Source organism: Anolis sagrei, chromosome 1 (genome assembly GCF_037176765.1).
Source record: "Anolis sagrei isolate rAnoSag1 chromosome 1, rAnoSag1.mat, whole genome shotgun sequence".
Taxonomy (NCBI): domain Eukaryota; kingdom Metazoa; phylum Chordata; class Lepidosauria; order Squamata; family Dactyloidae; genus Anolis; species Anolis sagrei.
In genome coordinates this window covers 255,645,930-255,718,018 of record NC_090021.1, presented here as the reverse complement: position 1 = coordinate 255,718,018, position 72,089 = coordinate 255,645,930, and positions in this window count along the sequence as shown.

Below are 72,089 nucleotides of genomic sequence, written 5' to 3'. Positions count from 1 at the left end.
CATAGAATTCATTGTCCCACTGAAAGTAGATGCTGGTGAAGCAATGGTGAAACAGAGCTGTGATGACTTCTGGGAACTTCTGATTGATTACTGCAATGATATCTGCTACCGGGACCATGGTAAATAGAGACACCACATCAAAGCTGATCAGTTTGTCGTTGGTATTTAGCTTGAGGTTGCTGATTTTTTTTTCTATGAAGTGGGCTGAGTCCTTGATGTAGTGTGTAGTGAGCCCAATATGGGATTGTAACTGTGTAGCCAAAATTTTTGCTAAGTCGTACGTGGGGGATCCAATGGCACTCATGAGTTGGAAGAGACCTCGTGGGCCATCCCAGTCCAACCCCCTGCTTAGAAGCAGGAAAATCACATTCAAAGCACCCCTGGCAGATGGCCATCCAAGCTCTGTTTAAAACCTTCCAAAGAAGGAGCCTCCACTATACTCCTGGGCAGAGAGTTCCACTGGTGAACAGCTCTCACAGTCAGGAAGTTCTTCCTAATGTTCAGATGGAATCTTCTTTTTTGTAGTTTGAAGCCATTGTTCTGTGTCATAGTCTCCAGGGCAGCAGAAAACAAGCTTGCTCATTCCTCCCTATGACTTCCTCTCATACTATCATGTCTCCTCTCAGCCCCAATAGGTACTGCTTCTGTGGGGAAATAATAGTGCTCCATGCAGACATGCTGGCCACATGACCTTGGAGGTGTCTACGGACATTGCCAGTTCTTCAGCTTAGAAATGGTGATGAGCACCACCCTGCAGAGTCAGGCATAACTAGACTCAATGTTGGGAAAAACCTTTATCTTTACTAATAATAATGTTATCCTTGTATCCCACATCCATTTCCTCAAAGGGACTAGGGGCAGCTTATACACGGCACAAGGTGCCTAAAACCAGAACATAAAATAAAACACAAAAAAATACAATTGAAAAAAACAAATAGATGTAAAAACAAGACCTTATGCTACTGTAAACATGGTCAGGCTGTAAACAATAGGACAAAGGAATAGGATAGATGTAGAGCTGTGACCATGGAAAGAGGACATGGAATAAAGTGCAAGGCTGCATAAGTTATGGACTGGTATACTGAATCCCTATATGATATGTGAACATTAGGAATAGTGGACCAGTACACCACATCCTGGAATTTTTTAAGTTGAATATTCTTCCTTGAAGTATGGTGGAATCTCTTTCTCTGGAGGTTTTTAAGCAGAGATTAGATGGCCATCTGTCAAGAGTGCTTTCATTCTTGTTCCTGCATGGCAGAGGGTTGGACAGGATGGACCTTGTTGTCTCTTACAACTCTATGACTGGCAGTACCATGACTAGTTGCCTTTTTACACTATCCAATTATGGCACTATAATTTCCACTTTAACTGTCATGTCAATATCCTATGAAATCATAGAGTTTGTAGCTTGTTAGGGGACCAACGGAACTCTCTGGCTGAGTATCCTAAACAACCCATAACTAAAAATCCCAGGATTCCATAGGGTGCAATAAATGTGAATTCATTAGAAGAAAAGATGCTGAGTAGGTCAGAAGAATTACAAATATAATAGATGAACTATAATTAATTATACACATTCCAACCAAATCTTATTGCTAGATGTTCTTTGACTCAGAGTATTCCCTAATCTGGACAAATTAATGTGCTAGATGCTCTTGAGGGATTGGTTTCTTCTAGACAAACCAGAAGTTTACTTCTTTTAGAGTTCTCCACTCATAAGAAAAAGGAAGAGCACCTACAACAACCCAGAAGAAGATCATTACCTGTATTCTGTATTCTTAAAGCAGGATGAGCTTCTGGGCCGCAAGGGCAGAATTAAAATTCGCATATAACTCCAGGGTGCCACAGGATACCTCTGTGGAGTCTGAAAAATTCATTGCAGAGCCAGACCAGGAAAAGTCTACATCTCCAGGAAACATCAACTCCTCAGCGCCTCAACAAACAACCAAGAGCAGGCACAGGTAATGCAGACTCTCTGGATGGTGAGCCCTATCACAGCTATAGCAAGTGGACACTGAAGAAGGACCACTTTCTTTTGCCCAGCACTAACAAGCCACACAGCAGTAAAAGTGGATCCAGTTGCATCATGCACAGGCTTAAATACCAGACACAAGCAATTATCCAATATCTACCTAAAGATCAAGCAACTATTAATCTCCCAAAAGCAGAAAAAGGCCTCATTACAGAAAACTGCTTAGCAGTCTCATGAACCCCCTCTCTCATTAAGTTCCTGATATCTTGGACCAGCAAAAAGGTATCTGATATGTGATGCTTTTCCCTCAACTTTGTTATTATAATTGACTTTGAAATAAGCCCCTCCTCATTCTCAATATCATGCAATGGTTCTGTGCTAGCTGAGCCTGATTTCCTAACTATCACTGCTACTGAGAACAAGACGTTGATCAGGTTGATGGTCTCATGGAAATTGCACGACTGAAGGTGTGGACAGGTAGTCCTCAAGTTACAAACATTCAACTTAAAAACAACTCATAGTTTAGAATGGGGATGACACAACAGGAAGTGAGAGAAATCTCTAGGAAAGAAAATTCACTCCTGCAAGAGTTATTCCCATGGGGGAAAGGAGTCTCCACTGATGCTTTATCACCAATCTTTGTTTCCACAACAAGCCACATTTTCAAAACTCAATTATCACAGGGACAGAAATGAGGTGAAGTCTTCTAAACAGGGGCACAGACAGCAAAAGTAACACTGCAGAGGGGGTTAAACCTTCCCTATGCTAGCCAGAGTAGATGACACACTGAATGTCCATGAAGAAAACACAATTATTGAAGAGTTGGAGGCTTTAGGTCAGGGGTCCTCAAACTTTTTAAACAGAGGGCCAGGTTACATTCCCTCAAACTGTTGGAGGGCCGGATTATAATTTGAAAAAAGCATGAATGAATTCTTATGCACACTGCACATGTCTTATTTGTAGTGCAAAAAACACTTTAAAACAATACAATAATTAAAATGAAGAACAATTTTAACAAATATTACTAGTATTTCAATGGGAAGTGTGCTTTTCTGATGAGATAGGATTGTTGTGTTGTGTGCTTTCAAGTCGTTTCAAACTTAGGTTGATCCTGAGCGAGGGCCGGGTAAATGACCTTGGAGGGCTGTATCTGGCCCTCGGGCCTTAGTTTGAGGACCCCTGCTTTAGGTGAATAATTAGGGCAAAGTGATGATCATTATGACATGGATATCTCTCTCATATATATAATAGAGTAACACTTAAAATGTATCTTTTCCGACTTACATACAAATTCAGCTTCGAAACAAACCTACAGAACCTATCTTGTTTGTACCTTGGAGACTGTCTGTATATATGTGACGATTTTTGTGCCACTATTCATTGTGTTTTGCTATTTAGGTATTGTTTTATTCCTTTCTCTGCCATTCCTGCTAGAATATCTCACATATGTAGCACAAAGGGGATCCTACTTTTGGGAATTAATCCAGCCTTGGATTAGCCCAAATCCTATTTTATGTTGTGTGACGCTACCTGAATGAGAAAACAGTCCTCAGTCATCCACAGTGTTACGTGGCCTGACCATCACATTAGTGATAAAGGCAGTACACTCAGATTATTTTCTTCCCTTCTTTCTACCCACAGTTTAGAAAATTTACTTTTTGGACTCAGACTACCAGAGCTCTTCTGCCAATACCATTATGGCTGGGAAATTCTGGGAACGGGAACTTTTCCAAGCTCTGCTTCTAGCTAGTATCAGGACTTGTAAAGTGTACTTATATGGATTTATTGTGCCCAGCCTCTGAAATAAACTGTTAGGTTGTATCCCTCTCAAAACCTCTGAGCAGCAAAGAAACTTTAAAAGAAACATAGGTCAGCTAATTTTGTGAGATACTTATATTTCTAAGGCTTGAAAGGACCGTGAAAACTAACTTTCCACAGGCATAAGCAAAATATCCTCCATTCAGATATTTACTCCTCATAAGTAGGACATGCACCTATTATTTCTGTTGTTCAATTTTCTTCTCAGCTGCACTTCCTTGTATCCATGGCAGCGGCAACTTGCACAGTGGGTTTTGCCAAAATACACCCTCAGAGTGTTGTCTCAAAGCAAGGAAATACAGCAGGTTGGGGAGAGGGGGTGAGGAAGCCAGACCACAGTTTTTCAAATGTAGGACTACTGATTCTGAAAGTCTAATTAAAAATGAATGTTCATTATGTCCCACAATAAAGCAAGAGGTCAGGAAATAAACACATGGGTGATGGATAATTAATAGCCAAGCAAGGACAGATGCTAAAAAGCAAGAAACAAAATTAATGTGAAGGATACATTTGATTTTAAAAGAGTGGGAGCAACAGGCAATTATCTGTGAGTTAATTTGCCACGTGTATGGCCATGAGGACATGAGGGGCAAACAAAGTACCTTGCACAGCAACTCAGGGCAAACATTCATCTCATTTAAACATTTGCAATTCGGAAGAATGACATATAGAGGATAAATATGACAGAAGAGACTTATCTGATTTAATGTGCAAGTGAGACATGTATTCTGTCTCTGTCTATGGAAGGTATTTAAAAGCACAATAAGCCCATAGCAGCTTTTCTCAGTCTCTTCAAATTATCTTGGTTAGTGGTTGTGGTTCCATATGAAGAATCCCTAATGTACACAGGTCAAATGTAAGCCCTGTGGGCCAAATCCATCCTACCACATGATTTTATTTATTTAATTATTTATTTGGGGTTCTTTTACCCCGCCCTTCTCACCCCGAAGGGGACTCAGGGCGGCTTACAAAGGCAAAGGCACAATTCGATGCCTGCATCATAAAAATTTAATACACAAAATTACATCAATTCACAGTTAATAACAATTCATGCATTATAACCATAAAATCAATAAAGTCAATAAAAACCAATACAAACCCAATTTCTCCTCTTACATGGTCAGCGTTCGCTAACTCATAGATCTAGTTTTACGTTCCACTTCATCGGTCCTGTTGGTCCTTACTTGCCTGATTATCTGATTTAATTGCCAGCGTGCCCAAAGGCCTGGTCCCATAACCACGTCTTCACCCCCCTCCTGAAGGAGAGGAGGGATGGTGATGCCCTGATTTCCCCCGGGAGTGAGTTCCACAGGTGAGGGGCCACCACTGAGAAAGCCCTGCTCCTCGTCCCCACCAGCCTCACTTGTGAGAGTGGTGGGGTCGAGAGCAGGGCCTCCCCAGATGATCTCAGACTCCGGGGTGGGACGTAGAGGTAGATACATTCGGACAGATACACTGGACCGGAACCGTACAGGGTTTTGTAGGTCAAAACCAGCACCTTGAATTGTGCTCAGAACTGAATCAGCAGCCAGTGGAGCTGGCACAGCAGGGGGGTGGTATGCTCCCTGTATGTCGCTCCGGTGAGCAATCTGGCTGCCGCTTGCTGGACTAGTTGAAGTTAACGAACAGTCTTCAAGGGCAACCCCACGTAGAGCGCGTTGCAGTAGTCTATTCAGGATGTAACAAGAGCGTGGACCACCGTGGCCAGATCAGACTTCCTGAGGTATAGGCGCAACTGGTGCACAAGTTTTAATTGCGCAAAAGCTCTCCCGGCCACCGCTGAGACCTGGGGTTCCAGGCTCAGCGATGAATCCAGGATCACTCCCAAGCTGCGAACCTGCGTCTTCAGCGGGAGTGTAACCCCATCCAGCACAGGCTGTAACCCTATACCCTGTTCGGCCTTACGACTGACCAGTAGGACCTCTGTCTTGTCTGGATTCAATTTCAATTTGTTAGCTCTCATCCAGTCCGACACAGCAGCTAGACACTGATTCAAGGTCTGGACAGCCTCCTTGGTGACAGGTGAGAAGGTGTGACAGATCTAGACATCATCTGCGTAGAGATAGCATCTCAGTCCGAAACTCCGAATGATCTCCCCCAGCGGCTTCATGTAGATGTTAAATAACATTGGGGACAGAATCGAACCCTGTGGGACTCCACACGACAATGGTTGTGGGGCCGAACAAGTGTCACCCAGTAACACCTTCTGGGACCGTCCCTCAAGAAATGACTGGAGCCACTGCAGAGCAGTACCCCCGAGACGTCCCAGAAGGATACCGTGATCAACGGTATCGAAGGCCGCTGAGAGGTCCAGCAGAACTAACAGGGACACACTCGCCCTGTCCAGTTCCCTGCGAAGATCATCTACCAAGGCAACCAAGGCTGTTTCCGTTCCATGTCCTGGTCTAAAGCCAGACTGTGCCGGATCAAGATAATCAGTGTCTACCAGAAATCCCTGGAGTTGTGCTGCCACCACACGTTCCAGGACTTTGCCCAAATAGGGGAGATTGGAAACTGGCCGATAGTTGTCTAATTGAGTGGGGTCCAGTGATGTTTTTTTCAACAGCGGTTTGATAATAGCTTATTTTATGCTCGCTGGAATCTTGCCCTCCTGCAAGGAGGCATTAACCACCACCTTCACCCACTCTGCCAAACCCCCTCTGGCTTCTTTTATCAGGCAGGATGGACAGGGGTCTAGGATGCATGTGGTGGGCCGCACCTCTCCAAGGATCCTGTCCACATCCTCAAGCTGAACCAATTGAAATGAATCCAATAAAACCTGACAAGCAGATGCTCTTGTTACATTCTCAGAGACTGCAGGTAAAGTGGTGTCAAAAACCGACCGAATCCGCACAATTTTATCTGCGAAGAATCGAGCAAACGCTTCACAGCGAGCTCCAGAGCTGTCAGGGATCTCGCTTTCGGCGGGTTTAACAGACCCCTGACAACTCAGAAGAGCTCAGCTGGACGATTCTTCGCAGATGCAATATTGGCAGCAAAAGATGTTTTTTGTGCTGCCGCTATTGCCACATCGTAGGACCTTAGAAAGGCATTCAGATGTGTTTGGGCTGATTTAGTCGGATTCCTGCGCCACACGCGCTCTAGCCACCTTTTCTTTCGCTTCATTGCTGCCAGCTCCTCAGTAAACCAAGAGGCCAGGTTAGCTCGGTTACTCGAGAGGGGGCGTTCCGGAGCGATTAGGTCGATTGCCCTAGTCATCTCGGTGTTCCAATGAGAGACCAAGGCATCGACAGGGTCGCCAGTCAAGGAGGTGGGAAATTCCCCAAGAGCCGTCAGGAAACCATTTGGATCCATAAGCCTCCTGGGGCGGACCATTCTAATGGGTCCACCACCCCTGCGGAGGTTAGGAGGTACAGTAAGTCTAAACCTAATCAGGTAGTGATTGGTCCATGACAATGGAGCAATGGTCAGCTCCTCCACCCCGACACTATCGCCCCATCCCTGAGTGAAGACCAAATCCAGTGTGTGTCCGGCAGTATGGGTGGGACCAGATACTAATTGGGACAGGCCCATGGTTGTCATGGCGGCCATAAAGTCCTGAGCCACTCCTGAAAGAGAGGTCTCGGCATGAACATTGAAATCTCCCAGGACCAAAAGCCGCTGGGAGCTCAACGCCATGTCCGAGACCACTCCTGCTAGCTCAGGTAGGGAGACTGTCGTGCAGCGGGGTGGTCGGTACGCTAACAGGATCCCTATCCTGTCCCGGTCACCTAACCTGAAGCCGGCACACTCAAATGACGATGCTTGTGGGATGGGGCACCTGATCAGGGGATATAAACCTTATATACCACTGCCACTCCTCCTCCCCGCCCTCCGGGTCTTGGCTGGTGCTGCACAGAATAACCTGGTGGGCACAGTTGGGAGAGATTCACCCCTCCCCCCTCGTCCAACCAAATCTCTGTTATTCATGCCAGGTCGGCTCGTTCCTCCTGAATTAGATCTCGAATGATGGAAGTTTTTCCATTTACCGACCTGGCATTAAATAGCACCACCCTTAGCCCAGAGGGGCCACCATCCTGACATGTGGCTTGTGAGGTTTTGAATGGCAGGGCAACATAATTATATGTATAGTCTCTTACAATTACAAATGGTCCTTTGAAGACATGTGGCCCTGTGTTTTTCTACAGGGCCAAAGGGTGGATTTCTCTTTTCCTTCTCTCACTTTGGGATATTGTAATGTGCCTTCAAATATTTTCCAACCTATGATGATTTTAGGAAAAAGATATCACATGTTTTACTTTATAATAAATATGGTAACTTTTTTGAACCTGATAGCTGCATCACAAGTATGAAAAACAAAGGATAAAAGCATTCCTACCTGCATGTTAGTCTAGTTTAAAGCCAAAATACTTAAATATGTAAACTGAACCAAATAAACAAACATATCTTAGTTGTGAAGTGCAAAGCTGGGAACAGGCAATATGCCACTCAAATATATCTCAATTATTCCATTCAATCAATACAATGCAATGTTTTTCTTCCTTTTTAATCTCCAAGGCCACCAAGGAATATTGTCTGAAGTATATCATCTTGGTAACAACTGAATAAAAGTTACAATATATTCAAAGGTGTGTGAAATGGCTGAAATCTGATTAGTAATTCATTTTGGAGATTCAGATGGCCCCTGCTTCATTTCTTAAAGGTTTGGAGGGGTCCCGTTCCTATTAGTAATCTGAATCTCTGAAGCTTCATAATTGGTTCCATTAGTAGCAATTAGGAAAAATTATGGGCTCCTTTTGCTGTCATTTTTATGGGTATCAAGCTGAAACTTGGCACACTTGTAGGCAACATTTATGGCCTTACACCCACCAGATTTCAGACCATGTTGGTCATCCACTGATTTTTAGGAATTTTTTTTAGTTTTTACATTTAAAAAAAAAAACTGCAAGAGGCATCCCTTGCATTTCTGCACAATTAGACAACATAAGTAGTGCAACAATCCTGCAAAGTTTCAGAAGGATTTGCTCATCTACTGATTTTTAGGAATTAAAAAAATCTTCAATTAAAAATATTGTTCAAAAAACTACAAGAGATGTCCCCTTAAACTGTAGCATTGTGAGACAACAGGAGCAGGGCACTAAACCTGCCAAGTTTCGGAACAATCAGTCTATTCACTGATTTTTAAGTTTTTGTTTAAGGGATGGAAAGTTTGGGGAAGGAGTGGGAATTGGAAAATATAAGCTGGGGAAAAGCACGCAGATGCTGTGGGGAGGGGTGACAGTGCGGAGGAATGGGCTATTAGGACATAAATACTGAATTCCATAACTGCATTCCATGTATATTCATACATATACATGCCATAACTCCAAGACCACAAAGTCCCCTGAAATTCAGCATGAATAGTAAACAGACTCTGCACATATGCATCATAGGATTGGTTGATTGATTGAATATAGTTTATCAGTCTGAAGGCTGCAAAAAAGTTTTCAGCCCCTAGGCTGAAACTTTCCCTAACTAACTACCAAAGAGGAAGCTGCCCTATAACTTTCCCTAACTAACTACTAGGCTTGGGTAACCACGGAAAAAATTGGTTCTAAACTCGTTTTGTTTTTAAGGGGCCCTTGCATTTCGTTTTTTTTAATAATTCCGAAATTTTCCTTTTAAAAATTTCGAAATATACGAAATTTTGTATAATTACGAATTGATTCATTAATGGCAGACGCGATTGCGCAATATGCTAAAAAAAACTTCCAAATGGGACAGGGGGAACTTCTGAAGCTTCCCTCTCCCTCTGTTGTTGACTGTTAGTGTGATAAAACAAACAACAACTATAAAACTTGCACCAGACATGTGGAAATAATTACGAAATCAATTGAAAAAATTGTTTCGAATCTAATTTACTCCTCACATTATTCCTGCATGGCTCAATATTGGATCATAAGCTAATTTAAATGCAAATTAATAACGAATTACGAAATTAACGAATGAAACCGCCCAAGCCTACTAACTACCAAAGAGGAAGCTGCAATCAGACTTGGCAACTGCATCTACACTGTAGAATTAATGTGTAACTGCCATGGCTTAATGCTATGGGATAATGGGAATTGTAGTTTTACAAGGCCTTGGTGTCTCAGCAAACTACAATTATATTGATTCATGGCAGTTAAATTTGGTATAAAACTGTTTTAATGCTCAGTATAGATCCAGGGCATTCATTTCATAGAATCATAGAATCAAAGAGTTGGAAGAGACCTCATGGGCCATCCAGTCCAACCCCCTGTCAAGAAGCAGGAATATTGCATTCAAATCACCCCTGACAGATGGCCATCCAGCCTCTGTTTAAAAGCTTCCAAAGAAGGAGCCTCCACCACACTCCGGGGCAGAGAGTTCCACTGCTGAACGGCTCTCACAGTCAGAAAGTTCTTCCTCATGTTTAGATGGAATCTCCTCTCTTGTAGTTTGAAGCCATTGTTCCGCGTCCTAGTCTCCGGGGAAGCAGAAAACAAGCTTGCTCCCTCCTCCCTGTGGCTTCCTCTCACATATTTATACATGGCTATCATATCCCCTCTCAGCCTTATCCAGAGAGTCTCTGAGGTGCTTCAGATGTGGATTCCCTCTGCTGGGCCTTCCTCTCATCTAAAAAGAAATACCAAAAAAAATCAAAAGAGATAAAGAGAAGGAAGGGAACCATTAGAGGTGGAGCGAGTGTGGGCTTATAGAAAGGCTGAATAAGCATAAGAGTCAAGACATAACAACAGAAGGAAAAAAGGAAGAAAGGAAGGAAGGAAGGAAGGAAGGAAGGAAGGAAGGAAGGAAGGAAGGAAGGCATAGAGGAAGAGATACAAAAATTATTTGGATGAGTGGGCGATGAAAAAAGAGAGAAGTTGGGTAGAAAAAAAAGGAGAACCTGGCTTGGTAAGAAGAGAAGAGAGGCAGAGGGGCAGGTGCATGGATCAGAGGACAAAAAGAGCATGGAGGTGAGGAAGAACCTAAGGCAAGGCAGGAGTAAAGGGCAATCAACTTAGTACTTTTGCTAGCATCTTCTGTTGCAAAGTTGTTGTCTTTGATAGATGGCATTCACAGTTCCAGAGAAAACACTTGAACTTACAAATGAATTGCAGTAATTAAATGTAATTTGAAAGAGCTGCTGCTCTAGTATTCTCTCTTAGATGGGCTATTAGATAAACAAAATTGAGATAACAAAATGTGAGTTATCTAAAAGTCAGAAGATAGTGTTTATATATCAATAGCTAGAATTTCAGACAAAATCATGAAGCACATATAATCTGAATATAAAGTTCCCAAATTTGAGCTGCTCATTTACATAGCAAAGAACCTTTTGCAATCCAATTCAGTATCCCAAATATATATATGGATGTGTCCTCTCTCCCAGATTTAAGTTTTAGCATTTGTTTCAAAAGAAGTTTCTGTTTGCGTTTAAAATATTTTTAAAATACTATTTCTCTTAAGATACAATTTGCTACTTCACTACAGTCACATTATTGTTGATAGTGGTTACATACCACATTGAACACCTTTGATATAGAGTCCTCTCTTCATTAGTACATTTGCACTGATTCACCAATCCATCATCCTTCAATTGTACTTCCATACAACCTCATAAACCCTTTTTCCCATGCTTACTGCTGTTCCTGAATTTTTAAATTTTAATCATTATTTTAGTGCAATTGCACAATTTTAGCATTTAAAAACAAGAAGGAAAAATATAAATATAAAATTAAATAAAAACAGCCAGCTTGGGAATAGCAAGAGGGAGGAGGGAAAGAGGAAGAAAAGAATCTCGCTTCCTCCTCCCCTCCCCCCTGTCAACCTATGTCATTTTACTGCCAGAATGCCAGAACATAAAATGAAGAGACCTAAGGTAATTGACAGGAATATTGTGAGATTGTGAACTATAGATCTGTTTGACCTGTTAATAGTCAGCTGCAATGCCAATTTGCCTGCCTCGTCATCCAGGTCAGTGCAACATTATTTCAAGGAAATCCCGGTGCAATAAAATGATAACCTTTGTAAAAATACCATAAAACCATATCCTTTTGAATTAGTCCAACTCTCAAATCACTCCATTAAATTGGCTTCATTTATGTCCCATGTTAAACAACCAGATTTCCTTTTGGGCAGCAGGACTTTACATGCAGCCCCTCCAGTCTTGAAACCTCTTGCAGTGAGATGTCCATCCTTCCATAACAGATCTGGGAGAGATAAGAGGAAGAGTTTCCGCAGAGAATACATGCTTTTGGATACAGAATGCAAAAACAACTTCTTGTTTTTACTACACTTTTACTATGGGTAAAGAAGAAGAGAGCTTTGGAAATTGTTATACATTAACTGGGTATCTTTAGTTTTAGTGGTAGGGTTTGTATGTAACTTTGATCCATTGCAATTCACATCCTAGCACTGGTTTCCAGTTCTCCATCTCATAGCATCATCTTATTTAGAAACTGAAAAATAGAAAAATATATAGGATGCATCCTGCAATCCTCATAAATGCAAGATTCAGTATGCACTGCAAACTTCCCCTGTTCTTTTAATATTTTAGCACCCATTACATTTGGTTCAGCACTTAGCACAATGTAAGAACACAGCCACAGTATAACAGCATGCACAATATAGTTGTTATCCTAATGATAACAGTGCTTTTCGAAGTAGAGAAAGATGGAGAAATATAATTGAGAGCATTGCCATGGTCCAAGTTAAAGCTAATATTCCTCTCAGACAGAGAGCTAAATCCATGATAAATTGCTATTCTGTGATGTATGTTTCTGAGAATTAGAGAAGAAGGAAGAAAACCCAGCATCAAGTGTGAAAGCATGATAGATGAGCTGGAAGGAGAAAAAGAACATTAAAAAATGCTACAGATCCTTTGAAGCAGTGGGAATTAATGGCTTACTGTCACTCAGCCTGAAATTTCTAGGTGCAGTATACATAGAATATATATGGGTTCAATCAGATAAGGGTACTCCAAAATTATGATAAGATGAAATGTCATGTAGGAGAATGATGAGAATTTTCACAAACATGTACAAAAATGTCCCTGTTTTATTGATTTTTCCAGGGAAGGATTGTCAACAAAAACAAAAGTGTTTCCAATATGGCGCTTTTTTAAATCATTACATTCACAGTAAAAGCAGTGTCCTATTCAGGTTTGATTTCATGAAACTTGCACGCAACCAAATTTGGTTGGTAACATGACATTGTTACAAAGCCAACTCTGAATAAGGTCAAGGAATATAAAGCTTTTCTTTTCATCATATACCCAGTGTAGTGCAGCACCCAGAATGCCAGGCTTAAGACAAATCAGATTGTCAGAAGTTACATTTGAAATCTGAAAAATGAAACAAGGCCACCTAGCCTTGACCTGATCTCTTGTAAAATCATTCTCAGAGTTAGATGTTGCATACTTGTAACTGTGCATTTGAACATGGATGTTCAGAGAGATGTGACCCAAAGGACTGTGGGTCATGTCTCCCTCTGTTCTGTACTTGTTTCCAAACTAGGAATAAAGAAGTATTTCATTTGGTCTGCATTTTCAAACTAGCAAACCTAATTTGAAATTCCTAGACCGATATGCAAATAAGAACCCAATTGGATTGTATGCTTTTTAGAAATTCAGTGCAATTCTCAGCTTTAAAACTGTGTATAAAATGTGCCTCTTAAGAAACTCTGAATACCAGATATATATGTGACAGAAACTTATGTATAAACATGTCAGTAGGAAGGAGGGGGAATTTATTTACATGCATGCATATTTATACCAAAAGATCTCAGGGTTATGTATAGGTGAAATTAATTCTAACAGGATAAAACAATTGAAAACAATAAAATTAATTTAAATAGAATACATTAAACACATTATCAAAATCAAACAGATCAAAAAATTAAAAGAATTTTGAAACTTTTGCATAGCATTTGAAGTAAAACAAAAGGTCTATTTTGCTTGGTGCCTAAATGAAACCAGTATTGGCATAAATTAAGCCTCCACAATTGTGGTGCCGGAATTAAGAAGGCTTTCCATGTCCTTACACAGTGTATTGATTCACTGGAGGGGCACAGATGAGCCCCCTTCCTTGAACCTAAATCTCGGTTTATGTATATATATGTGTGTGTGTGTACTCTGTTCATTTTGAGTGACATCATAACTCAAAATCAACTTGAGGAATTACTGCCAAATTTGGCCACAGGATACTTACTAACCCAAGGAGTGACCATCACTTAAAAAAATTGATTATGTCATTTGGGAGTTGAAGTTGCTGGGATTTATATTTAACCTACAATCAAAGGACATTCTGAACTCTACCAACAATGAAATGGAACCAAACTTGGCACACAGGCCAACAGAAAACACTAGAAGGGCTTGGTGAGTTTTGAAGTTGTAATTCACCAATATCCAGAGAGCACTGTGGAGTCAAACCATGAAGGATCTAGAAGAAACTTGGCACGGATACTCCATGTGCCCAAATATGAACGCAGATGGAGTTTGGGGGAAATAGACCTTGATATTTGGGAGTTGTAGTTACTGGGATGTATAGTTCACCTACAATCCAAGTGCATTCCGAACCCCATCAATGATAGAATTGGGTCAAACTTCCCACACAGAACCCCCATGATCAACAGAAAATACTGTGTTTTCTGGTGATCTTTGGCACCCCCTCACAAGCCCCCCAGGGGTCCCGACCCCCAGGTTGAGAAATACTGCCTTAAGGCCATCCAGTCCAACTCCCTTCACCAGGGCAAGAAAACATAATCAAAGCCCTCCTGACAAATAGCAATCCAGCCAAAGATATATATATGTGAGAGAAACTTATGTATAAACATGTCAGTAGGAAGGAGGGGGGATTTATTTATATGCATGCATATTTATATCAAAAGATCTCAGGGTTATGTATAGGTGAAATTAATTCTAACAGGATAAAACAATTGAAAACAATAAAATTAATTTAAATAGAATACATTAAACACATTATCAAAATCAAACAGATTAAAAAATTAAAAGAATTTTAAAACTTTTGCATAGCATTTGAAGTAAAGTAGAACAGCAGTGGGGGACATGAAGTATTTTGAGTCATTTTGACCTCTACAGTTTTTCATGTACAAATCAGAAGCATTGCACTTGCTGGAATTGTATATACCTCTTAAAAGAGACTTAAGAGAAGGAGTTGTTGTTTCTTTGTCAGTGTTGATATAAAGAATGTCTGGTTTGCCTACTCTGGAACATGCAACATATCGCCCTTCTATATATATATACTCTGGAACATGCAACATATACTCTGGAACATGCAACATATCGCCCTTCTCTCTCTCTCTGTCTCTCTCTCTCTCTCTCTCTCTCTCTCTATATATATATATATATATAGAAGGGCGATATGTTGCATGTTCCAGAGTAGGCAGACCAGACATTCTTTATATCAACACTGACAAAGAAACAACAAGAAAAACTGTTTAGCCACAAGGATAGAGAAATTACATATATTAGAAACCAACACTTTCTCATTTATTTTCCAGATCATCAGACTGGGCCACATCAATGCTTGGCAGGGGATGGCTAGTTGTCTACAAAAATGCTTTAAAATAGCTAGTAAATGTTTTGCCACCAAGAGACCTTTCCTGAATGCTGATGAGTACAATACCAACCAGAAGTGCTAAATTAGAAATGCTACAGCAGTGGGGGACATGAAGTATTTTGAGTCATTTTGACCTCTACAGTTTTTCATGTACAAATCAGAAGCATTGCACTTGCTGGAATTGTATATACCTCTTAAAAGAGACTTAAGAGAAGGAGTCATATCCTTCATTGCACATACTTCCCCTGAGGAGATGTCTTTTGTAACATCCCCTAGCTAGAATGTAAGATTGTGAGAAGCATTGAGTACATTGAATAGGAAAGTGGGATCACATAAATTCCAATGTGCCTTGGCACAAGATGTTATATCAATATTTGTTGCCTTTTAAAACACTGTAGCATAAAATTAACTATGTCTCAGTCTCAGCTTTTTAAGAGTGTCCTGATGACTGAATCATTTTGCACCCAGTTTGTGACCTAAGCATTCATTTAATCAACACTCAGATAAAGAGATGCAGAAAATATATAATCTTTTTGGGACACAGAACCCATTATTAAGTCTATGTATAAAACTTAACCTATGCCAGGCCAAGAAGGATCTTACTTAATGCCAGATCACAGTTCAGTTCTTAACTTGCAGATGAATCTTAAGGCATTTGAGGCTATTTTTAGCCAATTTAATACCAACATTTCCCTGACATGAGTATAGCCATCTGTCAGATTTGCTTCTGGAGTTCAAAAATAAAATGTATAGCAAATTTAGAAATGGCAGACTACATAATAATCTCCATATGAAGACATATTGCATCTTTAGAAACATATTTAAAAGCTGAATGCTAGTGATTTTATAGACTAAGATTTGCATGTAGAAACACATGATTTTGTTTGGCTACACTGCTATAATCACTTTTTCCCTGCAATGATAATAATGAAACAATGCTGCCTCAAGATATCTTGTTGCAGAGAAAAAGAAAAATTGAGTCTCTCCTCCCCAGCTTTGGAATGCTTTTCTGAACCAATATGACACAAGTTCCTGAATTCACCTATTTCACTACTTCAGTCATCATCCATCGACACAACATGCTTTCTGAAATAAGGTGCTACATCCAGCTGCATAGAAGAGCAGAATAACCTTCTCTTATCAGAGGCAACCTTGGCAATAAACAAAGTTATGCAGGCACTTTGCTTTGCAGTTTTACCCACTTACTTTCGGCTTCTCACTCCTGTTTAAAGGGAGAGGAGATCTATTTAGAAGTGGGTAAAATGGCACCAGGAGGACACAGTTTTGAATACAGAATCTTTCCACCCATATTCAAATATTTTGGCAATTTGTCCTATAAAGCTATCAGTAAGCTGGGTATTCAATCTGAAAGTCATCTTTGTGAGCAAGGCCTTGTCTAAAGGTTTCCCCTTAACATTAAGTATAGTTGTGTCTGACTTTGGGGGTGGTGCTCATCTCCATTTCTAAGCTGAAGTACCAGCATTGTCCATAGACATCTCCTAGGTTATGTGGCCGGCATGACTGCATGGGGCACCATTACCTTCCCACCAAAGCAGTACCTAGTTGTAAACCACCTTGAGTCCCCCTACAGGGGTGAGAAAGGCAGGGATGAATGAAGCAAATAAATAAATACCTCCTGATCTATTCACGTTTGCATTTTTTTCAAACTGCTAGGTTGGCAAAAGCTAACTACAGGAGCTCACCCCACTCCACAGATTCAAACTGCCAACCTTCCGATCAGCAAGTTCTGCAGATTAACAGTTTAACCCGCTGCACCACCGCGGCCCCTAGGCCTTGTCTACTTGGGCAAAAAACTCCAGAGTCACAGAAAATGCACCACTGGCAGACTTTACAATGCACAGTGACTTTTAGAATCTCAGGGTTTGTTTTTGTTTTGTTTTTGTTTGGTTACACTGCTATAATCACTTTTTCCCTGCACTGATCAGCACAGGGAAAAGGGAGGTTCAACTATGTGGTGCTACTGCTGCCATGGAGCTCATAGCACTGTGACCTGTCGTGTCAGTGATGTCAGAATGTTGCATCTGCATGCCAACCCTTTTGAGATACAAACATTACCCGTCTTTCTTTCACTTTCTGCCTCCAAAAGAAAAGAGGAAGGGGAGGAAAGAGCAGGGAAAGGACATGGGGAGAACCCCCTCCCTCTCAGCCCATCCTCCCCATTCCAGCCTGCCATGCAGCCCCCAAGTTTGCCCATGCATGGATCTACTTTAAATCCAGTTTCTGCCTCCTGCAGAATTCTGGGGCTTGTAGTTTAGGGAGGGGCCTTTAAACTGCATAACCAGACAGTTCCTGGGCCTCACTAAACTACAAACCCCAGAATTCTGCAGGAGGCAGAAACTGGATTTAAGGTGGATCCATGATATAGTGTGATGAGGCTGTTGCAAGGGTTTACTGTGCTTCTCTTCTCCTAATGTGTCTCTTAAAATAAAATAAGAAAAAACCCTACTTTCACTGAAACAGTCAAATCCAACAAAATTATTTTCTCTTCTTAGTTTGAGGGAACCTTGATCTTTCAATTATTCCTCCAAGAAAGAAAGCATATTTTTGATAGTCACATTGAAGAGGCAGCATATCCCTATAATGCCTTGAAAGACTTTCAAACACAAAAAGGGCCACAATCAATTATTTTAAAGGTAATACAATGCCTTAAAGAAAGGAGAACACCAAGGAGTCATCCACTATAATTGCACCTCTCAGAAGATATGCATTCTTCTTCCATGACAAAAGATCTTAATATCAGTATCCATTGGTTACTTCCCCCCTCCATGAAACTATTATAGAGAATACTACAAATAGTTCCTCTTAAGCAAACACTGAGTCTTTTGTGAATTACACAATGGAATAACTTCAGAAGCTCTTGACATGGTGGGAGGGCCAGAAAGTCTGGACAGAGAAACTCTATTATATTTTAGAAATGTTTTCAAAACTCTTCTGTGTTATGCGAACACACACAGTCTTTATGTGGAAGAGTTTGAACTAGGAAAAATGTTATTCAAATTGAATCAAGGCCAGTTTTCAGTGAGTTATTAAGAAAAATGTCACCAATGTGGCATCTTTCATTTCACCTGTTCTTTGACATCCAATTCTTCTCCTTCCAAAAATGGTCAGAGATGGCATCCACAGAACAAAGCTAAAGTAACACTATAACAATACAAATCCTATTATTATGACTGTAAATATTTCTTATTTCAATTATTAATTACAAAACTACTTCTATCAGTGGAACTGCTGACTAGATGTCCATCTAATGATAGAATGAATGCAGTTTGACACCACTTAAGTTGCCATGGCTCATGGCTATGGAATCTGTGGGTTAGAAATGGCTCGACAACATACTACTACTGCTAATAATAATGTTACTACTACTACTACTACTACTACTACTACTACTACTACCTCTAAGCCACTGATGACACCTTCATGCACAAACTTGTGTGAGCAACAGTTCAAGACAGGGCTAGTCATACCATAGGCAGAGTGAGTCAGTTGCTTAAGATAACAGAATGCTAGAACTAGTGAGTTGTGGTGCTGGCTCCATCGAGGGTCCTACCATTGCTGTCTCAGTTCAGTCCCTTCCTGGCCTATCTCACATTGCCATGATACTGGATCTGCCTCATGCCTCCATCTTCTGCCCTTGATCACCTGGTTGCTGCTGCTGCTGATTACCACCAAAACATTGTTGGTTGGTATTGTTAGATCATAGCTACCACTCTAAGTAGTTTGAAAAATACTTTTTAGTGTAATAAATAATAAACAAATAGAGGTACCAGTCCAGTGTGATATACTTATTTCCTTCCCACTATCCCTTTATATTTTATTTATATATGAGTCTCTTCTGTACTCCTGCAACCCACCCCCCTGCTATGCCAGCTCCACTGGCTGCCGGTTCAGTTCTGAGCACAATTCAGGGTGCTGGTCTTGACCTATAAAACCCTGTACGGTTGCGGTCCAGTGTATCTGTCCGAACGTATCTCCCGCTACGTCCCACCTCGGAGTTTGAGATCATCTGGGAAGGCCCTGCTCTCGACCCCACCACTCTCACAAGTGAGGCTGGTGGGGACGAGGAGCAGGGCTTTCTCAGTGGTGGCCCCTCACCTGTGGAACTCACTCCCCGGGGAAATCAGAGCATCACCATCCCTCCTCTCCTTCAGGAGGAGGGTGAAGACTTGGTTATGGGACCAGGCCTTTGGGCAACCAGGCAATTAAAGACCACCAGGATTGTCGAAATGGTATTAAAAGCAGATCTATGAGACAGCAAACACTGACAATGTAAGGGAGGAATTAGGTTTGTATTGATTTTATTGATTTTATTGGAATAATGATGAAGCTGTTGGTAACTGTGAATTTATTGTAATTTGTGATGATTGTTGTGATGCAGGCATCTAATCGTGCCTTTACTGTGTAAGCCGCCCTGGGTCTCCTTCGGGGCGAGAAGGGCGGGGTAAAAGAACCCCAAATAAATAAATAAATAAATAAACTTTTCCACTTCAGTGCTGCTGCTGTTTTTTCCACCACAATAGGCTGCACTGCATGGAATATATCCCTAGTAAGAGTAGGTGAAGACTGTGTCTGCTCTCGGTGATATACAAAATCAGGGGAAGTTGCTTCCAGCACCCCTGGTTTGATGGTGACCCAGGTGTCTAGCCTATTGTTGTGCCTGCTAATAAATACAAATATGTGAATGTCCTATGCTAATGTATTTAGCCGCAAGACCCATTTCAGTCAGTAGTATATATGTGTGCGTAAACTATTCAAGGGGGCACAACTGGGAAGGCGCTCCCATGTCACATACCCAAGACATGTACCTACATGAGGAGTTGGCAACTCCAAAAGGGTTTCATCGAAGTGAAAGCAATTTTTAGAAATCTAAGTTCCACATCAAACATCTATCTATCTTCTCCTTCCTTTTCTCAACTCCTCTTTTCTTACCCCCCTGTTCAGCTCTCAAGAAGCTTGTGGAAGACAAAACTGAATTTTCACCTTTTGGAAACCTAGTACAGGTGCCTGTTACAGAAAAAAGTAACAGGATCCACAGCACTATATGATTTTCTCACAGAGTTTGTTCTGCTACATTTCCCCCTTATTCATTCTACCAGATACCTTTTTTGCCTTTACAGGATCTTTCCAAGGCACTGAAACTATTTCAGGCATAGATTGAATAACTTGGATAATTCCCAAAACAATCCAGAGCAGCCTCTGTAAAACTCACGATGGGCTCTCTGCCCTGAAATAAGACAGTCATGTCTTACATGACTAGAATGCTTCTGTGTGCATGTTTGCTACAAGGATGAATGGAGAAAGCCATATCCACATACAGATGTATGCCTAGGATTTTCGTCCTATGCATCCTGATTTTGAATAAGACCCATCAAATCAAAAATGACTTACTTCTAGGTAAAACACACATAATTGCTTCATAGACCTACCACAGTGACATTTGTCTTCAGTAAAAAATGGGCCACTATGAGTCTCTTTGTGAACATAATAATAATAATACAGTGTTGTCAAAGGCTTTCATGGCTGGAATCACTGGGTTGCTGTGAGTTTTTCAGGCTGTATGGTCATCTTCCAGTAGCATTCTCTCTTGACATTTCAGCTGCATTTGTGGCTAGCATTTTCTTTTTCCAATTTCCATGTGTCTTGGAACAGGTTTTCCCTGTAGAGATGTTCAATGTGTTGTCAAAGACTTTCATGGCCGGAAATACTGGGTTGCTGTGAGTTTTTTTGACTGTATAGCCATGTTCCAGTAGCATTCTCGCCTGATATTTCACCTGCATCTGAAGATGCTGGCTACAGATGTAGGCAAAATGTCAAGAGAAAATGTTAATCACAACCTGTCTGGAACATAGCCATACAGCCCAAAAAACCCAATAATAATACTACTGAACTTCATTGGGAGATGAACTTTACATCATTGGTTCTGATAGAAATGTATATGAGGCTGTCTTCCTCAGTGAAATCAAGGGTTTTGCTTTTGAGATGAAAACCTTTGCAGCTTGAAAAACTGATCTGATTTGAAGATTATCTGTGTAGAGAATATTTACTCTAGGGAAGCATGCTTGGTCGCAGCATAGTTGACACCAGGCAAAGATTTCTTTCTTTCTTTCTTTCTTTCTTTCTTTCTTTCTTTCTTTCTTTCTGCCTTCCTTCCTTCCTTCCTTCCTTCCTTCCTTCCTTCCTAAGACTTTGAATTCAGCTTGATCTGTTTTATCTTAGATGGTCTATTGTGTTTCTGTATTCTATAGTTCTATTGTTGTCAGTATATTTTTGCATGCTTTAAAAATAATTTTGTCTTGTAAGTTTCGGTTTTACAAGTGGGACCTGCTCCTACACCAGCAGCCTGACAAAAAGAGAGAAATAGTAGAACGAGAAGATTGTTTTGCCACTGCAATCTGCTAACAGTAGTATAGGGTTCCTCTCAGTTGCAGCCACAACTGAGTTATTCTTTTCTACTGCATACTTTCATGTCATTTTGACTTATGGTTACAAGGATTTTCATGGGTTTTCTTTCAAGTTTCATTCAATGGAGTGTGAGAGAGCTAGAAATGTAGCTCTCTCAATGTAAACCCTAGTCTCCCAGATTCCTATGACCTTATCATATTAGCCAGGCACAGCATCCCACTTTGCTGCTAAAATGAGGGGCAGCCAGGGCAACTCTGTTGCCCCACACACCACTCCCTCACAGTGACCTTTCCCCCATCACACAGGAAAAAGTCACCCTAGTGATGCAGAAGTGTGATGGCTCCATGTTGAGAGGGAAGCATCATATGACTCTTTCCCTCCAGTTGGAGAAGGGGCTTCCACAGGATGGGCAGTGTGTGATGGGCAGTGGGCCCATCCATCCTCCAGCTGGAGTAGAAGCATCATTGGATGCTTCCTAAGGTAAACGTGATGAGGTTCCTTGTGCAACACTCAAACCACTACACCACACTGGCTCTGTTGAAGTAATAACTGTGTTACAATCTTCCCTCCACATTTGCAGCTTTGAGTTTTGCAGATTTAATCATAGATTTGATTTAAAATGTTCTGCCTAGGATTCTCTTGGTTCTCCAGTTTTACTATGTGGTCAACTTCTTCCAGCCATACTGAAAGACCTAAAGTTTTCTTTAGGACTTAGGATCTTTTCTAGAAAAAAAACACCTATCTTGGAATCACTAGGTTCTCCAATGCAATGTTATGGTCAGTTTCTAGCAGAACTTGACCACAGAGCTGTGCTAGAAGACCTAGAAATTTTTAGAACATTGTTCTCTCAGATAAAAAAGCAATGACTTTATTCACAGCTTTTCACTTTCATGAGCGTCCTGTGCTCCTGGCCGCAGCAAATGTGGAGGGCAGACTATAATTGCTTTTCCTAAAAAAGTTCATGTGCTTTGCTTCTGTGACTGGCAGCAGATGTGCCCAGGGTTTTACTTAGGGGGTCTCTCCTAGCTCTGCTAACTGGAAATGCCATGAATTAAACCTAGGAGGACCTTCCCTCTGAGAGCATGAACTGCAATACCACCCAATAAAGCAGGGGAAAATATATTGCATGCCACCAGCCACATACATAATTGAAATTGCAAATGTCATTTCACTTCAAGATGTTGTCATGTCTACTACAGCAAAATGATTTTTTTAAATACATTATACCAAACATCCGTTATTCCTTTTCTGTACTTTGGTACCCCATTGATTTCTAATAACAGGGAGGGATGACATTGATAAATTCCTGTCTAAAAGGCAAATTATTTTTGCCTAAACTGAAGAATCTTTGAATGACAATTGTGATAGAATTCTGGCTGATAAATAATTGAATTATCAGCCAGAATTGGGATCACCACTCCTGAAAACATCTTCTAAAAAGTGGTTGCACTCCAGCACTGCCACCTGAACAATGAAGACAATGGATGGATTACATAACATTCCTGAAATCATATCTTCTTCCCATTGTAGTATGACATGAAAAACTTGAAATGGAATCTTCTTAGAATCACTTTGGAACATCAATCAAGAGTTTCGGCTCTGTTACCTTGGCTGCATTGCAAAACTAGTATCAAAGAGGGGGGGGGGGGGAAAGATAGCACATTTAGAGGCCCATTGCCAGGGAAAAAAAACCCAACATTTTTAAAGCGAATCATGAAGAGTAGTTCATGATTCATGATAAAACAAAATAATTTAAATTATATGATTCATTCTATATTTTATATAGACTTGAATAAGTCAAATTTCTATTTTACTTACAATGTTTGTAAAAACTGAAAATGACTCTTATTTGGTAATTTAGTGATTATAAAAGAATACTACAAGGCCTATTGTAAACATTTGAAAACTGTGTCAATACACTTTGACAGGCTCCATCGATACAATTCAATGGACACTCAAGAGTGCAAGTCCAGTCAGTCTTTCTTACCCCATTGTGCTTCTTATGTATGTTTTCACATGATTCAGAGTTGAAAACTTCCTTTCAGTTGTAGTTGTTGACACTGGCAATGTTGCAGAAATCTGAAGAAGTTTCTTCACATTAGGAAAAAAGCTGCCCATCACAAACAAGATATGCTTCCAGTGTATTTGATGGTTTTTCTGCAGGTGTAATCTTTTTCCATTTTCTACACCATAGGTCAGATTCTTCCATCGGTGTGTCAGTATCTTGAAGACATTCATTGTAAAGTTCTCTGCACTTGTTCAAGTTGGATTTTAAATGACAACAATCAATAGGGAAGAACACTAGCAGTTTCTGAACAACTTCCCTGTGTCTTGTAAACCTTTCTTGAAGTTGACTGCAGAAAAAGTCCAGAAATGGGTTGTAAACATTTAGCCTATAATATACCACTGGTGTTGGTGAAGTTGCCTGCATATTGCTTTTAAAAGTCTGCCTTGAACAGATATGAGGAATCCTAACTTCTCCACCATAGACTCCACCACTGATCTTGCTGTATCACAGATTCTGTGTGCATTTCCTAGGCTGGGGTAGCTACAGGTAGTCCTCTGCCTTCCCAGATTTTGGCTGATTGTGATTTTGGCCACAGATTGCATATAGCGTGCAATTAACTTTGAAGTTATTTTAATTGAGTAACTTGCACTAAATTAACTCACCAGGAAGGAAAAGGCAAAGAGAAGAGGACGGAGCAAGAGTAAAAAGTTGAGGTGCTGCAATCAGAGTTTCATCCAGTTGCTACAAAACTATGACATTCAGTTGGTTAATCCTAACTATAGTAGACCATTCAATCACTTGTTGAATGGTAAGTCAATACAGAGGGACATCCTATTGAATCAGTAACTCTGCTGCAGTCAAAACTAACAACAGGTTTCAGGATAGGGCAGTGGTTCTCAACCTTCCTAATTGTGTGACCCCTTAATACAGTTCCTCATGTTGTGGTGACCTCCAACCATAAAATTATTTTTGTTACTACTTCATAACTGTAATTTTGCTACTGTTACAAATCGTAATGTAAATATCTGATATGCAGGATGGATTTTCATTCACTGGACCAAATTTTGGCACAAATACCCAATACACTCAAATCCGAATACTGGTGGGGTTGGGGGGGGGGTGATTTTGATATTTGGGAGTTGTAGTTGTTGGGATGTATAGTTAACCTACAATCAAAGAGCATTCTAAAGTCCAGCAATGATGGAATTGAACCAAAGATGGCACAGAGAACTCTCATGACGATCAGAAAATCCTGGAAGAATTTGATGGGTTTTGATCTTGAGTTCTGGAGTTGCAGTTCACCTGTACCCAGACAGCACTGTGAACTCAAACAATGATGGATCTGGGTCCAGCTTGGTATGAATACTCATTATGCCCATATGTGAACACTGATAGAATTTGGAGAAAATAGACCTTGACATTTGGGAGTTGTAGTTGCTGGGATTTATAATTGACCTACAATCAAAGAGCCCCTTTCTGATGGTCCTTGGTGACCCCTCGGAAACCCCCTTCACCACCCCCTCAGGGGTCCCGACCCCCAGGTTGAGAAACACTGGCATAGGGACCTGTGAATATCTTATGTCAATAAGCAAAAAAAGAAAGAAAAAAGAAAAGAAAAGAAAAGGAAAAAGGAAAAAGGTCTATTATGGAGAAGTTTCCTTATTTAAAGGTATCTACCCCTCTCCTTTTGATATATTGTTCTTCCGTGTATATGTATGTACTAGAGTTGCTCAGTGTCATAGGAAAGAAACTAACTTGTAGAGATCTAATGCTGGGAAAAATATATTGACTAGTTACTTTGAAAATGTCAGCTTCTAACAAGCAGTCTTCTATTCACAATAACTACTGAAAATTACACACATCTAAGTTCCAATGAATGCTGTGGGATTTACTTCTGGATAAATGCATATAGAACTGCAGTCAAAGTAACACATTTTAAAATGACATTGTCTTAAAGAAATCTGTTCATTTCAATCATGTTTCTTCCGTCTATTTCTTTTTCCACTAATTTACCCATCCTCTCACCTCCAATTTTTTATCTTAACAATATATTAAAGTGAGACTGAGATGCTATAATTGACCACATGAGTGTTATGGGGAAGTTGGGACTTGTTTTGATCTATAATGCTGATTGGACACAGTTGGTGAGTGTGAACATGGAACTCATGCAGTGGCCATGGAGAAACCTGTAATTCTGAGTAGGATCTGATGAATACATTTTGATTTTACAATAATGTATTATATATGACTATATTTATTGTTAATCATGCTGTGCTCACATGTGCATATGCACACACACACAGAGGAAATATTGCATTTGCGGATTTGAGTTTTTGCTTTTTTTCAGGCTTTCCTAAACTCAATATATGAATTCCAGGTTCCCTTTGCTTAAAATATAATCAACCCTCCATGTTTGCTGGGATTAGGGATGCAGGATCCCCATGAAAAACCATGAATAAAATAACAAGCTTTTTTAAAAACCTGAAAGAACACCTTTTGAAGAATCTCTAAGACCCCAACTACACCATCATAGAATGCAGTGTAAACTTTACTATAATGGTCAGTGTAGACTCATAAAATGCAGATTGAACTGCATTGAATTGGATTTTGTGAGTCTACACTGGCATATAATCCAGTTCAATGCAGTTAATCTGTTTACTGAAACTGCATTCCATCATAAGACCTAACAGCCTTATCACATGTGGCAAAAAAGCGTTCTAGGATGTTTCTTCTCCAGTCCACCCATGGAGCCCCATACCACCCATCAGATAACGTAGGATGACTTCCGGTGGGGTTCCATGGGTGAACTGGGAAGGCAGCATGGTAGGATGCTGCTCCCACTAACACGGAAGCCTCCCTGTAGGGCTTCAGAGGAGTAAAGCCGTGCAGCAACACTTCCCACATGAGATGGTGAAGCATCAGCTGGTGGCTGGTGGAAGTGTCAGCTTGTGGCCCAATACAGATAAACGCTGCTTTGAAAAGTCCAACTAGACAAAGGATTAGGAAGGAAATGGAGGCTGGCCAGGTGTAAAAAAGAGTTTCTTTGTCAGAATCTATATTAATTGAGCATAGCTGTATTTAATTCAGAATCCACAGTTCTGAATTGGCCACTGGTATAAAAAAATCATCAATTATTTACAAAGAGAACTGACATTATGATGTACTATTATCTGCAATATTAGGTGTCTTATGAGTTCTAAGGCCAACATTGTATCATACTCATCTAAGGAGTTTATTTTAAGACACTTGCTTTCAAGTGCACACAACTGCGGAAGTGTTTAAACTTGCTGCAAGAACAGATACATTTATTTATGAAAAGAGAAGTATAACATAACCCTTTAGACCAGTGTTTATCAAACTCTGCTCCTCCAGGTGTTTTTGGATTTCAGCTCCCTGAAATCCCAGCCAGTTTACCAGCTGTTGGGAGTTGTGGGAGCTGAAGTCCAAAACACCTGGAGGAACAGAGTTTGAGAAACACTGCTTTTGACTATTTTTCATTTGCTAAAAAAAATGACTTTAAAATTAGCCAAGACCTGCTATTGATGCTTTGAAACAATTAAGAAGCTTTTACAGTAATTACATTATTCAGGACTTTATCACACAAGGCAGACAAATCTGCATTGAAGCTAGACTGTCAGCTTTGGTGGTGGTCCCTATCACACAGCACAATGGACCTCATCACATTGTGGTTCTGAATCTGGGGGAAAGCAGGGGCATCCATGGGGCAGTGGGGCAAATCCAAAGGCCAGCGTGGGAACCTGTTGTCCCATGTCCCACATTATTTATTTATTTATTTATTTATTTATTTATTTGGAGCTTTTATAACCTGGTCTTCTCAACCTCCGAAGAGGGACTCAGGCCGGCTAACAACAGGAAATTCATACACTTACATTACCCGCATCACCCCTTTCCCATCCCTCAACGGGAAATGTTGCCACCCAGCTACCCCCCGAGCTTTGCCCACTCTATTAAATGATAACATGGAAAGCCTTCCATGTTTTCAGGGCTCTGTTGTAGTATACTTCCAACACAGTTCATGGATGGAGCCCCAGCAGAAGTAGCTGTGTGTCATCCGATCAAATCTAGTGACACACAGCCACTGCTTCAAGCACAAGAACTGTGTTTTAAGAATCCTACAACAGGTAAGAAAGCATGTGTAATGAAGTCATATGTACATCTCATTGCCATTCTGTCTCTTCCCCACAATTAACCTCATCCTAGCTATTAATAGGTAAAATCTTTCAGTAGCTTGTAATCCTGAAATCTTCCTGGCAACTACCTTCGTGCACTGGGTCAATTCTGCTGCTATGCTATCATGCCAGCACTAAAGTGATGCAAGAGAAAGAAATCTCCTCTCACATTCTCCATCCTCTGCCTTGCTATTTCTGAGTGGTCTGTTTTCTGTTTATTTTATATTTTGCTTTTATATTTCTTTTGCTTACTTGTTTTTCATTGCTGAAATTTAACAAAGGGGAGGACGGGACTGAAGGAAGACAAGTTATAAGGTTATGTGGAAGTATGATTGTAGGACCACTGCTGAATTGGTGCAATTACATGAATAAAGGTGTTGTGACATCAAAGGTGCTCATTCTATTTTGTATCATCTATCTATCATTGCACGACTGCCATGGAATAGCGGCTTGATGTGATAAAGTCATCATAGTAAATGATGTTAGTTCCATAATTTACTACTGAATGTGCTAAGGAGCGAGGAGGGGCAACAGTGTTAAAGAATCAGATATTATAACCAATTTAAATCCAAACAATAATCTCTAATCTTCTAAAACAGTTTCCATAGTAACACATCTCACCTAAGAATATACAGCCATAAATAAATCCTTTGAAATAATTTCCAGTCTCTCTCTTTTTTCATTCACAGATGCTTTCTTGTTCATGTCCTAACTCACATCTTAAGCAATTTGGGACGCATGCTCGGAGCAATCTCTATTAGCACAGTTTTTATGCATGAAGTATTAAAATCTTAATCTATTCAAGTCTTAAGTATTCTGTATTATAAGTAGTTCATGAAATTATGTAGAAAATCACTGTCATTTATTACTGACTAAGTAAAGTGTATCCAGATTTTCTTTGGTCTGTATCTAATAGCCCAAAAAAGGTCCTCCCTTCATTTGTTTATGCCACTAATTTTACTCAGAATGTCCCATTTCTTCCTCTCATTTTTACCCCATATTCAAGAAAGTATGCTAGTGCCTGAAAAAGGCTAGTATGGACTGGGCTAGTATAATATTGACATAACATTATACTGTACAAGGACAACTGCATACATTTGCATCATGTATGTATATGGTAACTTATCACTATTTCACTATGACTTTTTAAAAAATACAGACTACATCACATGCAATCATACAGGTCATGTGACAAGAGTTATTTTGGCATCCCATAAACACCAAATTCAGTGAGCTCATCCACATGCAACCTCTAGTTGGTGGATTTCAGGGTACTTGGGGCATTTTTTAAAACCAACATCGAAGTCCACAAGTCCATCATGCAAATCACGACACCACTTTAACTTTTCATTACATACATTAAAAACAGGATATGAAAAAGGTGATCTTTGAATGTCCCACAAGGGAGCCACCATAAAGCTTGATGGGAAATCCATGCCTATGTACAGGTAAACCTTTCTTCTCACCATCAGAATCCTTTTTTAAAATTAACATATACAGCAAGGTCCATGAGTCTCTTACCAGGAAGTTGAAAGTCCTTACATAAAGAGATACTTAATGAATTTTCTGTGGTAAAGAGAAAGGGAGAAGAATAGATAGGATCACATAGAAGGCTGCAAATGGAAAGAAATGTCACAATGGCACTCTATGAAATCCTAAAATTAGGCAGGGTGCTTGGACTACAAAAGGTTTGAGTGGAAGTCCCTGTGGGAGCTTCCAGATGCTCATCCCCTACTGATAGAAGAAGAGGTCGGAATGCATTTGTGGGTTATGATCAGCAGATGGCATCTCTAAACCCACCTCCTCTCTGTAGTCTCATAAAATATTTAAGGCAGGATGGCTGCCTGGAATAAAATAAATTATTTATTTCATTTTTTTCCAGACTCCTGTCCTATCATGTGTTGCTTTATTCTTGAACAAATCCAAAGTTATCTGTAGACCTGTTAACTCAGGCAATTCAGGCAAACAAAGTAAATGCCCAGTATTATCTTTGACAGTGAAGACTCACAGATTCTGACTATAAATCTAAACCTTACTGAATTGTTTCAGTCAGTGGAACCAAAAGGAAGGATGATCTGCCTCTTCCCTGAAGTCACCTATGCCCTTGCTCAAAGCCTGGACTGGTGAACCAGAAAAAAAGTTTTAGAAAATGGGGAAGAAAAGGGGAAAGCCTAGAATTACCTTCAGTCTGGAATGCATGTCCAATAGAATAATATTGGGTTTTAGCTATAATCTTTTCATTTGATTGTCAAATGGTCATAGTTAACTTTCCTCCCATTTTTGACATTCAACCCTACCTTTTGGAGACCCAATGGAGAACAACAGACACATTCATACAATCAAGAACTCGAATTCAGACTGGAAGTTCCACTAGCTAGTGATAGGATATAATTTGTATGCATTTACTTATTGTATTTATTCCATTGGGTCTCCAAAAGGTAGGGTTAAAATCATTTTTACCATACCAAGTGTCAGGATTATGTTGCATGGTAGCACAACTGGTTAATCAGCTGCAATAAATCATTGCTGACTGAAAGGTAGCAAGTTCAAAGCCCAAGTCGGGGTTGAGTGCCCGACTGTTAATAGCTGTTAAAAAAATTTCCAGCTCACTGTTGACCGAAGTAGTTTGAAAATAGCTGTGAGCTATGAGTAGAGGAATTAGGGACCTGTGGCATGTAGCTGGGGGGGGGGGGGGGCTTGAGGGGCTTCAGCCCCGTGAGAAGACCTTAGTGGTACATTATTTAAACTGTTCTGTTTATTATATCATGATTTGATCAACATGCTCAATATATCCCATATGCATGGGGGTATTGGGGTAACGATACAAAAGGTTTGCTAGGGTAGACTCTCTTTCACTCAGACTCAGCCCCCCCCCCCCGAATCAAACTCAGCCCCTCCCGAATCAAAATCCTGGCTACGGGCCTGAGGACCACTTAAAAGCTAGGAGGCTAATTTATGACACCATAAAAATGCTGGAGGGAAATACTACGATCTACTGGAGAGAAATACTAGGATAAGCTTTGTCTTAGAGGGCACTAGAAATCTGAGTGAGTGAGTGTTTAAAAATTAACTGCTTTGTTTGAGAGGCGGAGCTCTCTGTGTTTAAAAATTAACTGCTTTGTTTGAGAGGCGAGGCTTCCTGTTCTGCTTCCTGGTTACCCTATATAATATATACTATATATATACTCACACACTCAGTAACCTACACTTTCACCCCTGCATACAGACAACAACATAAAACACACACCAAGAGGAGGTCATTAGCAACCCCCAGATGGAACAAACACGAAATCTTCCAGTCTCATGCACAAGCTGTGGCATGTTCAGCTTTTTCACACTACAATTACTCAATTATATTTGCCCCAAGTGTAAACAGATCACTCACATGGAACACAGGCTCCAACAACTCGAGGACCGTATTAAGACCCTTAAGGGCATTCAGGAACTCCAGCCGTTCTTAGACACCACACAGCATGCTGTCCTAGACACGCAGCCCATATCACATCAAAATTATGGGGAGGCTCAAGAGGAGATCACCTCAGATGTGGACAACCCTCAGGCTTGGAGGAATGTCACCCTTAGAAAGAGACATAGGACCCGGAAGCCTCCTCAGAATACTTCTTCTCAGCTGCAGTTACACAATAGATTCCAAATTCTCACACAGCTATCACTTGACCAAGAAACACAACACATTGAGGAAGACCAGAATGGCTTAGATACTGATCAGTGGCTCGTCCTTGACCAGTGTGAGGGGGATAGCCCTTTTTGGGACAACACTTAACAGCATTCACACTTACACAATCATGCAGGTGTACCATCCCCAACCATAGACCAGGTGCAACAGGAACACATACAGGAGAACGCTAGGCTCTTGGATGAATCTCAATGGATTGTCCTTGATGAATGCACTGGGGATGTCGAGGAGGAGGACAACACTTTACACCTACACAATTCACACCAACACGATCACTTTTCTGGGGACCTACACACTACAATGCGCAAAAGGGGCCCTGCCATTCCTGAAAGTAAACAGGTCTTGGTAGTAGGCGACTCCCTCCTTAGAGGAACGGAAGCCGTCATTTCCAGACCGGATGGGATGGCTCGAGAAATATGCTGCCTACCGGGGGCAAAAATACACCATATCACTGAGAGGCTCACCAGGCTCCTCAAGCCCCATCACCGTCCTCCCCTCATGTTGATTCATGTAGGAACCAATGATACTGCTAGGCATACTGTTCAAAAGATCACAAATGATTTTCGAGCTCTAGGAACAAAGCTAAAGCAATGTAATGTACAGGTAGTCTTTTCATCCCTCCTCCCAGTCATAAAACACGGTCCTACAAGGGCCAGAAAAATAGTACAGGTCAATGACTGGCTTAGAAAATGGTGTCAGGAGGAACGGTTTGGCTTCCTTGACCATTGCCTGCTTTTCCAGGAGGATGGCCTACTGGCAAGGGATGGCGTGCATCTCACACAAGTAGGAAAACACCTTTTTGCTCACAGACTCGCAAACCTCATTAGGCGCACTTTAAACTAGGCCCACTGGGGGAGGGGGACAACAGCCTTGCGAACACTACTTTACCCACAATGTCAGGGAACCGCCAGAAGGCTAAACGGAGGGCTGCACAAACACAAAAAGAACCAAATACCGAAAGCACAATAATCCCAATTAAACAGCTCAGGGGAAGACCTCAGGGGCTCACATGTCTTTACACTAATGCACAGAGCATGGGAAACAAACATGACGAACTCCAACTTTTAGCACAACATCACAAATATGATATCATAGGCATCACTGAAACCTGGTGGGATGACTCCTATCGCTGGAATGTAGACATCGAGGGCTATAACCTCTTTCACAGAAACCGAACAAAGGGGAGAGGAGGCAGAGTAGCCTTATATGTCAAAAACTCTTATTCTGCAGAAGAAATGCATGACAGCAATCCGGGAAACCAGCTTGAAAGCATCTGGATAAGAATCAAGGGAACTGGGAGTCAAAAAGATCTTGTTGTAGGAGTCTACTACAGACCTCCAAGCCAGGAGGAAGAACTTGATGAAGTCTTCTGCCAACAGTTGACCAAACAGGCACAGAGAAGAGATGTAGTAGCCATGGGTGATTTCAACTATCCCGATATTTGCTGGAAAACAAACTCGGCCAAGAGTACAAAGTCCAACAAATTCCTCGCTTGCCTTGCAGACAATTTCATGGTCCAGAAGGTAGAAGAGGCAACAAGGGGATTGGCTACTCTTGATCTCATCCTAACAAATGTGGAGGACCTGATCGATGTGGTTGAAGTGGTAGGATCCTTAGGGGCAAGTGACCATGTGCTCCTGCAATTTGAGGTACAAAGAAAGGCCGAAACTAAGACAAGTCAAACCCGCATTTTGGACTTTAGGAGAGCTGATTTCCAAAAAATGAAGGAAACGGTGAGCAGCATTCCGTGGACACAGATACTAAAAGACAAGGGAGTTACAGATGGATGGGAGTTTCTCAAGAGTGAAATACTCAAGGCGCAGTTGCAAACCGTGCCAACAAAAAGAAAAAATAGGGCAAGTGCAAAGAAGCCAGAATGGATGTCCAAAGAACTACTAACTGTGCTGAGACACAAAAGAGACATGCACAAGAACTGGAAAAAGGGAGAAATCACCAAAGAAGAATTCAAACAAATAGCCAACAGCTGTAGGGAAAAGGTCCGCAAGGCTAAAGCACAAAACGAGCTCAGGCTTGCCAGGGACATTAAAAACAATAAAAAGGGATTCTTTTCTTATGTCAGTAGAAAAAGGAAAAACAAGGAGGCGATAGGACCTCTTCGAGGAGAAGATGGGGCAATGCTGACAGGGGATAGGGAAAAGGCAGAACTACTAAATACCTTCTTTGCCTCGGTCTTCTCACAAATAGAAAGTCATCTTCAACCTCAGCAAGACGGAGTGGATGAGGGATTTGAGGACATCCAACTCCAAATTGGGAAACAAGTCGTCCAGGAATACCTGGCCGCTCTAAATGAGTTCAAGTCCCCAGGGCCAGATCAACTACACCCAAGAGTATTGAAGGAACTAGCGGAAGTCATTTCGGAACCATTGGCAACCATCTTTGAGAGTTCTTGGAGAACAGGAGAAGTTCCAGCAGATTGGAGGAGGGCCAATGTGGTCCCAATCTTCAAGAAGGGAAAAAAGGATGACCCAAACAACTACCGTCCGGTCAGCCTCACGTCGATACCGGGCAAGATTCTGGAAAAGATTGTTAAGGAAGTGGTCTGCAAACACTTAGAAACAAATGCGGTCATTGCTAATAGTCAACATGGATTTATCAAAAACAAGTCATGCCAGACTAATCTGATCTCTTTTTCGATAGAGTTACAAGCTGGGTAGATGCGGGAAATGCCGTGGATGTAGCGTACCTGGATTTCAGTAAGGCCTTCGATAAGGTCCCCCATGACCTTCTGGCAAGAAAACTAGTCCAATGTGGGCTAGGCAAAACTACGGTGAGGTGGATCTGTAATTGGTTAAATGGACGAACCCAGAGGGTGCTCACCAATGCTTCCTCTTCATCCTGGAAAGAAGTGACGAGCGGAGTGCCGCAGGGTTCCGTCCTGGGCCCGGTCCTGTTCAACATCTTTATTAATGACTTAGATGAAGGGTTAGAAGGCAGGATCATCAAGTTTGCAGACGACACCAAATTGGGAGGGATAGCCAATACTCCAGAGGACAGGAGCAGGATTCAAAACGATCTTGACAGATTAGAGAGATGGGCCAAAACTAACAAAATGAAGTTCAACAGTGACAAATGCAAGATACTCCACTTTGGCAGGAAAAACGAAATGCAAAGATACAGAATGGGGGATGCCTGGCTCAAGAGCAGTACGTGTGAAAAAGATCTTGGAGTCCTCGTGGACAACAAGTTAAACATGAGCCAACAATGTGATGTGGCGGCAAAAAAAGCCAATGGGATTTTGGCCTGCATCAATAGGAGCATAGTGTCTAGATCTAGGGAAGTAAGACCCCTCTATTCTGTTTTGGTTAGACCACATCTGGAATATTGTGTCCAGTTCTGGGCACCACAATTCAAGAGAGATATTGACAAGCTGGAATGTGTCCAGAGGAGAGCGACTAAAATGATAAAAGGTCTGGAGAACAAGCCCTATGAGGAGCGGCTTAAGGAGCTGGACATGTTTAGCCTGAAGAAGAGAAGGCTGAGAGGGGATATGATAGCCATGTATAAATATGTGAGAGGAAGCCACAGGGAGGAGGGAGCAAGCTTGTTTTCTGCTTCCCTGGAGACTAGGACGCGGAACAATGGCTTCAAACTACAAGAGAGGAGATTCCATCTGAACATTAGGAAGAACTTCCTGACTGTGAGAGCCATTCAGCAGTGGAACTCTCTGCCCCTGCTCCTTCTTTGGAGGCTTTTAAGCAGAGGCTGGATGGCCATCTGTCAGGGGTGATTTGAATGCAATATTCCTGCTTCTTGGCAGGGGGTTGGACTGGATGGCCCATGAGGTCTCTTCCAACTCTTTGATTCTATGATTCTATGATTCTATGATCTAAAAGGCTCAGTGTCATAGTGGATGAAGTGACAGCACCCCCTGTGGCCGAATCGAGCAACTTCCAGGATCTGAAATGGAAGAACTGCTGAATGACCTCTGTCTGTCTGTCTGTCTTGTATGTCAAAAACAGCATTGAATGTTTGTTGTGTATATGTACATTGTGACCCACCCTGAGTCCCCTTTGGGGTGAGAAGGGTGGAATAGAAATACTGTAAATGATAATAATAATAATAATAATAATAATAATAATAATAATAAATTGAAGCTTCCATTCATTTCAATGAAAAAACTGATTCCTGGTTACAGTTTTATTAAAAGGTCTCACATACCACCCACTGCCACTCACAATTGTGTGTCACAAAAATGACTGCAGAGTCCTCCCTATGTTGGATACGCTCTTGAATGCCTCTGTATATTAGTTGTTGGGGAAGATAATTCAAGGTATAATTCTAATAGTAAGCTTCCAACAAGATTGTCATGTTCAATTTCTTCCACTGGTTGGCCTCTATGTGAATAGAAAACTAGATAAGATATAACTTTTATGTGAACCATGATCTTATGAGTTTGTAGCATAAATATTTGAAATATAAAATTCAGGATACAAACCAGCCAAATCAGTCAGGCCTATTTTGATGCTGTAACCATCAAAACAGGCTTTCCTTTACTCTCCCCTTGGACTCTATGGACTGAGAAGTGTCTAAATTTGCCTGGAAGGTGCCCCCATCATTTTAAGACTTTTACGGTACATTAGAGCTAGCCTTTGATGTACTGTGGCAGACCAGCTCCCATACAAATAAAAAAGGAATAGGGCTAGAGGCATTGTTTAAGTGGTACAACTTGCGGTAGCTCTCGCTGAAGAATCAGGAAAGCCAGTGTTCTTGCTTCAGTTGGTTTTACAAGGTTTTACTTTCAAGAAACCTCTTTAAGTAATATTTCCGTGTTTTACCCATTGCATGTCAATGTGGATAAACCACATTTTCCAACAATATCACAGACTTAAAGAAGGAAAAGCTTTTGTCCATTTATTTTCTCTTTTCCTCACCTTGTAAAGCTGGTGTGCCAATTTGCACATCGGCCACTTTTTTAATGTTGTTCCAGAATGTTAACCAACATAATATATGTAAGAAAAACATGGCAGAACCTTCAAAATAGACATTTGCCATATCCTGGACCTCTCATGGGAAACCCATCACGCCTTTTCTTTTCACTTAGTAACTACCTTCAAAATTCTATGACACAGGTAGTGCTATTTGTCGTTATTCTTAGAACTGTTTCCCATGGCCTTTGGACACAACCATTTTGGAGTACAACACTCACAGTCTTCCCTCTAGCATGCCCAGTGGTCATCCTAGAATTCTGGAGGTTGTAGTCCAAAAATGACTTTTTTACTTTGGAAAACTACTGCCCATCTTCCCCCTATTCTACATAAAATGCATGATAATCAGAAATGTGGACTACTTTGTCTGGATTTGTCTGGTTCAAAGTAACTATAAGGACTATAAGTGATCCCACATATGAATCAAGTGGGTGACAGCCATGAAATTACCTGTTAAACATGCCTAGTGCTGTTGCACACCAAGGCTGGGATTGGCACCTTTGAACCCATAAACACACCAATGTTCTTTATAAGCAAAACAGTTTATTGAAGATGAATATAGCAATAGCCAAAATGGTAAAAAGCATTCAAACAAGTAATAAAGAAATGTCCACAAAATGGTCAGTTGAGTAATGTAATATAATCCAGTCAAAATCCAAGTCAGGAAACAGAAAAGTTCCAAAGTCCAAAAAGCAAGTCCACAGGAGTAAAGTCTTTTAGTTCCAGAAGGTTGTAAAGATCAAAGTCTCTTGAAGAAACTGAATCAAACTTGAACCAATAAATCCAAATGCAGGAGCTTGAAACCAAGACAAACATCTTACAAAAATTCAGCATGAACATGAATTCAAAAGACAAGTATACAGGAATCTCAGTATGAACAGGAAGGCAAAGATTTTATTTATTTATTTTTTATTTCTCGTGTCAGGGCAGCCAGTCAAATATATTACATTTCTAACAGAACAAAGCAAACAAACAGAGAAAATACAAAATGTGTGAGTTTGGTAGTTGATTAAATGTCCTTTGACCAGTATCTGGCCACTTGGAGTGCTTCTGGTGTTGCTGCAAGAAGGTCCTCCATTGTGCATGTGGCTGGGCTCAGGTTGCATTGCAGCAGGTGGTCAGTGGTTTGCTCCTCTCCGCACTCGCATGTCGAGGATTCCACTTTGTAGCCCCATTTCTGAAGGTTGGCTCTGCATCTCGTGGTGCCAGAGCACAGTCTGTTCAGCGCCTTCCAAGTCGCCCAGTCCTCTGTGTGCCCAGGGAGGAGTCTCTCATTTGGTATCAGCCATTGGTTGAGGTTCTGGGTTTGAGCCTGCCACTTTTGGACTCGCGCTTGCTGAGGCATTCCAGCGAGTGTCTCTGTAGATCTTAGAAAACTATGTCTGAATTTAAGTCGTTGACGTGCTGGCTGATGCCCGAACAGGGGATGAGCTGGAGATGTCTCTGCCTTGGTCCTTTGACTATTGGCTGCCACTTCCCGGTGGATGTCAGGTGGTGCGATACCGGCTAGACAGCGTAATTTCTCCAGTGGTGTAGGGCGCAGACACCCCGTGATAATGCGGCATGCCTCATTAAGAGCCACATCCACTGTTTTAGTGTGGTGAGATGTGTTCCACACTGGGCATGCATACTCAGCAGCTGAGTAGCACAGCTCAAGGGCAGATGTCTTCACTGTTTCTGGTTGTGAACCCCAGGTTGTGCCAGTCAGCTTTCATATGATATTGTTTCTAGCACCCATTTTTTGCTTGATGTTCAGGCAATGCTTCTTGTAGGTAAGAGCACGGTCCAGAGTGACTCCCAGGTATTTGGGTGCGCTGAAATGCTCCAGTGGGATTCCTTCCCAGGTGATCTTCAGAGCTCGGGATGCTTCTCTGTTCTTGAGATGAAAGGCACATGTCTGTGTTTTAGATGGATTAGGGATCAGCTGGTTTTCCCTGTAATAGGCAGTAAGAGCACCTAGAGCTTCGGAAAGCTTCTGTTCTACCATCTCAAAGCTCCCTGCTTGAGCAGTAATGGCACGATCATCAGCATAGATGAAACTCTCCGTCCCTTCTGGCAGTGGCTGGTCATTTGTGTAGATGTTGAACATGGATGGGGGACATGAGAGAAGCCTCCTCGCAGGATTGCAAGACATCCGGGCATCCAATGGGCAACGTCTTCATAGACGGCTGATTCTCTCAATCCAGAAGCAACCAGCATGCAAGCAAGCAAGGAAGGCATGGATATCAGGCATAAATAAAAGACATGGTTATACATGAAAACCAAATGTTGGACTCACTGAAGAGTATAGATTCACAGGCCCTATATTTATTCAGAAAGCCATAGCAAAAGCATTCAATTTCCCTTGGGAAACCTCTCCCTGACCCATCTTTTCTCTCAATCTTGCAGAGCATCTCCTCCCTAATTCCAGGTGGTGATCCTGATAAATCTGGCCTTTCTGATCAAAGATTGCCTCCCTCAGTTTGCCAATTAGTACATTCCTTTTGCTATCACTATCTAGCCTTGACTGTTCGACCTCGGTCTCTTTCTCTGCCTGCATCGAGGCATCTTTGCCTTGTGAACCAACTATCCCAGAATCCCCAGGTTCACTCTGGCTAACTGTATTCTCTTGAACATCATCTCCATTTACAAAGCCCTGAGAGTCAACAGAAACCTGATCATTTAACTCAGGCATTGGAACTCCTGCAGACTCATGATCATTCCCCTTTGAAGCCTGAGGCAAAGGGACAATCACAGGCTGGGCTCCTACAACCTCATACAGTCCAAAGGTATCTATATGAGATAAACCTTTTATAAACTGCTTTCAACTTGACATTGAAATGAGATTATCACTCTGAATCTAGTAGCCTCAGATCTTCTCTGTGCACAGGAAATTTATATTTCAGGGAGCAGGGCTCCTATTTCCCCATAACCATATGAACTTCTGTGGAAGTGTAGAAATATGAACATTGTGAAATGGGGCAGAACCCTCTACTGACCATCTGAGAGATGTTATTGTAGAGCACCAAAGGAACTCTAACTGGGAATTCCAGCATTAGGACTCTTCTGTCAGAAGATTATCTCTCACAAAGAGAAGATTCCTGGATCCTGCCTACCCCCGTGAAACCCAACCACAGTAAATGGTTCTTTCCCATGCCTTAAATGCCTGTGTATTCAATGCCTCAAATGATTTAGCCATTGTGTAACTGCCTCAGAAGCCTTAATTGGTTGAGAGGTAAGAAAGAAATGCTATAAATAAATGAATACACCCAGGCGTATTAATGTGAAAACATATTCTGTACCCCATGCCTTTTGATTCATGAAAGATAGGGTTTTTCTGGAATTCTGGCAGATATAGACTTTATTACCACATCTCTACATGTGAGAACAAGAACAATATGCATTTCTGGAAGGGAAACATTGATTCTAAGCTCAGGAAATCTGATGAAGTAACTTCTGTCGCATACCCTTCAACTGTCCTGACGTGACAGGGGAAATCTTAATTAATCCCTCTCATTCCACATTTTCAGCTGTTTTGAAAATGTCTTTCTCTCACCTCCTCCTGCTTTCATCTTTGTCCTTAGTTTACTTCTATTGCTGGAAGTGGAGTTCAAAGCACAAATGTAGGACCTCTTCACACGGCCCTTTCAGGCTGCACCGTTTCAATGGCAATTGCTCACAAAAGGGAAGGCATGCAGGGCAGTTCATGGCACCCTGTGCACACTTTCTCCTCCTCTCATCACATGATAGGAATGGGCAGGCCCGTAGCCAGGATTTTGATTCGGGGGGGGGGGGGCTGAGTTTGGTTTGGGGGGGGCTGAGTCTGAGTGAAAGAGGGTCTACCCTAACAAACCTTTTGTATTGTTACCCCAATACCTCCATGCATATGGGATATATTGAGCATGGTGATCAGATCATGATATGAATAAACATAACAGTTTAAATAATGTACCAGTAAGGCCTTCTTGCTATCCACCATGAGAATTTTGGGGGGAGGAGGCTCAAGCCCCCCAAGCCCCCTCCCCCCCAGCTACATGCCTGGGAATGGGAGAGGGTGCTTTGATGCCCCTCCCCATCAGATGGCAGAGAGGGAAGCAATGCAGTAGGTGTCCAGCCTTCTGAGCAGCTCTAGTAAATGGATTTATCAATGCTTTTGATTCCCCACAATGCCCAAATTTAGAATTCCATTACTCTGGAATTAATGCAGAGCCTTTGTTTCTAGCACTGTAAGAAAAAAATTAAAATCTGCTTCTCAGAGTAATGACACCGCAGACATTACCATGTTCCGGGAATCCCTCTTGTCTGGTGGTTCATGTCAGACAAGGGTGATTATCAGAACATGATAATGTCTGTGTAGCATCACTGTGGGGAATTAAGATTTGAGGAAATTGTCATCCTGAGGTCCAATAATAGGAAAATGCCCTTGTTGTGAGATTTTCATGGTTGAAGTTAAAGGACCAGCTGATTCTCTTATTTAAACAGTTGCTCATTTTTGAGAAGGACGTTTCTGTTCTCTGGTGAACATCAGAGCATCACTATTACAATACAAAAGGATTTCCTCAAACCCGGAAGTGTCTCTGCATTCCCTACTATTGCACCTAAATCTTGGGTCTGGGGAAATATCTAATCAGAAAATTAAGCATATTATGAACTGGAGTCCATAAAGTTTGGGACCAGAATGCTATCAGTGGCATACAAGGGCATAATTCTTAAAGCATATGCTTTCTTTTGGCAAGGACAATTTTTCCCATGTAGAGCCTCACCCCTGAGCAGTTGTCAAGTCCCAGGTGACCACTGCTTCTGCTGGTTCCTGACTAGGAGGAGGTAACTCAGGCAATGGAGAACTGGCTTATCTAAAACAATGTTATCATTAAAGTGAGTTGCAGGGGAGGGGGGATGCAATCTGTGCCAACTGAAACCATCATTTTAGGGAGTGACACCAAAATAATTTTCTACAGATTTTTTGTGCCGTGCTGTAGCAGACATTTTTATTTTTATTAAAACAAATATTCCCGCAAACACGTTTTTCATAAATTCATCTTACATGCACTGTCTATTGATACAGTGCATGTAAAATTGGTTTATAATCCCAATCCTCTATGCTAATTTACTTTTGGATCCTTCTAATATGCACGCACCCTGTCAGAGTTATCATTATTACCTAGTTACAATGATATTTCAGCACAGGTGGTTTCATCTACATGCACCACAATGCTGTTTTCATTACTGGTATTTGTTTGTTTGTTTGTTTTTGTTTTTGTCACTGATATCATCAAATATTTTGTTGTTTTAGCTACATATTGAGATATGGCCTGAGAGAAGGTCCAAATAAGTGGCACCATAAGTTACTACACTGGATGACACCAGCCCAAGTGATGTCATGATTTAACCTATGAGAAGGAAAATAGATGATAATGCTTTGTGATCCAGGATCTCAGTCTTTATATCTCTGCCAGCCATATGGATTATTAAATGATTTTTAAAAATAAACATGAATTATCTTATTTAGCATTGAAGATTAAATTTCCTCCCATGTGTATTTGCCAGATATTTGGCAATTACCTATTAAGATAGCAATTTGGCTGAGATTTTTTTAGTATTGATGTAGCCAATTATTCATGAAATATAAAAAGAAGGATGACAAGATGTGAGACAAACAATAATTTGTGTTCTATTTAAACTAGTGCTTCTGTTTTAACCTTTTCTTCTCTTTCTGCTGCATAAATATTGAGACTGAAAGCAGTCTTTGAGATATACAATAGTTGTACCTGCAGTTCTCTTTTTTAAAAAATAACATTTGCTCATAATATTAAAATGTATACACAGTCTCATCTGCACTACCTATAAAAGCATCCACCAGCATCCCAACTGTGTTGTTCCACTGACAAAACTACTTCTATCAGAAGAACAGGAAAAGGGCAATTTCCCCTCTGCCATTAGTCACCCTGGGAAATCAAAGGATTCAGACCAAGAAGGGTTTCTAGTTCCAGAAAATGGTTGCACCTCAGACATAGGTTAGCTACACGTAATTTGTATCGACCCAGCTAATGCAGATCCCCTGCAGCAGAGGTATATACACCAAGAAGAGGCCAGCTTCATTTGCAGAATGACATCAACTCAGACAGGAATACAGAAAGAGTTCTATTTAGGTCTTCTTGAAAGACTTTAATAGGACACCTGAAAAATTAGCCACCAGCAGGTTATAAATCTCCTATCAGTGAGAGAGTTCTTATTGCAGACAACCTTTCTTTAGCCATATTTTTATTATGCTTTCATGTGTTCTCCAATTATGTGGATTTCTGGTCTCTGAACCAGCTTTAAGTTGTAATCTTGTGATCTTGCTTTTTGGCTTTGCTTATCATGACTGCATGGTGGATTTTAAAATGGTTGAGACTTCCCTAACATGCCTCATCACAGTTTTGGATAATTTTCTCAATGCCATGTATGTTACCTGGCCTGCCATACCCTTTGGGGGTTGAGAAGGATGGGATAGAAATGCTAGAAATAAATAAATACTAGAATCTGATTTCCTAGGAATTTGCTGCTTCTGGACATTTAACATCTTTTTCCTATCCCTCAGTATTCTCCTTGCACCTTCAGAACAAGTTCCAGAAGCACTGGAAATGCTCCAGGTCAAGCTCCAGGCAGTGTATAGAGCTGCATGGAAGGAGGACTGCAGGAGAAAAATATCTAATTTTGTATTGTTGGAGGGTTTAATGTCCAGAATCACTGGATTGTTGTAGGTTTCTCGGGCTATATGGCCATGTTCTAGAAGCATTATCTTCTGACATTTTGCCTGCATTTATGGCAGGCATCCTCAGAGGTCGTGGGATTAATATGATAGGGAAAAAACATTACTTCCTCTCTGGTTTTCCATTATAGATTTTACCTTTCAGAACCTTGGATTATTAACAAAGATGACTAAGGCCCCATCTACAAGGACTATTCAATCCAGTTCAAAAATAACTTCAAACTGTGATGGCCAGACAACAAACATCCACAAAAGCATATGAGATGTGCATTAGTGCCTTGTGGTTTATGTAATAATCACAGTTCAAGCCTCAGATTGGTTCCAGGATGTCTTACGTAATCATCTGCAAAGTGAAACCACTTTTTTCAAGACTACTTTGAAACTGCATTGAATGGTCAGTGTAGATGGGGCCTGAGACTTTGGTGGGCTGAACTCAAAAAAACATCAGAAAGACCAAAGTTTGAGGAGTGTTTAGCTTTTAGCTTTTAAGTCTGCTGGAATGGTCTTATCATTAGTGACCTTATGCAACATTTCCACTGACAGCACTGATGAGTAAAGAACAGGGAAACAGCTCAGTTTCAGTTGAGTAACTCCTATCTCTTTTTTGAGAGACCATTTGCTTGCTTGCTTTGGAATATGGAGACAGAACCCAACTTCTGGGAGAGAAGACTTGCCTTTACAAATAAAGTGGTCAAGGTTCCTCCCCAACACGCACACACACAAAACAGGTTTCAATCCATTTATTTTGACAAGAAAAAAGTTCTCTGCCACTACTTCATGTCTGGCAACATAACATTTGAATGTTGGGCAGATTTTCTCCTGGGACTAGTGCTATGTCTTGATGGAAAGTCATCCCTGGAGGCTGAGGTGGGGGGGAGTGTTCAGGAGGCTGCCTCCATTTCACATGATCTGCATCTATTCCCAGAGGATATTCTGTCCCAGATTTCAATTGGAACATAGCCTGAAATCTTTAGGATCTCCACAGATCTCTCAAACTTATGTAATGTTGTTTTGTCAAATAAATTCTAGTCACAATGCTGATAAAAATACAGATATTTTTTGAGGATCACCTAGACCAGTGGTTCTCACCCTTTGGTTCTCCAGGTGTTTTGAACTTCATCTCCTAGGGTTCCTAACAAGTCCCAAACAATTAGAGAACCAAAGGTTGAGAACCATTTACCTTGACCTCTTCCCAATTTGTGTTGTATATAGAATTGGATACAGAATCCTAATAGATTCACTGAAATTGGTAAAGGTAGGCAAGTTGTGTGATAATAATAAGGAGATCTACTAAAGGCATACTTTAATGTTCAAACAAGGGCCCACTTGTGAGCTATATGCGGAAACTTGTTTTAGCTTCTGGAACTTTCGTAAAGGACCATAAACACACACATATATAGATACACACATACACATTCAAAGTAAACATATTATGCAGGAGAACTGCAGACTTTGAAAGCAATGCTGCCACGTTTCTTAGCAACCAAACATCTACTCCTTCTTTCCGTTGTGAAAATCATCTCACACATATATAGATCTCAATTACATTTTCTATAACTCTTTGTGAATCACTTTGGCTTTTAGACTCTCTTTTTCGGAGAGAGCCTTCCTTGGCCTACAGACTTTTTATACATATGTTTAATTTTGAGAATGTGTGCAGTTGCTGTAACTGAACATTTAGCATAAATATGTAGCCTGCTGAGTCCCTTTGAACCTGTGGTTTTACACAAGAGTGAGGTAAACTGAAGAGATGTTTTAACAAAAGTCAAGCTTCCATGCCTGATCCCACTCAGCGAACACTTCTCCAAAGCAGTGCGAAGTCTGGAGACTGTATCTCATTAAAAGTGATAGTTCACAGTTAATTTAGTGTGCATGAATACATCACAGCAAGGACACATTGAAAAATCCATTCACGTTCTACCAAGTCAATTTCATGCATTCACTGAACATAAAAAGCCATTTCGGGCTTCATTTTTATTGTTCTTTCACTACAATAGGATCCCCGTTGTCACTAGGTTGGTTGACTTCTTAAACTAAAGTTACCCGACAAAGAAGTCAACTGAATCCTCAGTATCTGTTCTTGTGATAAGGAACAACTTTGTTATAAATCAGGCCACTTCAGACATATAAACATTTTGTTTGGTTGGGAAGGTAATGACCTGCTACTGATCATTTAAATAACAACAATAACAACAGAAGCTACTCTAAGAGTAATGGGGATATAGGTGAAAGCTTTTCCATATTGAGGGACTAGAAAAAGCTTAGAATTACAGTGTGATAGAGACTATTGATTTCATGTTCTGCTTGTGGCCTTATCAGAAGCATTTATTTGGCATGCTGATGGACTTTTGGTTGCAGTGAACAGAGCTCTTCCTATGTTCTTAAGAAGGTCTATTTTAGTGGCTATATGTTTGTCTGGTTGAGTTTCGGTTTATAAAAGTGTGAAAACTGTGAAACTGAATGATGAATATAATAGAGCGCAACAGTCCTCTTTCTACATGAGGCTATCCCAACTGTGTAGAGGCCAAAGCACACTCATTTTGTAACAGAAGAACTTTATTCAGTGGCTTTCCTATACCATACCCTCCAACTGGTTCTACTTTGGCAGGAGCAGGCTAGTTAATCGTCTGTTTTTACAACGTCCCAGCTTCCTTCTCCTGCTCCCATTTTCAAGCTTTTTCCTCAACTGCTGCAAACTGAATGCAAAGTGCAAAAGCTGTTTGTACTCATTTAACTCAGTGATGAGATGAGGTGAGGACATCAGTAGGCTGGGGCAAAAGTAAATTGCTATATATTCTGTGAGATCTATCTCTATTAAGAAACAATTAATTAAGAGCAACGTTTTAAGAACAACTAAATAACTCTTTAACCTAGCTATTTATCTGTTGAGTTTTCCCCTTCCTGAGATTGTTTCATTTGCTAGGTTTTCAGAGTAATTTTGAAATTAGCTTTATGATTTAATGATCTCATTTTAGATAATTAAAATTCAATAGAAATTGTGGCTATCCCTCTATCAGGTTTGGTAAGATAAGAAAGCCTTGGGAAAGGTAGGATTAAAACTGGGAAAATTCATTACATGGCTCTTGCTAGGCAGGTTGATTTGCATTTTTAATATTTCAGCATTCCTTGCCACTTTTTACATAATTGATTCAATGGTTTATTGCCAATTAGGGCTAATAACGAAATTTTTGTTTTGGGTTATTTATATATGTGATCATTTTTTTCTAATTCCACAATTTAAGGTAATTCTTGAATGCTGTTTTTCTAGGCAGCATGTGCTATTGAACTCTGTCCCCATTTTCCTGCTTGCAGGGAGCCTGTCACCAAAACAGAAGAGGAAAGGCAATGAGTAAGAGAAAGCCAACAAGGACCCAGATTTCTAAAAACTGGTACCTACCTACTCCTTTCCCTACTGCTTCACAGAGTAGTCACACAAGTTAGAAAAGATAGGGCCACCTGGCTACTTCATCAATTCATTTCATAGTCACTCCATGAATACATAAGAAAGCTATGGTGTCAAGTTAAATTTATGTACATGAAAAAGTGAACACTGCAAAAATACTTTTTGCATGGACTTTTAAAATTATGTATATATGTATGTGTTTGAGACAATTATATTCCACCCTTCTCGCCCTGAAGAGGACTCAGGGCAGATCACAACATATAAACGGCAAACATTCAATACTGGGACATAAGTAGACTATACACATAGATAAAATCATTTATCTTGACATTAAAATCCACTATTTAAAACTGTCTCAAACATCTGCATTGAATCCGGTTGGCATGGTAAGGTTTCCTATTGCTGCCTTATTGCACTGTCCCAAAGGCTTGGTCCCACAGCCAAGTTTTTACTATCCTTCTGAAGGACAGGAGGGAGGCAGCTGATCCAATCTCACCAGGAGGGGAGTTCCATAGCTGAGCCAATTACTGAGAAGACTCCCTCTGAACATGAGGAAGAACTTCCTGACTGTGAGAGCCGTTCAGCAGTGGAACTCTCTGCCCCGTAGTGTGGTGGAGGCTCCTTCTTTGGAAGCTTTTAAACAGAGGCTGGATGGCCATCTGTCAGGGGTGATTTGAATGCAATAATTCTGCTTCTTGGCAGGGGGTTGGACTGGATGGCCCATGAGGTCTCTTCCAACTCTTTGATTCTATGATTCTAAGGTCCTCTCTCTCGTTCCCATCAATTGCACCTGTGACTGTGGTGGGACAGAGAGCAGGGCCTCCACAGAGGATCTTAATCACCACAATGGTTCATAGAGGGAGATGCGTTTGGACAGGTAAATTGGGCCGGGGCCATTTAGGGCTTTATAGATCAAAGCTAGCACTTTGAATTATGCTTGGTAGCAAACTGGCAACCAGTAAAGCTGACATAACATGAGAGTTGTGTGCTTCTTGTATGCCACTCCATTTATTAACCTGGCTGCCTCTCATTGAACTATTTGAAGCTTCCAAACAGCCTTCAAAGGCAACTCCACATAGAGCACATTGAAGTAGTCTATCCTAGATGTAACAAGCATGTGGACAACCATGGCCAAGTCTGACTTCCCAAGGTTTGGGCATAGCTGGCACCCAAATTTTAATTGTGCAAAAGCTCCTCTGGCCACCGCCGAAACCTGAACACATAATTTAAAACAGAAACAGAACACATAATTTAAAATTGATATTACAAAACAGAGGTGGGCAAAATGGAGACCTCCAAACATAGATGTACTTTTAAGTCCCATTTCCCTTCACAAATGGCTATGCTTGCTAGGGTTGATGGAACATGCAGCAGAACAATATGCAGAGATTCACGAATTTTCCAAAAAATTTACAACACATCTCTCTGTCTGCCTGCCTGTCTGTTTCAATTTATACCCCACTTTTCTCTCAACAAAGGAACAAGACATCTTACAGATTTTTTTTACATTTTTTTAAATATTAGAAAATTATAAGTACACATGTACACAATATTAAAAACTTGGAAATGATCCAGTAATCATAAAAGAAAATGAGTTTTGTAATCAAGCCACAAAATTGAAGAACAAGGAACAGACAGTACTTGACAATCACATGAACAATGAATACCAAAAAATAATAAATAAGATTTGATTTTCTGTCTTCAGAGAGTATTGTTACATTTACAAGCCAGCATGACAAATTCCAGCTGTAAGGCTAATTTACCTGCACATTTCCCCCAAGGAAAGAAGGATTGGCTCAGTTACCTTGCTGTTCCCATGTACCTGAGAAAATTGTAGATTTAAATCAAGCCTCACTGTAAAGGATCCTAAACTCTCCAGAGTACACATTACTGTGAATGTTATAATGCCTAAGTAGCTTTTTCTAAATGGCAGGGGCATAAGGGAACTCTAATAATTCTTCTGTTGTCTATAAAACATTTTGTTATATATTTTATTTCCTGATCATATCTAGCTCAAAAACCCTTAACTGTCCCAGTACAATACTTCTATATCTACTTACCTGGGATTCAATGGCATAATTCCAATGACAAAGTATTTCATCAGTTCAGCCCAGAAAGAGGCCAATTTGTCTATGCGCCCAATTCACCCACCCATCCACACTTTTTTAAATATGTGGCAGCCTTGGAAACCATTTGGAGCAAATGTTTTCAGAATTCTGTAGAAAGGAGGAAAGAAGTAGAAGGTCCCTTGGCATGCACAAAACTACACTAGCACAGTACTGGAATTAAACTAAGATTTAGATAAACACTAAATGCCAAATAACCCTGCCTAGTATTGTACTGGAAGTCCTGCTCAACTCAGGCCCCATCTGCACACAGCCATTTAATGTATTGTAGGATTCGCTTTAGCCTGGTGTGTCCACACAATGCATACAAACTAATGTAATTGAACCCAGGGTAAACTACTTTATCTGTCTTGACCCCAGGTTAAAATAATATCAGGAAAGGTCTGAATCATCCAAAAAGATCTGGGCCTTTCCAGATGTTTCGACAATGGAGACTGCTATCCTGGACCCCAATGTCAGATCCAGGATCACATCCTCTCTGCCATCCCAGGCTCCTGGGCTCAGGCAGCCTTTTTCAAAATCGTTTTATGCTTGAGTAGCTCTACCTGTTGTAGACTATAGGATAATGTCTCTTGGAACATTGTGCTACTCCCTTGCTTACTCTACTTAGAGATCCCACATTATATCACTTTGTTTTACATCTAAATACAATGTGAAGTCTTGCTACTTCTTTTGGCCACATGAGGAGCCTACAAATTGTGTGATTAAATACCAGATGGCAGCCTAAGCAGTCTACCCCTGGAATTGCAGACAGCTCTGAGGCATGTTCTATTTTTCTGCAGAGAATGGCCAATTTGGAAGCATCGCCTTGCAACTCAAAATGCCCTCCACCCTCCCAAAATGCCCTCCACCCACTTCAGGGTTTATTCTCAGTTTAGTACCTTTGAACCAAATAATGCTTGAGTAGTACTCATTTTGTATCAATATAGCTTTACAAACATTTTCTGAGAAAGCTCAGTAAAATTAAACCTCACTTCTTAGGCCCCATCTACACTGCCCTATAATGCAGTTTGAGAATGGAGATTAACTGCATTGAACTGGATTATAGGACAGTGTGGATTCAGATAATCCAGTTCAATGCAGTTCAATCTGCACTGAATGAGTTTACACTAACCATTATAATGCAGTTCAAACTGCATTACAGGGCAGCGTAGATGGGGTTTTGGAATACTTTTTATTCAAATTAGGAGAAAACAGTGCTCCTTGGGGACAGAAGCATGTTTAGAGACATAATTTTGTACACAAACTATAGAGGGGTTGAAAAGTACTATGTGACATATTTCATTGAATAAACTCAGGACACCAAGAATTGGAAGCCCCTTACTCTCAAGCAGAACAGTGTGTCCTTCTTGTCAGTCGTGAAGCCGATTGGGGTATTGGATGGCAACCTGTGCTCGACAGGGTTACACTCGCCCTGAGAACACAGATCTGCAGTCTGGGGGTCCTACTGGATCCAACGCTGACGTTTGATGCTCAGGTGTTGGTGGTGGCCGGGTGGGCCTCCGTACAGTTAAAGTTTACATGCCAGCTGTGACCATACCTCAAGAAGTCTGGCAAGGTCATGGTGACCCATGCCTTGGTTACATCCAGATTGGATTACTGCAATGCACTCTGCATGGGACTGCCTTTGAAGATGGCCCGGAAACTACAATTGATGCAAAGGTCAGCAACCAGGCTTCTAACTGGAGCTAATCATAGGGAGCTCCTGACGCCCCTAATAAAGCAACTCCACTAGCTGCCAATAAGTTTCCAGTCCCAATTCAAGGTATAGCTTATGGCCCTAAACAGTTCAGGTCCCACCTATCTTTGTAACTGCATCTCCTTCTATGAACCAATGCAGGCGTTAAGATCCACCAGGGTCCTTCCACCACCGTCACAAGCACGGCTGGTAGAGATGAGGGGGGCTGGTGGCTCCCCGAATTTGGAACACCCTGCCCAGGAAAATTAAGCAAGCTCCCACACTGTCCTACTTTCTCGGGGAACTGAAAACCTGAATGTTCCAACAAGCCTTTGGAAATGGCTAGTTCCTACTTATAAATGCCCAGTTCCTAACCTGCCAGATAGTACCCTGTTTTCTGCACTTCTTCCAGTCTGCATGCCCTATAGTATGCTGTTTTGCACTATCCGATACCCGGTCCTTGGGATAGCTTGATCATGCCTATCTTAGTGTTTCTGGCTATTTATTTTTTTTGGTATATTTTCTAAGTGAGTTTTAAGGCTGCTGTTTTTATACTCCTATGTTTTATTTAATTGTGTTTTATCTGACTGTTATGTTTTGCTATGTTTTATTTTAATCACAATTTTTGTTTTAAATGGATTGTTTTTGCTTTGACGTTTTTGTTTTGATGTTCTGTGAACATTTTGTCCCATGTGTAAACCACCCAAGTCCCTTTGGGGAGATAGAGGCAGAGTATACAAATAAAGTAGTAGTAGTAGTAGTAGTAGTTGTTGTTGTTGTTGTTGTTGTTGTTGTTATTATTATTATTATTATATGAAGGTATTCAGGAAGACTTTCCTGTCTCCAGGAAGTCTATCCTGTTCTTGTTGGTTCTCCAACATCTTTGCATGGCTAGCTTTGTCAGAATGAGGTACTCAACTGGTGGTGAGAACTGGGTTGCAAGTCATAATGACTTTATTTATAAAAAGTGCCAAAATTTGAAAGAATTTGGTTCCAAGCCACAATGTAGTGTGGGTTTCTGAAATGAAGATGTTCATATGCTGTCCCCTCTAGAACCGAAATTCACTGGAATTATTATTCAAACTGGCTATGACATTATGCTTTCGGGTAGGGGAATGAAACCCAGAGTTATGGTTACAAAACATATCTAAATTAATTGACTCCCATCATATCGAAGAAAAGCTACCCAGCCTGGAGGTCATGCTTTTTAAACTTCTTTGACAAGAGATATACCCTTTGCAGAGATTTGATTTCTTATTATATCAGGCAAGCTGGATAAAATGATGGACTTTTGGCAGAACACAACTGAGCTCCTAGAGTCAGTGTCTTTACTATAGCAGGGGACCAAAAAAGCATTAAAAATAGTTAAGTTGATCATGCCAGGGAAAAACCTGTGGCGATCTATAACATATCAGGATACTGGCATCAGATAGACCCAGTCATTTTTACCATTATTGTTTCCATGGATAGCCTGGCCTTCATATATAAAATTGAAATCACATTGCTTTAAGCTATATGAACTCCTTTTTTCATGCCAGGAGTGACTTAAGAAACTACAAGTCACTTCTGGTGTGAGAGAATTGGCCATCTGCAAGGACGTTGCCCACGGGACACCCAGATGTTTGCTGTTTTGCACCCCCAGTGGCGCAATGGGTTAAATCCTTGTGCTGGTAGGACTGCTGACTGACAGGTCAGCGGTTTGAATCCGAAGACAGCGGGTTGAGCTCTCTTTGTCAACTCCAGCTCCCCATGTGGGGACATAAGAGAAGCCTCCCACAAAAATGGTAAAACAGCTATATGAACTGTGAAGTAGTAACTTAACTCAGTGCTGTTAAAAAGAACTGCTTCCTTCAGTTCAAGACAAAATAAGATATTTATAGATACCAGTTTAATACTATGAGTTAAGTGGTCCTAAAGCTAAACAAATTTATCTTACTCATCTGTGCATCTTTATTTTTATAAAGTCTCAGATATACTACTTATCATTCTCAGAAGTTCTTATGTATTTCACAATTGCACTTATATGTTTCACCAAACTTCATACTTGATATTGTAGGATTCCAGACATGCACCCAAATACTATGAAAATATATACCATTACAACAAAGTATAAGAATGTTTGTTAATAACAGCAAGATTATTGTAAACTAGAGTTGAGTTCATATTTGGGTTTTTAATGCAAGAAGGTTCCTCTAGGTAGTCAGCACTTCACCCTCACATGTAGGAAAAGAACTTCTTTTCTATTAAGAACAGCACAACAAAATATAACCTTCTGGTAGCAAAGCAACTTAACTTAAGAAGCCTGTCATGATATGTTCCAAAATAGCTGCTCTTCAGGCATTGTTCTCACAAGAGTGTTACACGTACATAGGCAACACTCTTGCTTTGCTCCCCTCCATCACCTTCAATATATTCTGAAGATGAGATTCTTTGTTTTGTTTTTAATGAAGGCTTCTTGAGTAGTTTGGAACTCTTGAAAAAATTAAATTTCCAACTCATAGAGGTAGCCTGTATAAGACATTCTTATCTACAGAAAATTCCCTCCAACCCTGATTTGTGGCGAATTAATTTGATAGTGTTTTTATTCCTTGCCTTCTTGAAAGATGCAGGTTAAACCCACTACTGCAGTCCAGACACCATTCCCACAGTTTTCCAGGCTGAATTAGCCCGGAAAACTGTGGGAAACCCAACCCCCTCCCCAAAAACCCTACCCTCCCCCTTTTAAAAATAAAAGTGCTTTCCAGCCTCCAGCTGTGGCAGCTCTCCTTGTGCATAGAAATGACACATCAGGAGAATCGGGGGGGGGGGGGGGGGAGAGATCTATGTACCAGGAAAGCTGCCGCAACTCTCCAATGGAGGCAGGTAAGTACTTTTTTGGATTATTTTCAATTATTATTATTATTTTAAGTTTTAAAGATTTTATCTACATACAGTAACAACTTACAGTGTAAACAAAACACAAAACAGTGAACATTTTACAAACACTTAGCCCCACCACCAAGGCCTGAACAGGTATCCTTTCCTTCACCATATATTTATAAATCAACCATTAATCAAATGTCATATCCCAAATTCCAGACCAACAGGGTTATATTGTTTTCCATTTTCGCTCTCTAAAGCATATTTAATAAAGACCGACCAGCATGCTTCAAAATCTGATCTGTTAATTTTCCCCCTGAATACCCTCATTTCCATTGTTAGTTTATCATTTAAGGCTACGTTCCATACATCCCTATACCATGCTTCCAATGTTAGATTAGTTATTATTTTCCAGTTCCTTGCTATTATAATTCTTCCCACTGTGAGTAAAATTATCACCAATTCTTTCTTACTAGTTTCTAAATTCAACATCGTGTTGTCCATTAATAATGCTAAACTAGCATCCGGAGTAATATTTGATCCTATAATGTTGTTTATTTCGATAAATATATCCTTCCAAAAACTCTTCACTTGGGGGCATTCCCACCTTAAATGAAAATATGTCCCTTTGTTCTTGCCACATCTCCAGCAGAGGTTACTTTGCTTGCTATCCATCTGATGTTGTTTAACTGGTGTGGTATACCATCTCCATATAACTTTGTATACATTTTCTTTTAATCTTATTGATAGGTTCTTAACCACTCTCCACTTCAGGACCCTTTTCCAATCAAAATCTGTCAGAGGCCCTAGGTCTCCTTCCCATACCTTTTCTAACAGCTTCAGCCCCATTTCTTCGCCAATTAATCCATTATATATTTTCCCAATTAATCCTTTCCCCATTATTTCTTGGTTTTTAAGCTTACTTAGCCATTCCTCATATTTATTCAGTGCTCTACATCAGTCCTTTTTCCAATTATACAACTGTTGTCTTTAGAACCAATTCAGGGCACCTTGTTCTTCTAACTTATTAAAATTGCCCCTCGAATTTTGTATCCATTCTTTCCAGGAAAGAGCAGTTTCCCCCTCCACTAATTTTTTATATTTAAGTTTAATTCTCAGGTCTTCTGGAAAAATTTCCAGTAAAACTATTGGGGTTAGGGGAGAAATTCCTGGAAATATCTTGTTTTTTAACTTAACCCATGTCTCCATAACATCTTTAGCCAGGTTATTTTTACACCCCTTAATTTCTTTGCCTATTTTTGACCTAAAAAACATTTCCCCATAATCTCTATGCCAGCATTTTCCTTCCAGTTCCCGCCAGATTAACTTAGGTTCTGAGAGCAGCCTAAACACTACCTTTATTGTATGTGTCTGATGGTAGGTTTTTAGTTCTGGTATTCCTAGTCCCCCTAATTTCTGAGAAATATACCATAAGCCTCTCGGTAGCCTAAATCTTCTAGTTCCATTACAAAATTCATTGACGAATTTCTGCCATTTTTTAAGATCAACCTCAGGCAGTTTAATAGGTAACATATTACAGAGGAAGTTAAATTTAGATAATATTGTCTTTTTAAAGATTGCTATTCTGCCAAACCATGAGAGATTACATTTTTTATATTCTAGTAGTCTTTCTTGAATTTCCCTAAATAGTCTATCAAAATTTAATTCTTTTAACTCTGAGTAATTAACAAGTATTGTAACTCCCAAATACTTAATTTTGTTTCTAATCTTAACCTTACATCGATCAATTACTTTCTCTTTGTCTTTTCTCTCCAGGTTTATTGCCATTACCTCGTTTTCTTCCAATTAATTATTAGGCCTGTTATTTTTCCAAACTGTTTTAAATGTAGGTTTATCTGGTCTAGTGCCCTATCTGGATTTCTGACTGTCAAAAGCATGTCATCTGCAAATAAGCTAATTTTGATTTTGTTGTCCACTCCCATTCCCTGTATTTCTTTATCCTTCCTAATTGCAGAGACCAATCATTTCATAACTAATATAAATAGTACCGGAGAAAGAGGGCAGCCCTGCTTTACTCCTTGCATGGTGCTAAAGGGTTCAGTACTTTTATTTTTAAAATGGGTATTTAGGGCTTTTGGGGAGAGGGGTAGAATCTCCAGGTGTTCTCTCGAGCCAGTCCCAGAAGAACATCTGGACACCCACCCCAGAAAGCGTGTTCTCCCTAAGTTTCTGTCTACCTTCCAAGTTTTTGACTTACTCAAAATCTCGTAAGATTTTCTTGGCAAGATTTTTGCAGAACAGGTTTGCCCTTGCTTGCCTCCGAAACTGAAAAAATATGAGTTGCCCAAAGTCATCCAGTGTGTTTCCATAGCCAAGTAGAGATTTGAACCCTAATCTTTAGAGTCATTGTCAAATGTTCAAACCACTACACCATGTTGCCTCTGGGTAAGATATATACAATAACATTTATACATAAGCACAAACCTAACTTCTTTCTCTTTTAACCCAATGGGAGGAAAGGCACTTGAGTCACTAGCCAATCAGGACTGTCAGATGCTACTTGACCCATCTCACCTAAGCGTACTAGAATGAACATTGGAGAGAGCCCTTGTACCTTTAATGGTTGCATAGAAGACAGAATTTCAGCAGGTGTTGCTTGCCATGGGACCAGGGAAGCTGTGGAAGCAGCAGCAGTGCTGCTGCATGAGGGCCAATTCTAATTTTTACCCCATAGTTATCAACCCCTAAGCAGTATCCCTGCTGGAAATGTAATTCAGGTAATACAGAACATCCAAGCCTTGGATTGAATGTGAAAATTGCTCTAATCAGTGTTTAACAGCGCTGTAACAATTCCAAGAACCACCAAAATTATGAGTTTATTCCATTCTCATTAGGAGCTTTACACTATGATAATATTGGCATGAAGACTATTTTGTTCTTGGTAAACCCATTTATGCATGCAAATTTGATGCATTTCTTTTAATGCCTGCCAATTTGATAGAAGGGAGACATTGGGTGACTAAATAAAGAGATGCTTGGGTTGTGAACTGATTGGTGGGGGAAAAAATCCCAAAGAGTTTGGCCCATTTGACTGCATTTAACACTGGCACAGTCTGCAGAAGTTAGCAGATGAAGGCTTTCATGATATGAAAAACAGAATTGTACTCCTGCTAATGTTTGTCAGATGAAGCCATTTGTAAGGTTGCATCCATAAAAGCTGTCTGGAAAGCTGGAAAACTCAAGAAAAGCCCACCAAGCTTTTATCACTGAGAAAACTGAATTTGCGGGCAGGTTTTTCAGCCAGAGAATGTAGTGTCAACCTTAATCTTATTTCCAAGCCATTTCCATCTATTGTTTGTTTGATTGTTTGATTGTTTTAAGCTAAAGCTCTGGAAGACATCATGAGAAATGGATAGTTGTAGTTGCTCTCTCCTAATGGGGAAACAAGAACTATCTGTCAGAGAGAGATCTGGAGTAATGAGGCACTATAGTTTCAGTGCTCCTGAGGGCAAGGTGAAGCTGCAAGGGCTGTTTGCCAGGTACCAGCCATTTCCTGACTCCAAATGGACAAGGTGCTTTTTTTTTTTTTTTTTTGAGGTGGCCATTATTTAAATCTGGATAAAATTGTTAAAACATATCCCATTTAACTGAATGCAAACACTTCAGCTTTACTCAGTGACATTTTGGAGGGAGTCGATTTACAACAAAGAGAAAGTTAAAATGCATACCTATGCAGTCCTCAGATTATCAAATAAATCTTTTCATAGTTGAAATTTGGTACTCTGGACAAAATCCAGTACAGGGAAAGTTGATATCCAGTTCCCCCTCCCATTGCCCAATCTTTTCTGTAGGGTTCTCCAGTCCTGCTGGAAGTATTAACTATCTCTGCATTCTGCCACTAAAACCTAGAAAGTATTCATTGAGTAATATGCTCTATACTGATGTTCCTTGGTTGTGCTGGGATGATGGGATTTATAGCCCAGATGGTGCAAGGGTGCTGAAAAGCTGGTGCATAATGATCTCTTATGCTACAATGTGTTAGGAAACTTAGAACACACGAGCATTTCAGAGAATAGTAATTGCTTTCTCTATCAATTTATTCAAATACTTTTACAGCATTTTATCCACAGCAACTAATTCTGTTGCATACCACAGAATTGGTTGATGTGGATAAAATGCTGTAAAAGTATTTGAATAAATGGATAGAGAAAGCAATTACTATTCTCTGAAATGCTCGTGTGTTCTAAGTTTCCTAACACATTGTAGTATAACAGCTTATTATGCACAGAAATGCATGTATGATTTAGCTTGGCATTTTCAGATGTATTCCTGAGAACTTTTTTCCCCCAAATCCTTACACTGTGACAGAATGACTTTGGTAAGGAAAGGCTTGACAGGATCAAGACTGAAAGACTCCATATAGTCTAGGAGGAAGTAAATATAGATTGCCTAAAATATGTGAATTAATGTACATATTTTAGAACTGCACATATATTGTGCACATTTTATAAATGTACAAATTTTTCTTTGCATGGTTTCCAGATCTTCAAATTTTGCCGACTGCATTTTTTCACTTTGTGTGATACTCAGCACACACACACACCCACACATATATATATAGATTGTCAATTCAAAATAGCAGAAATGTAATCTGAGTAGGAGGGTTGTGCCCAGATCGGTTTGGACTATAAGTGATTTGTAAAATTCGGTAATTCGATTGCTAAATCCCCAAAACAGAACTGGGGTGAGAAAGTCAGAAAGCTGGCCAAAACAAATCAAGACAGCAGGATTACTGAAGATGATGGAGTTAACTGCAACATATCTTCATCTTCCAACAGTGTCCATTTCTTCTGGAAAAGTTCCATAGGCCCTTCCTCCAGAGAGGGTCCTGCTGGGAACTCACTTTTTCATCAACACTTGCATGGGATGGGCATTGAAAAGCCTCTGAGTTCCTCTCGGAGCATGATGGGAGTTGAAGTTTCTCTCTTTCTCTGTTTCTCAGCCAATAAAAGGTCTGGTTGTGTCCATGCTCTGATTGGGTAAGAATAGACATAACTGGCGACTACAATTCCTAGAACCCTCTCTTGTAGCTTGTCTTGTTTTTTAAAAAATATATAGTAAAAAATTAAAATAATTCCAAAAAAATTGTAGATTGGTGAATTATTCTGAAACTTTGGAGGCCTGGAGTCATAAATGGGGTCTAGAACTGAGGTAGGTTTCATGATCTTAAAATCATGAAAAAGTTTCCCATTGTAGCCAATGGGCCTAATCTTTGCCAAAACAGCACACCCCACCCCACCCCCCACCCCCCCCCCCAAATATCAACAATTTCCCAGAAATCAGAATGAGGGTTTATCCCAAAATGCAACTGAAAATGGCATGGCTTTGTACTGAATTGCAGAACACTACTAGGTAGGTCTGTCTTGGGAAAAATAAACAGCAGACCATATTTCTTACCTATCCTTAGCCTTTCCAATATGTATTTGCTCTCAAATGGTTTAAAGTTGTGAAGGACAGTTCTCTTTCTCCCTATGAAGAGCTATGATCAGAAAGCAAAGTCCTTGTGCTCTTCATTATTTTTGACTGGGTATCAATGTAAACCACCTCCAAGTATTCATCACTCAGTTAAATGATACACAAGGCATACATTGCCTAGTATTGATTCCTATCTATGGAATACAGGTTTGCCACAAAGGAAGAATAGGTACACAGAGAGAATTTAAAATTATTTTAAAAGGCCAAAATCATATTTCTCAAGAAAACCTTGATGAGGAGAAAACTGGGCTCATGACAATCTTTGCAGTTTGCAATTTATTGTGCACAAAAATATGACTCTTAAAAAAAACAGAAAATAGCAAATTCTGGCCAAAGAAACAACGTTTTCTGTGAAAGATATCCAGGTTGTGCATCTCTTATCTGGAATTTCAAAATTCAAAGTGCTCCAAAATTATCCACATGGGTGGCTGAGATAGTAACTTCTTAGCTTTCTGATGGTTCAGTGCACACAAACCTTGTTCCATGCACACAATTATTTAAAAGACTGTGTATAAAATTAACTCCAGGATATGTACATAAGATGTATATGAAATATAAATTATTTTTGTGTTTAGACCAAAATATGGAGTTATGTGCATATACTTAAGTACAGGTTAAATAATCCAAAATACAAAACACTTTTTGATCCCAAGGATTTCAGATAAAGGATATTGATCCTGCATAAACTGTGCATCGAAACATTATTTTCCGTGCAAAAATGCCATGTGATAATTCTGCATAGAAAGAGTCTCATATATTGAATTGTGTTTTAAAATGCTCCCTTTTGAAAACTTTCTAGTAGCAGGAAGAAAATAACTAAAATTACTCATTCCTTCTTTTAAGAGTAGCATTAGCAAAGAAATCTAATGTGGATCCAGCAAATTCCCAAATGCCACATGATGTTGGGAGCAAGGGAAATGACCCCCCCCCCCCCCCACACACACACACACACACAAAATAACTAATTACATGAGAAAAAGTGGGCTTTCCTGAAACTAGGTTAGGGATATGTAGTAGAATTTGCTCTTCATGCTAAAAGAGGTAATTGTATTTCAACAGAAGAAGTGCTTTGGGCTTTCTAAAATCTTACACCACTTATTAATCACTTATAATTCCTAGACTCTCTGAACTACAAAAAAAAAAAAAAAAAAAAAAAAGATCCCAGAACTATGTGACTCAAAGGATAAGTACTGTAAAATCTGTTCTTTAACTTCAGAATATTCCATGTGTTCATACTATTGAGAAAGTAAACTATAATATCAATGGAGATGGACAAGGAAGCAGGAGGTAAGAAATGCAAGGAACTGTAGCAATGCACATAAATGAGTTAGTAAATACTCAAGTAAAAATAAGAACTGTACAATAGTAAGAAAGAATGGTACAACAGCAAGAATGCAAATTGCCAATACAGACAATTTGAAACATCAGCTCAAAGAGCTAAGAAATAAAAAAGTACTTAAAGATGCAAAAGTTTTTTAAAAGAAGAAGAAAATAAAACCTAAGAAAAATGATCTATTAAGTCTAGCATTCAGTTGACATGTTGACTTATAATTTGCCCATGGGAAATCCACAGACAACTGATGAGTATAGGAAAGAAAACATTATTTCATTTGTTTCCTGGCAGAAAAAAAAAGTTCTGGACACCCAGGGAACCAGTCAGGAAAACTAACACAGTGTTCACACATCTTAAAGCATTTGCACACTGCTTCCCAGAAAATGCATACTGATTTATCCAACCCTCCAAAGTGAGGAGGAGTTGCATCAGGAACTCAGCTTCAGGTTGTCACACCATAGATTAGTGGAGGAAGAGGTAGAAATGTTAATATGTTACACTCCAATTAATGTGTCAAACTCAAGGCCCATGGGCCAAATCCAGCCCACATCATTTTATGTGGCCCTCCAGATGCTGGGCTACAAATCCTGTATACCTCACCATTAGACATCATGACTAGAGCTGATGAAAGGCTGTGATACAGGAACATCTGGAAGGCTGCAATTTGTTTTGTTTGTCAGGACAGTGCGGTTTGCATGTAGATACAAAGCTTGTGGATATGATGCCTGATTTGGAAATGTCCTTTAACCTTTCCTCAATCTCAGAAGCACAAATGCTGTTGGGTTGCAGTTCCCATTATTCCCAGTCCACATGACAGATAAGTGATGGGAGTTGTTGTTCAATAACATCTGTGGACCTAAATTGGGTAAAATGTAAAGAGCACTGACCATTATGTTAAAAATATATAATTGGGCCCCTGTATCCATGGATTCTCCATCCATGGATTCAGTGGCCCTTTGAAGGCAACAATAAGGCTGATGAACATGAGTTCAATACCCCTGCAATAGAACATCACTCCATCACTCACAACAGTTGCTGACCAGTAAAGCTTGTGTTTTGCAAGGTTTTATTTTAGCAAAAAAATAGCAATTTAGCAGCCAATTTTTTTTAAAAAAATCTGGAAATTGTTTTTGTTTTGTTTTGCTTTTTGCACAAAACTATCTATCTTTTGGGGGGGGGGCTTACATTAAACATCGCACATGTACTTCAGTGTGGAATAGTCTTTTGCAAATACTGGGCAAAATAGGCACATCATGAAGTTTAACAGAAATCTTTTCAAGCAATACAAAGCACTCTTTTGCATCTCAACACTGACAGAAGCGTACGGATGTCAATTCATAAATAACTCATTTTCAGTAAGGCTTATCTCCTGTTAAGTGTATATAGGGCTGCCATTTTAGAGTGACAGTTGAGGGCTTGCACTGCAAAATTATGCATATTTATTCAGAAGAAAGTTCTATTGTATTCAAATGCATTTACTCCTATGCAAGTATGCAAACAAGTATATCTCAAGCATTCAATCCTACCTATTTATCATAATAAGCCCAATTGAAACTAGTGGAATGGCTAGACAAGTATAGATTGAGGCAGTCAGCATCATAAGGGCAACTCGGTCTTTTATTTCATCTGAAATGAAAGGAAGTGCCCAAATATCCTTCACTGAACTTCAGCTATAACTGACAGGATGGGGATATGAAATTGTTAAGAGTAAACAGATCTTCAGAGGCCCACTTCCTTCAAACTAGACTACATCCCATGGAGAGCCCCTGTCATGTTGACACTGGATCCTCATAGACTCAGGTTGTTTGGGAATGCATGCTAACTCAAGCTCCATCTAAAGCTCCATGCTGTGCTGAAACTGTTCCTTGAGGTCCACAAGAGAAAGTTTTACGTCTTTTGTTCATCATGTCCCTTTATAAGGGATTGAACATATGCAAGCATAACTCAATTAACAACGTCTCTGAGGCTGGATCCACACTGCCCTATATCCCTGAATCTGATCCCAGATTATCTGCTTTGAACTGGATTATATGAGTCTACCCTGTCAGATAACCTGGGATAAGTAGATGATTTGGGATCGGTTCCTGAGATATAGGGCAGTGTAGATCCAGCCTGGGAAATTGTTCCTTTTGAAGCTTGGCAAGTCCTCCCTCTATTTTCCCCTTGTTTTATCTAGTTGGGTTTCTTTTAACAGCATTGGCTTTGGGAGGATGGAGAAACACAGGCATGGGGTTCAGTTGCACCAGTGTATCTGCAGTAAACAGTGGAATAAGCTTTAGCCAGAAAATAATGGAATTCTGTTGTAGCCATTCCACCATAGCTGTGTTTGGTTGCCTACAGTAGACAAAGTAAACAGCAGCTACCTCCATAATCCCTTACTGAGCAAACATGAAAAATCAAAAAGTAGAAAAGAGGAGAGCAGATAAGCCTATTTCATTACCCCCCACCCCCGCCGCCAACCATGTTTTAAAAGAATGCATAGATCTATAAATTTGGGAAATAATATAAGGGAAATAATATAAAAAAGTGGAGACTGGAGAAAGAAAGAAAAGGTAATCCTTGGGTGTGTTTTGGGAAAGCCCTCAAGAAGGATCAAAATGGGGTTGTTTTTTTCTTATGCGTTGCTTACCTGAGCTGGTTGTTTCATTGCTACAGTATGTTGATCTACTATTCTTCTTTGTGGTGCAGGAACCCATCACTATTCTTTCCATGTTACTTATGCCTTCGGTATCAAATTTTCTGTTAAAAAATAATGTCCAGGAGCATATCTACTTTGTTAACTAAAGTATACACTGTGTCAAAGTATGGGCAGAATAACCTGTGTAGAAAGTCAAGGAGGTATTGTGCTGTGAAAGCCGATAGAGGAGATGGTAGAGCCATGGGGAACTAGGCAAGCTCATAAAGGCTCATAGAGAGCTCTCTCTTTGTAGGAAAGGAAATAATTAAGGGCCTGATAGATAGCACTTTGAAGAGTTTCATTGCCTTCCGGATTTTAAAGTGAGTCCTAGGAGAGCAGCCAAATGTTCTCTACATATCTAGAACATCTGAGAGAAAGGATGGGAAGAACAAAGCACAAAGTACACACATTGTAAAAGGCATTCAGAGGATATTAGAGAGAGAGAAACAAAAGGGGAGGGCACCAAAAAGCATTACATATCAAGTAGACAACTGCCTTAAAAAAGAGAACCAGAGAAGAAGCTCGGAAACAAATCTACTTTTTTCCTTCTTTCTTTCTTTCTTTCTTTCTTTCTTTATTTATTTATTTATTTCTTCTTCTCTTCACTTTTCTTCTCTCTCCTTTCTTCTTCTTTTTCTGCATTTTACTCATATCCTTATCTTTTTTTATCAGTATATATATATATATATATATATATAGCCTGTAAGCTGTAAATACTAAAGATTTTTTTTTTTAAAAGAGAGAGCGAGCCAGAGATGAAAGGGAGGATTGAGGAGACTGCACTAAGGTAGCTGAATATTCTCCATAAAATGTCAGTGTTGTTAATTGCATGCACAGTAAGGACACTTTTCATTGGACAAGTAAAGGATTTTCTTATTGTGATGCAAGGAGGCACACAGAAAAAAAAATACACCCAATGCCAGTAAAATGTTTCTGTTGATTTTCCAGCAGTCATGAAAAAAGTAATAAAATTTAAAATATGAAAAATATTTTGAAAAATATGAAAAATTCAGAATGAAATAATTGATTTAAATAAAAAGTAACACTGCTATCAACAAACCCAAATAAAAATGAACAAACAAAATATTTTAATAGTACTGCATTACTAAACTGTCTAATAAATAAAGTTAATATACCTGAACACAAATGCACTGTGGTTGATTTGCAGTATATTTGTAGACTTTTCCTATGAGCAAATGTTCCAATTTTGTTGAGGATGTGGGTCTTCTCAGTGGCCATTCCAGGCTGTGTAACTCCCTTTGCATCGGAGGATAGGCTGCCCTCAATCTGCTGTCCTCCCTTCATAGACATTCTGTTCAAGGATGTAATTCTTTGCTCATTTTCTTCCAAAAGGAAGCAATGAGTAATTTTAGCAATTTTCTTCCTACTGTGGGAAAGTTTTCAAAAACTGACCTGCTTTCCTAGACTATTTGCAGTTCAGGAGGTATTATGTATAAAATTGAAGCTATGAATACTCTCAAAGTACATGCCTGCTCCTTCAGGGGGGAAGCAACTTCATCCAAGTCAGGGAGCTTAGCCAGTTTCTAGACCCAAGGACCACCAATCTGAATTCAGTTTTAAGCCTTCATCCAGCCCACTACAGAATCTATTTACCTGCATCTGCACAGTTCCAACAACTTTTGGTGACAAGGAGAAGCAGAGCTGGAAATCATCAGCATACTGATACTCAGCAGCAAACCTCCTTAGGACCTATCCCAGTGGCCTTATATAGATATTAACAGTGTGGGTTACAAAATGGAACCATCTAGGACTGTGGTTCTCAATCTGGGGTCCCCAGATGTTTTTGGCCTTCAAATCCCAGAAATCTTAACAGCTGGTAAACTGGATGGATTTCTGGGAATTTTAGGCCAAAAACATCTGGGGACCCCTGGTTGAGAACCACTGACTAGCACCTTACAACTAAGTGGTCCTGGGGCTGAACAGGAATCCTTAAATGCTAATCTGAGGAACAAATAGGAGCAAAATCACGCCTAGACAGCACCTCTTACTGTTATGTAATGGAATCAGCCCAGTAATTATATCAAAAGCCCCTGGGAGTTCCAAAAGATCAAGAAGTAGCACTCTCTTCATCTCCCACTCAAAGTAAGTTGTCAGTCAGAGCCAATGTTGCTTATAAGTTGCCCAGCTCTGGCTAAATATAAGGCCAGTTTAGCCATTATCTTTTCATGCTGTCATGCTTTTTGTGAAGATTAAGGGCAGATTCAAATTGTTTGATTTACTTTGTGTCAAAAGCATTGCATAAATAAGTATAAAACTGATAAAAATAGGAGTACAAGCAGCTAAATAATGTTTTGACCAAAAACAGGCAACAGTGACCACATTGTCTGTAGCTTTAAACAATTCTTCCTCTGTTTTAAAATATTCAAAGTGGTATAAATAAACAAATGCCAATAATAATTCCAATTCACCTCTTCCTGAAAAAGATATTTTCTTCATATAGGGAGGAGAATCAAAACAACTAATTTAGAAATGGTTGCTATAATGGACAACTAGTTTTATCTGTTTTCTAGGGCCCTTTATTCTGTTCATAATCATGTAGAGATATTTCAGTCTGGTACCTTTTCTTTCTTGGTACAGCCTATTGGTTGGTCCTAACTAGAGTAGACATGTTGAATGGTGAATTAGCATACAGATGAATCCCACTGATTCAGTGGTTCTGCTGTAACTAACCTATTTCTGCTATGGATTAATGATGTATCTCTGAATCTAGGGCCAGTGTCCACATGGTCTTGGCTGACCTATTCCCTTGTTCATGTGTCACCACTGTCCCTCTCCAGCCACAGAGCTCCCTGTGAGCACCTGACCATTGCAATTGTCTTAATGTCGGAATGGGCCTCCTTGTGATCAGTGGGGAGAGAATGGGTAGTGTGACCCCCTCTTTCTGGCATGAGCAGAAAACTCAGGGCACTCATTGGAAGTCCCTGTGTGGTGTGTAGACAACCAGTGCTGGGTGTTTTGTTTGTGTAATCAAGCCCTGGGACTGCAATATGATTAAGGTCCATGTTTCCAAAGGAACCCATCGAGAAGCAAACAAGTTATGAAAGTATTCAGAATTATATTTAGAATATTTATCTGGAGTTCAGTGGCTACAGACAGGCTTTCATAAATTTGTCCTTTATAATAAAAAAAAATCTAAACTAGTCCATAATTGCTTTAGCTGTTACATAATCAGGATTGGATATAATTTTTGCATGAGCAAGTTACAAAAAGAAGAATATAACATAATACTCCATTCCCACTGCAAAAGTTTGCCACTTACATTAGCAAATATTAACATAGTAAAAGAGAATTGCCTGCAATCTCAGGATGCTGTGAGTGCATTAATATGATTGATGAACTCATTTGTACAAGAAGCAACTCAAGAGCAAATTAGCTTTAATTTGACTAAATCAGGTTAATGGTTATGGCTAGATCCTTCATGTTTTTATAATGTTGATAATAGGAAAAACATATTATAAAGACTTGGCTGTTCCTTTAAAATAATTATTCTGGTGCTTACAAAATGGATAATGAGTGGTGATGTTGATGGAAGAGTGGCAGCTCATCAAATAAAAAAGTATATCATAAAAGACTAAATGAAAATGCATTTTTGTACCTTCAGTACAAATTTCATTCTATGATTCTTCACTTATTTGTCTCCAGATAGAAATGAAATCTATAGTTTATTTAATAAACAATACAACATACATAATCAGTAGAGCCTTGTTACAACTTCAGTTAATATGTCATTATGCTATATTGTTGCAGTTTTTCCTTCTTGTTTACTTCTGTTGTGGTTTACATAAGATGGGAGAAATTTCTCATAAAGTTACATTTGGTGGGAGAAAAGTGAGGAACTTTGAATGCAGATCAAACAGTAAATGTTTATGTTTGCTATGGCATGATTTTCATGCTCTCTCCATATTCATAGGAACTGAGCTTGTGCACTGATTCATTTTGGACATTTGGCTTGTTCAACTTGGTTGGAAGCTTAAGTTTCATTGTGTTGACAAAATATCGATAAACAATCTTTCATTTATAAAAGTTACCAATTAATCGTGTTAATGTTTCCACGTTACGTTTAATGAAGAATTTCCTGTAATGTAGAAATTGTGATTTGCAATCTGCAGTTTTTGTATTTGGATGCCCTAAACAGCAAGGACTCTGCCACAGTGTTTCATTTGTTTCTTTGTTTGTTTTTACCAAAATAGACCATACAGCTGCCAGTCAAGGCTACCTTCAAAGAGGCTGCCATATGCTCACACGAAGTTTCCCTGTGAGCCCTGCCTATTGGGCCAATCAGAATAGGAGAAAGCTGTGGGGCGTTTTATGCAAGCTCTGTCTATTTAATGGGGCAAATGGCTCCATTGCTCAGTTGTGTCCTGGCTCTACAGAGAGGTTCTTCAATTGCTGCAGTCAGATTGCCTTGCCACTGGCATGCAGCTTTAGCGTTTGGCTTGGCTCATTGAATCATTTTTTTTAAAAAAATTCCTAGATTTTCCTTTACTTTCTTGATTTTTTATTTAGACACTAGGAGTTAGAAAGTATGGGTGGGTTCATGGCGTTTGGGGACTTCTTCTGGGTGAGAGTGCTCTGAGCTTTGAGACACCTTTAGCTTTTGCTAAAAAACTTTAACTTCTTCTCTTCTCCCCTTATATTTATTCTCCTCCCTCCTCTCTTTCAGATACTTTTTAATAAAAAAATAGTATTAAAAAGAAGTGCTATAAAATATTATTGTTATTAATAATTATAAGAATTCCAGCAAACAACAAAGCCTTATTCTCAGAAAAGCTATCTACCAATCTACCTAAACCTACCTACCACCAATACCTAATAATTTCTTTCCTTTACAATCTCACCGCAAGTTCTCTCTGTTGTTTATTATATTTCTTTCTGTACTCTGTGTCTTCTTAATCTATATAAATAAAAATGTAATGTTAGTTTGTGGGATTAACATAACTCAAAACCACTGGACGAATTGCCGCCATTTTTGGCCACATTACACATACTAACCCAAGGAGTGACCATCACTCAAAAAATTGATTTTGTCATTTGGGAGTTGTAGTTGCTGGGATTTATAGTTAACCTACAATCAAAGAGCATTCTAAACTCCACCCATGATGGAATTGGGCCGAACATGGCACACAGGACTCCTATTATTTATTTATTTATTTTATAATAATTTTATTGTGTTTTAGTGTAGTTACAAGGAAAGTGGGGGAATAATTGTGAAGGAGATAGAAAAGTAGGAAATGATAATAGACATGGAGTGTTGTGGGGGAAGATATCAAAAAGAGAAAAAAATTAAAAATAAAAATAAAAACCAAAAATGGAAATTTAAAAATTTAAAAAACCAAGAAGAAAATGAAAAAAGGGAAAGAAAAAAAGAAAGAAAAAGAGGTGGACTTCCATCTGTTCTTTGAAGACCCACAAGAGCCAGAAAAATAGTACAGGTCAATGACTGGCTTAGAAAATGGTGTCAGGAGGAACGCTTTGGCTTCCTCGACCACGGCCTGCTTTTCCAGGAGGATGGCCTACTGGCAAGGGATGGGGTGCATCTCACACAAGTAGGAAAACACCTTTTTGCTCACAGACTCGCAAACCTCATTAGACGCACTTTAAACTAGGTCCACCGGGGGAGGGGGACAACAGCCTTGCGAACACTACTTTACCCATAATGTCTGGGAATCGCCAGAAGGCTAAACGGAGGGCTGGACAAACACAACAAGGACCAAGTACCAAAAGCACAATAATCCCAATTAAACAGCTCAAGGGAAGATCTCAGGGGCTTACATGTCTTTACACTAATGCACAGAGCATGGGAAATAAACAAGACAAACTCCAACTTTTAGCACAACACCACAAATATGATATCATAGGGATCACTGAAACCTGGTGGGATGACTCCTATCGCTGGAATGTAGATATCGAGGGGTATAACCTCTTTCACAGAAACCGAACAAAGGGGAGAGGAGGCGGAGTAGCCTTATATGTCAAAAACTCTTATGCTGCAGAAGAGATTCAAGACAGCAATCTGGGAAACCAGCTTGAAATCATCTGGATAAGAATCAAGGGAACTGGGACTCAAAAAGATGTTGTTGTAGACGTCTACTACAGACCCCCAAGCCAGGAGGAAGAACTTGATGAAGTCTTCTGCCAACAGTTGACCAAACAGGCACAGAGAAGAGATGTAGTAGTCATGGGCGAATTCAACTATCCCGATATTTGCTGGAAAACAAACTTGGCCAAGAGTACAAGGTCCAACAAATTCCTCGCTTGCCTTGCAGACAATTTCATGGTCCAGAAGGTAGAAGAGGCAACAAGGGGATTGGCTACTCTTGATCTCATCCTAACAAATGCGGAGGACCTGATCGATGCGGTCGAAGTGGTAGGATCCTTAGGGGCAAGTGACCATGTGCTCCTGCAATTTGAGGTACAAAGGAAGGCCGAAACTAAGACAAGTCAAACCCGCATTTTGGACTTTAGGAGAGCTGATTTCCAAAAAATGAAGGAAACGCTGAGCAGCATTCCGTGGACACAGATACTAAAAGACAAGGGAGTTACGGATGGATGGGAATTTCTCAAGAGTGAAATACTCAAGGCGCAATTGCAAACCGTGCCAACAAAGAGAAAAAACAGGACAAGTGCAAAGAAGCCAGAATGGATGTCCAAAGAACTTCTAACTGTGCTAAGACACAAAAGAGACATGCACAAGAAGTAGAAAAAGGGAGAAATCACCAAAGAAGAATTCAAACAAATAGCCAACACCTGTAGGGAAAAGGTCCGCAAGGCTAAAGCAAAAAACGAGCTCAGACTTGCCAGGGACATTAAAAACAATAAAAAGGGCTTCTATTCTTATGTCAGTAGAAAAAGGAAAAACAAGGAGGCGATAGGACCTCTTCGAGGAGAAGATGGGGCAATGCTGACAGGGGATAGGGAAAAGGCAGAACTACTTAATGCCTTCTTTGCCTCGGTCTTCTCACAAAAAGAGAGTCTTCAACCTCAGCAAGATGGAGTGGATGAGGGATTGGAGGACATCCAACCCCAAATTGGGAAAGAAGTCGTCCAGGAATACCTGGCCACTCTTAATGAGTTCAAGTCCCCAGGGCCAGATCAACTACACCCCAGAGTATTGAAGGAACTAACGGAAGTCATTTTGGAACCATTGGCAACCATCTTTGAGAGTTCTTGGAGAACGGGAGAAGTTCCAGCAGATTGGAGGAGGGCCAATGTGGTCCCAATCTTCAAGAAGGGAAAAAAGGATGACCCAAACAACTACCGTCCGGTCAGCCTCACGTCGATACCGGGCAAGATTCTGGAAAAGATTGTTAAGGAAGCGGTCTGCAAACACTTAGAAACAAATGCAGTCATCGCTAATAGTCAACATGGATTTATCAAAAACAAGTCATGCCAGACTAATCTGATCTCTTTCTTCGATAGAGCTACAAGCTGGGTAGATGCGGGGAATGCCGTGGATGTAGCGTACCTGGATTTCAGTAAGGCCTTCGACAAGGTCCCCCATGACCTTCTGGCAAGGAAACTAGTCTAATGTGGGCTAGGCAAAACTACGGTGAGGTGGATCTGTAATTGGTTAAGTGGACGAACACAGAGAGTGCTCACTAATGCTTCCTCTTCATCTTGGAAAGAAGTGACAAGTGGAGTGCCGCAGGGTTCCGTCCTGGGCCCGGTCCTGTTCAACATCTTTATTAATGAGTTAGATGAAGGGCTAGAAGGCATGATCATCAAGTTTGCAGACGACACCAAATTGGGAGGGATAGCCAATAGTCCAGAGGACAGGAGCAGAATTCAAAACCATCTTGACAGATTAGAGAGATGGGCCAAAACTAACAAAATGAAGTTCAACAGTGACAAATGCAAGATACTCCACTTTGGCAGAAAAAAATGAAATGCAAAGATACAGAATGGGTGACGCCTGGCTCAAGAGCAGTACGTGTGAAAAAGATCTTGGGAGTCCTCGTGGACAACAAGTTAAACATGAGCCAGCAATGTGATGTGGCGGCAAAAAAAGCCAATGGGATTTTGGCCTGCATCAATAGGAGCATAGTGTCTAGATCTAAGGAAGTAACGCTACCCCTCTATTCTGCTTTGGTTAGACCACATCTGGAATATTGTGTCCAATTCTGGACACCACAATTCAAGAGAGATATTGACAAGCTGGAATGTGTCCAGAGGAGGGCGACTAAAATGATCAAGGGTCTGGAGAACAAGCCCTATGAGGAGCGGCTTAGGGAACTGGGCATGTTTAGCTTGAAGAAGAGAAGGCTGAGAGGAGATATGATAGCCATGTATAAATATGTGAGAGGAAGCCACAGGGAGGAGGGAGCAAGCTTGTTTTCTGCTTCCTTGGAGACTAGGACGCGGAACAATGGCTTCAAACTACAAGAGAGGAGATTCCATCTGAACATTAGGAAGAACTTCCTGACTGTGAGAGCCGTTCAGCAGTGGAACTCTGCCCCTGAGTGTGGTGGAGGCTCCTTCTTTGGAAGCTTTTAAGCAGAGGCTGGATGGCCATTTGGCAGGGGTTATTTGAATGCAATATTCCTGCTTCTTGGCAGGGGGTTGGACTGGATGGCCCATGAGGTCTCTTCCAACTCTTTGATTCTATGATTCTATCTTCTGTATTTATTTTGAAAAAACCCCAAAAAACTCCAACTTCCATCATGACATAAAGGATTATTGGAAGAAGAAGAAGAAGAAGGAGGAGGAGGAGGAGGAGGAGGAGGAGGAGGAGGAGGAGGAGGAGGAGAAGAAGAAGAAGAACAACAACAACAACATTATTTTTCTACCCCGACTCCATCTCCCCGAAGGGACTCGGGGCGACTTACAAGCCCAGGCAAAATACAATTAAAGTAAAGCAATAACAATTAAAACAGCATAAAACAACATAACAAAAATAGCTAGCAACAACAATATCAGCAGACTAATTTTGGAGGAGGGAGGAAAGCCACTACGTGAACTAGTTAAAGATAAAGTGGTTTAGTAAGGTAGATGACAATGTATTAAGGCATAGGAAAAATCATGGAAACAGAGCAAATTAACAGGACCAGTTAATATAATGTAGGTATTCATATTTGTATTTAGTATCTGGGCCTTGAGATGATATATATTGAACAGTCAAATGTATCTAAGGACTTTATCACACAATGCCATATGCATCCTGGTGCCATTC